The 72,089-nt window shown below is 42.3% G+C and overlaps 3 protein-coding genes across 4 annotated transcripts in view; 2 read left to right on the top strand and 1 right to left on the bottom strand.

Annotated features, from left to right (window-relative positions):
- Positions 1-8,260, top strand: part of LOC311494332 (protein Wnt-2b-A) — a gene marked incomplete at both ends in the record, with an annotated part of 9,272 nt that extends 1,012 nt beyond the window's left edge. The window contains 4 exons of the mRNA XM_084553325.1: positions 1,795-2,015; positions 4,851-5,128; positions 5,726-5,990; positions 8,031-8,260. Of these exons, the coding sequence (XP_084409451.1) occupies positions 1,795-2,015; positions 4,851-5,128; positions 5,726-5,990; positions 8,031-8,260 (994 nt within the window). The remainder of the gene's footprint in view (positions 1-1,794; positions 2,016-4,850; positions 5,129-5,725; positions 5,991-8,030) is intronic.
- Positions 8,261-24,043: 15,783 nt separating this feature from the next.
- Positions 24,044-38,764, top strand: LOC311493990 (putative helicase mov-10-B.1). Its single transcript, XM_084552817.1, has 23 exons — positions 24,044-24,587; positions 24,668-24,770; positions 26,839-27,020; positions 27,303-27,399; positions 27,531-27,672; positions 27,764-28,016; positions 28,144-28,254; positions 28,527-28,707; positions 31,046-31,188; positions 31,626-31,799; positions 32,143-32,255; positions 32,371-32,567; positions 32,824-32,921; positions 33,572-33,669; positions 33,768-33,866; positions 33,980-34,082; positions 34,165-34,282; positions 34,668-34,859; positions 34,984-35,055; positions 35,677-35,802; positions 35,881-35,969; positions 36,092-36,204; positions 36,300-38,764. Exons 1-23 carry the CDS (start codon positions 24,454-24,456, stop codon positions 36,365-36,367), a joined length of 3,006 nt encoding a protein of 1,001 aa, XP_084408943.1. The 5' UTR covers positions 24,044-24,453; the 3' UTR covers positions 36,368-38,764.
- LOC311493991 (rho-related GTP-binding protein RhoA-D) lies at positions 37,186-57,190 on the bottom strand. 2 transcript variants are annotated; one of them, XM_084552819.1, is made up of 5 exons: positions 57,109-57,189; positions 44,527-44,698; positions 41,831-41,951; positions 40,266-40,396; positions 37,186-39,095 (listed from the first exon to the last, which is right to left on the bottom strand). In XM_084552819.1, the coding sequence occupies exons 2-5, from the start codon at positions 44,680-44,682 to the stop codon at positions 38,922-38,924; spliced, it is 582 nt and encodes a 193-aa protein (XP_084408945.1). In that variant the 5' UTR covers positions 44,683-44,698; positions 57,109-57,189; the 3' UTR covers positions 37,186-38,921. The 2 variants fall into 2 exon arrangements, with proteins under 2 accessions (XP_084408945.1, XP_084408944.1); XM_084552818.1 differs by having other exon boundaries at positions 37,189-39,095; positions 44,527-44,682; positions 57,109-57,190.
- Between the last annotated feature and the right edge of the window lie 14,899 nt (positions 57,191-72,089).

Genomic DNA, 72,089 nt, shown 5'->3' with positions numbered 1-72,089 from the left:
TATGTCGGCGCTGTTGGCCGAGCCCGCGTTCGGCTCAGCTGGAGCCCGCTTTCGACGAGGCAGCGCGTTCATTAATTCACCAGGTACCCCTCACTGACTCACTCGCAAATGACTTCACTAAGAAACAGCCCTAAAGCAGCCATCTAGAGCATTAGGTGAGAGGTTGAAAATATCTCTGCGCAGTAAGTGAAAATGTCCATGTGTGTGTGTGTGTGTGTGTGTGTTTATAGGAGGTGTCTGTGTGTGGGCGGGTATGTGGCTGATGGAATGCCTCATAGTTCGTGGAGATTGAAAGCAGTTATGGGGAGTAGTGGGGAGAGAGTGTGTGTAGAGGCTTTGACGGGGCATTACTGGCTTTGAGGGGAATTTAGTGTAAAGGAGATACACTACTTAGACGAGTCTAACTGTTCCTCAAATGTTCTGTGGGCAGATGGTGAAGATGTGGGCTTTAACACCTCAGGGTGGGGTGTTATAGCACCTTAGGGAAACAGGTATATGGCCTAATTAATATAAAACATAAATATTGTTTAAATAACTGTATTACACGTGAAATAATGAACCCACTTTATTGATGAGGGTGATCGAAATAATGAGTGCCGACATTCATCCCTTGTTTGACTTACGCTTCTCATTGCGTCTTAATTTATTCGTGAATTTGCACATCAGTGCCAGATGATGTCTTCCCAATGGAAATGACCAGATCATTAAACGTTTCCGTGCTTCTCGTGTGATCAAGTGAGATACATGATGAAACAACAAGAAGCCAGTGGCTGCGCAGCAAATAGCAAAGAGTTCAGTGTCCCTATTTGTCTCCCACTTGTCTTCCTCCGGGGCTTTTCAGCACGTTGTTTTAGGCCCGTGGATAATGATTTACCATCCTATAAAATCTTCCAGTCCTCCTTACTCTCAGAAAGAGAGAGAGAGAGAGAGGGAGAAACAGAGAGAGAGAGCGAGAGAGAGAGACAAAATTACGTGTGAATTGCTGCTCTGGCACTTTTCTTTGATGAGCACTCTGTTCTTTTTCCTCCTCTCTAATCCCACTCTGGGGAGTACACCGTCTCCAGTCTCCATCCTCTCGCCCGGCCTCATAAAACACGACCACACAGCTACACGCTCCCCGGCCTCCCCTGCCTGACCCGCCAAAACCCTGCAGCCACCAAGATGCAAGAGGTCCCGCGCACATAAGAGGCGCATCGGCGGTCCGAGTTTATTTTGGGCAAGCTCAACGCTGCATTTATCTTAACAGGACTCTGTAAAAGTCGGTTTTATTAGGGCGGGGAGGAAGATTGGAAGAAGCACGCAGGATAACCGTAAGATGAGAGCAATCAGGAAAAAGACAGAGAGGAGTTAAGTGAGTAAATGGGGTTTTAGTCTGACAGGGTTATTGGAGGCCCCAGCCTTCTTGCTCTGATTTGTGACAACATGATTTTGACGATCCCATTGGGAAACATTTAAACACACATACACATGCAGGTCTTGTGGGGAGAGGTTAAGTGCTTATTTATTTGGAGAGTGGAGTAAATGGTTTCCACTCCCCTCCTACTCGCAAACCTTAAACTGTTAAGTGTAGTGAACTCTGACTCACAGAGGACTGTTACTGCGGCTCTCCTTCATGCCACTCACCACCAAGAAGTGTCTGTCCACTTGTGGGATACACTTCTATAAGGGCACCTACGATCAGTTGCAATACACCACCAACAACTGCTGACCACTGACTCCTGCGCATAATCCTTCATTACGATTGTCCATTCACTTTAAAGCCGCCACTTTTCTTGTGCTTTTCGCCATCATCAGGTACATCGGTGCGCTAGGGGCCCGTGTAATCTGTGACAACATCCCCGGCCTGGTGAACAAGCAGCGCCAACTGTGCCAGCGCCATCCTGACATAATGCAGGCCATCGGTGAAGGCACCAAGGAGTGGATCAGAGAGTGCCAGCACCAGTTCAGACACCATCGATGGAACTGCAGCACACTCGACCGGGACCACACAGTCTTTGGACGCGTCTTGCTACGAAGTAAGTCCTTGCCTGTCTGATAACTGATTATGTGCATAGAAGAGCATAGAGAGGGACCCTGAACGTGAGCTACATCCATTACTGCTGGATCCATCTCCTTCCTCATTCTCACTTTTCTGGTTCACTCTTGCTTCCTTATCTCTCCTTTCTCCTCTCTGTCCTTTTTCTCCCCTCGCTCTGTTCTTTCTCCGATCACTCTTTCTCCTACAGTACGTATGCTGGTGCTCCGTGTTTATAGTCACTAATGGACTGTTGTAATGCCTTATGCCTCGTCAATAAACACACAGCCTTCAAGACGTGGGCTTGTCGTCATTTTGTTTTTTTCCACTCCTGCCAGGCCTCTCGCTTTGTAAGACAGTCATGCATATACACGCATACACTCAGGCGGACATGCATGTTCACATACATATTCCCCCCCGGTCTTTACGGCCGGTGCATGTATAAACCCCTTCTCACGATGAATTTTAGGGGTCAGTCTGAATCATGACCATTTGTTAACTCTGCAATAAATATACCTGACAGCCAGCCTGCACTGCGTTGGTCTTTCAGTCATCTGGATTAAATAATAAATAAATTATACTTTTCTTTTGCAATGATGCAGAAGTGGGAAGTGGTAGATCATTCCTGTTTTGCTTTCTGAATGCACAACGTGTCTGCAGCACTGCACCTGCAAGCCACCGATGAACATGTGTACCCATGATGCTGAATTACGAACACCATTAATGCTTTTAGCACCGTACTGCATTAGATTTGTGCAAGGCATGCTACTAAATGCTTCTTTTGCAGCAGTTCATTGTATCTGGATACGGGTTGCATAAAAAGGTGTTTGAATCCACAAACTTTGCTTCTGACGTCACTGACTTTCCAGGGCTTGTTATTGTGCCTCTTCCAGCCATCCGAAGCATGTGTGGGGGCCGACGATGCATGGAAAAAAGTAGCAGATATGGAGATACAGCCTCTGTGTGTGTGTATGGGGTAGAGAGGAATAAACAGTAATGTAGATGTAAATATTTAGAGAGATATTCTCACTGTCAGACAAACAGCGCAGGTTTGAAAGATGACCAGCAATGCCCTCCTCGGTACTCTCCCACACACTCCCCTCGGCGCCCAATGCTTCCATCTCTTCACCTCACAGATGAAATGGGACACTCCACCGAGAGGGTGGATCACACAAACTCTCCTGACCCAGGCCGGTTCTGGTTTGCGGAGCGAAGGCGTACCCTTTTTTCCAGAGACAAAAGTGTCCCACCATTAGTCATTTATAATCAGTAATATGTAAGCAAGCTTTGTGATATTATTTGAAGTGCTGGTCCTTGAGTATCTCATCCTTCTACTCCACATTTCAGAAGAAAATATTGCTTCACTTAACGTATGAAGTTATAGTCAATGCAAGTTTTAAATTCAAACTGGAATTCATAAAATGAGTGTGTTATTGATTTAACCAAGCCTGCAGACAGGCAGACAGCAAATTGTTTCAGCCCTGTGTTAGTATGCAGAAGTGTACAGCCATTTCGTGCAGCACACACACACACACACACACACATCCGAACATTGCCTCTGTTGGAGATGTTGTTGACGTGGCCAAACAATAATGAGACTGTCGGGGAACAGAGCCGCTTAAGTGCATCATGAGTCGTCAGGATCAAAGCTGAATTTGCTTAGAAAACGACTGCAGTGCATTTACTGAATAACTGCATATGCTGAGGTGACACGTTGGCCGAAGGGTGGTGCTAAAGGAAGAGCTCAAGCGGGACAATGCAATACAAACGCTTCATCATCTGGAGAGCATGAATGTGCCAAGAAGATTTGATTAGATTTTATATTTATTGATATAACTCATGATTTATATTATATCATTGGTGTTGACGCTTGTTGATTAGAAGGTAAATATGTGCCTTGCTGGTTGCACAAGAAGTATTCATGCTCTGGGAACCATGAATATCCAGATTTAACAGAAATTCGGCTAATAATCTTTGGGATGATTGTCATGTTTCAAAGCATTGGTTCCAGATGGTCGCTCAGGGGCCAGGTTGCAGTCAAGATTATTACGAGACTTTATTAAATTGCATGGCTGATTACTGACTGATTAAATATCTTGCTCTGGGCACACTAAGAGACCAAACAATCAATTGACTGGGCCATATACAAATGGACATGCTTGTTTGTAGTTTACAAGCTGCAAATTCTGTAGAGAACTTCCCAGAAATTTCTTCTGCTTGACAGAAATGTCAGCTGTAAGTCATTTATGTTTACTAGGCCAGATTGGTCAACATAAATGCTTATGCTTCTTGCTGCCATGTAGTTGTTTTTTTTTTTTTCCATTTCCAAGGGTGCTGTAGAAAAGCAACTGTGACCAAAAACTATATCCAATTCTCTGTGTATGTCCGTATTATAGATGGATCATATTCTAAGAAACTAAAGAGACCAGAAAAGAACAGATGAGCACAGCAATGGTAGATAATGTTGTCATGACATCACCCTGGCGCTGATTAATGGGGTATCACTGTGTCTGTATTTAAACAATTTATGTGAGCAGAGGACAGCCCCGCAGCTAGGATTATTTCCATGATAATATTTAAACAGAGCTGGTCTATACTCCACATTAGGCCTGATATGCCCCGTCAGCTGCACCTTCATGTCCTGATGGCTCACGCCCAGGCCTTGTCATGGCATTATGTGTATCGGGGAATGCATGATAACATGTGCAGCACACGTGAAAGCCTTGGGCTCGTATCACGCCATACTACTGTAAGGTGTTATTCTAACTTGTACATAGGTCCAACCGAGGTTTCTATTTTATTTTTGTGCTTTTCTCTCTCTGTCTCTACTTCTCAGGCAGCCGTGAAGCCGCATTCGTCTATGCCATCTCCTCAGCGGGAGTGGTGTACGCGCTTACCCGAGCCTGCAGCCAGGGAGAGCTGAAGACGTGCAACTGTGACCCGCACAAACGTGGAAGATCCAGCGATCAGAGAGGAGAGTTCGACTGGGGCGGCTGCAGTGATAATATCAACTACGGGATCAAGTTCGCCAAAGCCTTCATAGATGCCAAAGAGAGAACTGTCCGAGATGCTCGGGCTCTCATGAACCTCCACAACAACCGCTGCGGAAGAACAGTAAGTGTGTGATTATTACGCACCGAAGGATTCACAAGTATACAAGCAGTTTCATGAGTTGATTCACAAAATTATGAAAAAAACAAACTACTCAGAGACATAGAGTAGAAAGCTGAAGATGTGCTATTTTGATTTGTTTGTGTCTTCTCAACAATGTAGCTAAACTGTCCACTTACGCCCACATCTGGCTGAGATTCAACCTTAGTGCAATGACCAACAATGAAAACAACAAATTCATTCTTAGAAATGAATTTGGAGTGACTACCACAATAGTGGTTATGTTGGCTTGAATTCATTTGAACTTGATTTTGAGTCCGAGTGCAGGTACAACCTTTTATTAATGTGCTCTTCTTTAAACAGGTACAATTCTTAAATATAGATGTTAACGTTATATGTCAATGGGATAGCCATGCTGACATGGAGCAGATAAACCACCTGCACAACTATATACCCCAAATAAGAAGATGTGTTTTTACATAATTAGGGTAAAACAACCCTTTAAAAATGCCGTCCACTAACGCTGCATTTTCAGAGCATGTAAATTAAAATTTTAGTGATGGCTGGAGCAACCTCAACAGTCCCTATTTCTTCATTTAGGCAGTGAAGCGTTTCATGAAGCTGGAGTGTAAATGTCACGGAGTGAGCGGCTCGTGCACGCTGCGGACATGTTGGATGGCCATGTCGGACTTCAGGAAGACCGGGGACTACCTGAGGAGGAAATACAACGGCGCAATTGAGGTGACGATGAATCAGGATGGGACAGGCTTCGCTGTAGCTAACAAAGCCTTCAGGAAGGCCACCAAAAACGACCTGGTCTACTTTGAGAACTCTCCGGATTATTGCCTGCAAGACAAAGCGGCAGGTAAGACAGAAGAAGGAGACAAGAAGGCCGAAGGACAGAGAAGCAGATTCTCATGGTTGTTGATGGATTGCCCCGATTGTGTTGTGTGCATGTTGTGTGTATTTTCATGCTTGACAAGTGTGTTTGTGTGTGTGAATGTCGGCGTATGTGTGTGTAATGGTAGTCAGATAACACAGCAGGCCTCCTGTGTGATGTCTGTGGAAGCTAATATCCTTGTACCCTGGGGACTCGGATGCTCTGTGACCACCTGACCTCTGTCGGTCTCTGTCAACACACACACATAAACACACAAGGCGACGGTCAGGGGATGTCTTGATCAACCTTTACACAACGCACCTCATCACTGAATACTGTTTCTCACCGGCTGATTGATGGATTAAACTCGATCGGACACATTGTTTGGGATATCAACACCTGCATCATTAAGAAGCTCTGTCCCGTTGTTTCTTGCTCCCTTTGTTCGCTTCTCCCTTCGTCCCCTCATCCATCCTCCCCCTCTTTCTCACCTTCCCAGTGGAATCCACAGCCTAGGGACACAAGCAGCCAATTTAAAAAAAAAAAAAAAAAAAAAAAAAATCACTTCTTTATGTCTGTCACTGTCTCTCTCCCTCTGTCTGAACTAAGCGTAGCTGGAGGGCAGAGAGGGCCTCAGAGTGTGAGAGCCTGTCTGTCTGTCACGCTCCACTGTCCATTTAACCCTCACACACACACACACACACAAACACACACACACATAGAGTGGCTTCAAAGGGAGCAGTGGCTTGGGAAAGGCAGTGTAACTATAGGCCACTCTACCAACACTGCATAGTTGTGTGTGTGGGTCTGTTGTTCTATGGGCAGCTTGTTGTGATAGGTAGCAGTTCAAACAGGGAGCTTCTCACACCAAACATGAGCCCTAATCTCTGTGGGGATGACATTCACATAAGACACAGACAATATGCCACGGCATTAGGTAATGGCCAGATTGCTAAACACGACAATATATTCAGGACCAGTGACTACCATGTTACAGTGATCCAACATCAAACCAAACAGAGCTAGTGAACTGAATAATGCTAATGACTCAATGTCATGCTAATGCTGCAATCATGCAACCAGCAACAAAAGTCACAAAAAGGTAAATTCTTTGTCCTGGCATAGCCACACTCGGCTCTTATGAAAATATATGAATGTGGTAAGACGGCATTTGGATTTCATTATGTGACGTGTTTCAACCATTAATGCGAACACAATTATTGGATAGTCCCTTTTGGCGCAACAAATTCCGCTCCATGCCGCCAAGATGACATTCGCGACCTACGTAGCTGTAACTTTTCTGTCCATCACCACATAAAGCCCGTCCAAACGATTTGATTGGCCCCGTACATCTTTGCGAGAGCATAATCAGACAAACTTAAAAAAAATTTTAAAGTCTTGCCTGGTTTCCAGGCTACCAAATTCATTGGACATTTGAAATAAAATAAAATAAAAATGAAGCAAGCTCAAAGTAGTGCATCACACCAGTCCGGGAGTAAAATTAAAAATTAAAAATGCCCAGTAGCTTGTTGCTTTTTTCGCCGCTAGCATGAACACCATTGAAGGTTCCTATATTTAGTGATCTTAGCTGCCTTTAATTAACACATAGTTCAAGTGTAGTAGAAATTGTAATGTCTGAGATGACAGACATGTCAGAGATGTCTTGCTTGGTGAAAATAAATATGGGCGTATCAACAAATCTGCACAATTGGATTTGTAGTATGCAATGTAGATATGTTCTGCTTGCATATGATTACAAAAACAATGTTAATAGAACTGTAGTAGATATGATTAACTCAGGAACATTTAATGTGAAATTGCACTGGGTTACAAATACTGGGTAATAGGTAGCCCTGGATTCAGCCTAACCTAAAGAATATTTTCATCATCAATTGGTCTATAAAAGTGAATAATGTTCATGACATTTTCTCTAAAAAACCCTCAAAAGAAATTGGCAGACTCAGAAACATAAAAGCTTCAGTTTCAGTCATTTACATTCTAACTCTTTTATACTCTTTCGTGCAGGTTCCCTGGGCACGGCCGGACGAGTCTGCAATAAGACGTCCCGAGGCACGGACGGCTGTGAGGTCATGTGCTGTGGGCGTGGCTACGACACCACGAGAGTCAAGCAAATCACCAAGTGCGAGTGCAAGTTCAAATGGTGCTGCGCTGTGGAGTGCAAGGACTGTGAGGAAGCTGTGGACATACACACGTGCAAGGCCCCCAAACGAGCAGAATGGTTGGACCAGACCTGAGGACGCACCCCGTCCGCTCCCCGTAAACGCAACCCCACCCCTTTCCCCTTTTTGCACTGTGGAAGATGGAATTCTGGGAAAGTTAGTCCAAAAGTGCTCTGCGTCTCCGCCCTCCTCTTCCCCCACCTCGACTCACTGCATGGCTTTTCTACCTGTCTCTGTGAAAGCACTAGAATTCAGTACCCATCAATATGAATCAATACCCATTAGCCCCTGTTTGTGAATGGCCCTGCGACTGAACTGCTGGGATCAGATGAACAGTGATACCAGTGATACCACCTTGGGGGTTCGGGTGGATTAAGCATTTATTGAAGATTCAGTCCAAGTGGTCTTTTTTTTTCCCCCTAGCGCGTTGTTCTGGGTGAAAGATGGTTTGCTGCTTTCATGATGCTTTAAAGACAATTTTTACATTAACTGAGCCTTCAAACGTATCCAGTATTATAACAACTTCATATACTCACATAATTTTGTTTCATTTTTTGGGGGAAATACACTTTTATCTACCAAAAAGAACACTTGGTTGGAGTTTGGGAAGTGGCTTGGTATGTGCAATTTGAGAAGTGGACATCTAAGTCCCAGCAGAGGACTACCAGAGGACAGGGAGATGGACACAAGGTGAATAAATGGACGGATGAGTCATTGGAACTTTGAATGAAACTGTAAAAAAAAAAAAAAAAAAAAAAAAAAAAAAGAGAGAAAGAAAGAAAAAAAAGCTGTTTAAAAGTGATTTATTTAAATTGTGAAGTGTTGTTTCATTTCTCATCCGTGGATGAGACTGCACTACATTGGCTGCCACTAGGAGAGAGAGGAGCACTCCTATTACTGTGATTATACAGCGTACTCTAGTTTTCATTAAGACGACAAGCTGCTGCTGAGACGAAGACACAGGAATCGAAGGCCTTGATGGTCATTCAGTCGTACGTAACCACAACATCGGACGGATTTCACTTCTCTGCTCTCCAACTTGCTTGTATAACATTGTGTATATTGCCTTATCTAAACAGATGTTCATATGAAATATATGGTACATTAGTATGACACTGGGATCATTGTTTTTTGTTCAGGTGAACAAACGAGGACAACTCAAGTGACTTGCTATTACTAGCGCAACGCCGCTGTTCCTTCTCAGTATGAGCTGAGAGACACTGGTTCACTAATAATACAATATATGTCAGCAACAAAGGCTGATTCTGTGTGGATTGGGGTGGGGTCTGTTATATCAGTCGAGGGGAGGGAAGTGTTTGATTAAAGGCCCAGCCTAAACCCCAACCCCTGCTGGCCCTATCCCCACCCCTCGCTATGTGGAATTCCAGGTGGGTCCCAGGCTAATGACTAGATGGCTGTAATTACCCGGGGCTGTTGATAGCTGGTGATTGGACATGGTCGTGCCACAGAGGACCTAGTGTGGGCTCCTGCTGGGACCACATTTAATCAAAGGCTTCTTGGCCGGCTTATCAAAGGGAATACTTTCCAGCAATCTTCTCTGCCTCGGCCCCCTCTGCTCTCCAGACTCTCAGTCCGGTTCAGTCTCTGTTATATTAGACTCCTGATAAAGGGAATCCTACGGGGTAACATTTAGACAAAAGCGCAGTGTAAACACCACTGCACAGATATGTTTAAATCATTACCTCTTCACTGAGCAAACTGGTCTTATTGCAATTTCTTGCACTATGCTGCGGTGGTCTCGGTGATAAGATCATCTCTCTTTGTCCTGATTTAGGACAGGATGCAGAAAGCAAACACAAGCGCCAATACAGCAGCTGAAATGACAATATCAAACAGCTCCCCTCAACTGCACCCAATTTCTTGTGACACTGTTCTATAATTAAAAGTTTTGAATGAATCACCTTTCAGTCTACCAACCTCATCTCCCCCCAAAAAAGAGCCCTAAACATCCCAGGAGTGCTCTTTTAATAGCCATGGAAGGCCAATATCATTAGATAAGATAAGCTTTATTGTCCCTCAGGGTAATATTATCAAGCTGCTTCAGTCACTGCGACTATTCTAGTGCCAGTGTCCTGTGGCAGAGTCTATCTGTGTCCTGGATGCCAGGCTGAGAGCATTCCTGACGCAGAGTATCACAGACAAACCATTAGTCTTCGCAGCTGGCAGGCGTAGTCACAGGAGAACGAGAAGAGGAGAACGAGGGGCTAACGGGCAACGAGGAGGGTCCTAAAGGATAGCTCTTGGATCTTATTTTTGTGTTAAGTCACCAAATTAACTGCTGAGATTCAATAATTTCACAACATTGATAAAAGATGATGGACAGGACAAGAAACATAAGTAGTCAGAAAAAAGAAATAGACGAAAAGCAAAATTATCACCATAACTTAACATAAAGATGGAGACTTTGTAGCTTATAATAACTCGTATAGGTTGTGCAGTATCTGCTGCAATGAGGAATTACACTTAACTCCAGACATCCCAGGTGCGTTAACTCATCTGCACACCTTTGCTGCTCATATTTATATCCATGTTGTTGCAATGCTGCCAGATCTTTGCAGGTAACCAGTATATACATTGGCCAAAGCTACAAAATAAGATGCCAACTGTAATAAATCAAAGCCATCCCTTTAATTTCACAGCAAGCACCACTGCGTCTTAAAGAATAGTCTCCAATCATTTATTAAGAATTGTTATAATTATTCTTAACTGTTGTCAGCCTTTTGTTTTTACACTTGTTCTATTTTCTCCCTCTCTCCTGACCCCCCCCCCCCCCTTCCTTCTCTCAGTCGTGACAGTTACGAAGATTTATCCACCTTATGTCCAAGCTGTAATGCGTGTCAGTCTGAGCTCTTGCTGCCAAATGACAACAACCTTGAGAATAGGGAATGAACTTCGCTCCGATTACAAAGACATCCATGCATGCAAGCGCACACACACATGCACACACACACATGCTGAAGGTGCATGGATAGAACTGGGCCCACCATGTAGACTGTGAGTTGATTGTGACATTTAGCCCTAAAATGACTGAGCTGTAGAAAGAGAAAAAAAACAAAAAAGAAGAGGTGTGAGACAGGGAGAAGGAAGACAAACGGTGGACGTAGGGGAGAAAGAAATGTATAGGGTTACTTAGAGACCTGGCGGGCATGTTTATCAGCAGATCTTAATCTGAGCAGAACCGTGCTCCCCACAATTCATCATCATTACCCGCCCCATCTGGCACATCCCTCTGACCGCCTCCCTCCACCTCTCTCCTCCACCTCCCTGCCTCCGATTCAGACGCCTTTTGGTGGGAATCTATCTGGAGAGCCACCTTGGGGTGGTCCGGGTGTCAGCCATGCGATCTGTTTTGCACACATATTCACGTGTACATACCTGTAGGCTAGGACAGCACCCCCACAGTGCCCCCTGAACTCACCTGTCTGGTAAAACCTTCAGTATGTTACCAAGTCTTTCCACTCTGTCACTCATAACCAGAAACTGCATGCAGTTATACAAATGTGTGTGGGTGTGTGGAGTGGGGTGAGTTTACCCCTGAGGGCCAGTGGAACCCGGATAGAAGGGGGAGTCATAACGGTGAGGTCAGGGGTCATAGAGTTTAGATGTATTGACAGAGCATCTTCAGCTCTGTGAATGACCAACCACTGATCTGGCGCCTGTTGACACCTCCGTAACTTTAACAGCTCGCCACTTTAACAGCCAAGTTCTTCCCTGGCTGGTCAGACATGAGGTAAACCTATTCAGAAGAACACCTGCTTTGCTGGATCAACTGCTGCTGCCAGTGTCAACTCCTCCATTCACCTTTCATCCTTTTCTACTCTGTCTTGAACTGATGTGCCAACCATTAGGTATATGATGATGTAGCTTGGCTGGCAGCAGGTTTGGGGTGAGAGGCTGTGGGAGCAGCAGGAGGTACCGATTTGTTAGGGAGCTCAGACTAATATTTACGTGACCTGCCAAGTACCGAAGGGTGTAGAGACAGACAGGGAGAACACGTATGGGTACGAATTGCATCGTCTGCTTTAAAAGGAAAAGTGAAGGAAAGGAAAAGTGGGATTATGACATAAAAACTTTTATCTACTGAGAGTAGATAAAAGATCCTCCTCACCCCATTAACCTTCGCTCTATGGTTTCCTATGATGCTTTACACATGTTGTTATCATCTCAGCACAGTAAATGGTCTTACATCATTTACATCCACACACACCTGTGCCATGCACTGTGAGCAACTGGGGGTTCAGTGTCCTGCTCAAGTCATGTGGTCTATGTACCGGAGATCAACCTGCTAACCCTCTGATGTACTGAGCCACAGGCGCGACACATATAGTACCCCTCCAACACTTTTTGGAATAAAACACTGGTCAAACAAACTAGTTACTTAATTTCCCTTAAATTTCCCCTCCGCTGCTAGAACAGTATTTCATCGTTGCTGCAGGTAAAATATTTCCGGTGCTTCTATAATCGCTCTAACTACTAATACACACAACCTGATGCTGGTCGACCTCAATGAATTTCCCATAAGTTAAAAGCCTGCGTGACCTGCCCCAGCATCAATTTGTCATCCCTAATTTATCCGTGATATTCACTGCCAGGCCAAGAAGTGAATCCTGGAGATGAAGCCAAGCAGAATATTCAGCGGGTTCGGTTCGCAGACATCAGCCGTGCAGGGTTAAAGGACAAAGAGCTTCGGGTGCTGAGCCAGAGTTGGACAGTGAGATGTGGCAAATTCTTCACCGTACAAGGTGTGGGCTGCGATGTGATGAGGTTTGTATATGCATGTGACAGCGTGGGTGTGTTTATCTCCTTCCTTGTGTGGGAATTTACAGACACACCTCGCAAGGCACAAACAACGGTGACCTAGAAAAATAGTCGAAATTCCACCAACATACCAGGGAATCTGGGGGTTTGTGCTGACAATACACATGCGAGACAGAGGTGTGGGAAACAGGAGAGATACAGGGTCAGGGTCAAATTGTGTAGGCCTCACAGGCACAGATACCAGTGAGTGATACCAGCTGACACACACTGATGCTGACACTAACAGTGATACCATGGCTACCTGAGTGACATTGATAAATAGCACTGAGGCATCCCAGCATGAACACACAATCAAACCAAAACTCATCTCATTCTCCTAAGCATATAGTGAGCCTCACTCCTCAATCTTCTATTGTCGGATTTAAAAAAATGCATCTAAAAGTTCATCTCTTTAGAAGTCGATAGATGAAAGGCCCAAATGTCTTCTGGAGTGTCTACCTATACTCAAACATGTTCACAACTGTGTGTTTGTTGTTGCTTAGAGTGGAGTAGGTGTATTTATCACATCACCGGAGTCAATATTTTACTCCCAGTCTCCCAGACTCCTCACCTTTAAAAACACAAACCACTAAAGAGACGCACAAATTCACTCGCATGACGAATCCTAAACTCACACCACGCAAACAAACACTCTCCGTGTGGAATGCGAGGCGCTGTTTTGTTTGTGTTTTGAGATGCAGCTTTCCCCCGCTGCTCACATCCCTCCTCGTCTTCCTGGAATACGCTGTATATTCTCATTGGCACTTCAACAGGCCAAGACATAGAATGATTTGAGATCGTCTTCATGCATTCTTCTCCAAATCGGGTCCGCTGACATCGACATCCAAGCTCCCACACTCCCACCCCTCACTACAGGCTTCACCTTCCGCCAGCGCTGAGGCTGCTGATCGTGAGCAAGGACACAGTACAGTAGCCTCAGTCGCTCAGTAAACAGAGGTAAACAGAGCAAGCGCCCGGCATGAAATGGAGGGATACCGCGCACAAAACATTTACACAGAGCTGCCACGGGAACAATATCATTTCAGTTTTACAATAAAGTGCTGGTGTAACAAAAACAACAGAAGAAAACTCATCTGTCCTTCTCCCTGTTCAGAGCGACTTGTTTATGCTCTGGCCTCCCACTCCGTGTGCGAAGATGATTCAATCAAGTGTAATAGAGCTTTCACACAAGCTTAACCCAGCTTTAATATTAATGCTACAAGCCTGATCTCATATATCTATAATTTTATTCCACTCCATGTTATTTTACTGTGACTGTTGATATCTGGGCACAGGTTTGGACTTTTAATTATGATATTTATTATGATAATCCATCCAACATATAAATGCAATATTCTATTTCTAAGAGTATTCATTCTTCCAGGAAGCGGGCCACAAAGATAACAAAATAGCACAGATGATGTGACGCAATCGAGCAAATGCGCAACAGTGCAGCACAATCATCCGTCTCACTGCAGATAAAAGCTCAGGAGAGAAGGGAAGCTATTGTACCGCATTGGTGTCTCAGTGCCTGAAAGAATTGTGGTATTTTAATTATACCCAGTCAGCCAGAAAGGCGGGAGGGGAGCACAGCACCTTATTTTGGCAATACCCTCCAGTGTCCACATCTTCCACCAGTAACTATAGCCAACTGCTGACAGTGTTTTGATCCATCTCAGAGCGGAAAACTGCTCCTCTCGTGCAGAGTGTGGGGTCGCGCAGCAGCACCCGACACCGTGTTCACGCATGAGCATAGATATATATATATATAAAAAAAAAAATTATAAGCATGTATACACTGCACATGCTAACATCAAGGCTCACCATGTTCATGCAAACACGTAGATGTGATAAAGCTGTAAGTCACTCCTATATCTCACGAAACACCTCATGCAGAGACACGCAAGGTTACTGCCCAACCAGCTGTTCATGTCAAACACATGTACCGTATGCAAACACTAAACCTAGCTCATCAAATGCTATTTAAAGTCTCTTCATGATAGATGTCTTGATGGTAAAATGAGTGCATGCTGGGAAGTGGCGGATAAACTATTTAAGACATACAGAAAAAAAATTATTTCCATCGTGGCTGTCTAGCACTGACAGACACCAACATGATGGGGCATTTTATGCATGTTTGTGTTAAATACAGCTTGGCAGCAGAGTAGGATGTTGTCCTCACTTTGTTCACTCACACAGCATTGAGATGATGCTCACATCTTCATTACTGGCTCAAATCTCCAAATCTATCAAGTGTTTGAACTGGGATAGTTTAGAGGAGAATAAACAGCGGTCTAATGTGTTTATCAGACACTAAAGCACACACCAATAGCTGTTTACCACACAGAAAGCCAAACCGCATTCAACAACAACAGCACGACGAACATGCACTCTGATGGAGCTGTAAGAGGAAGATGATGATGGGGGGGGGGGGGGGGACTGCTCAGGGCATCCGATAGTATAATCACCCTGCATGTGAATGTCCAGCTGCTGCAGCATACTCTCTGGTTCTATAGTTGACGGAGGGAAAGACAGCTGGGCATGCTCACAAAGTTTTCTCCTCCCAGTATGAATCAACAAATCAATAAACACACTTTCACCAAAACACACATGATTGACAAAACTTTGCGCAGCCAGGGAGGACCTATTGAAAAAAGGAGACTGTATTCAGTGAATGCAAGGCTACTTTATCCATTAACCACACACAGATGAAATAACAGGACTGTCCATCACCGATCACAGACATATCCCAAATCATTTTGTATGGACAAGCAGAAGTACAGTCACTGTGCTAATGATAAATATTTACAATGCACTTTTCCTCCATTAAAAATAGAGTTCAAAGATTTAGCCACATCAATGCCTCATCTGCTTAAACCCAGGTTATTGTTCTAATTACAGTGGCACAGGTTCGGTTCCAGCCTGCGCCCTTTAAAGCAAGTCGTCCCTTCTCCTAATTTCCCATTTATGACTGTGAAGGCCTAAATGCCCCCCCACAATAACAAATTGCTCTGTGTACTTCTTACAAAGTCAATGCAACATGCAACAGTAAAAACACAAATGAGATATCAGTTAAAGTAGAAATATATAAGGTATAACTGCACGCAGTGATACGTTTTTTTTTTTCCTACGAAACAACCACACTGGAAATCCGCAAAGAGCTTCGTCAAATGTGTTTACAACTTTAATTATTTAGGTTTGCACCTGAGTTTCTGTGTGTTTTGCCAAACTGTAGAGCACGCACGTGTCATTAAAACTCGAAACATACATTTGTAAGTCACGCATCCTTGACTCCATTCTCCAGCTCATAATCTAAACACAATTAAAAGTAGATTTACTTTTAAAGAAACACTATAAAGTTCTGGGAAATATGCTAATACGCTCTTTTGTGGAGTGTTAGATGAGAAGATCTCATGACTGTCTCATAAATATATAGCTCTTGGCAGCAGCTTGTTAGCACAGTGTTGTTTGCATAAAGGCACCTATCCTGGCTTAGCCCAAACTGTCCCAGTATCCACCAACCATCACCTCTAAAGTTACTAGTCATCACACTACTTCTTCTTGTTCGTCTAAAAAGTAAACATTTAAAAATAAAAAACATTTTTAGGGGGTATTATTTCTTGGTCAGACAGTAACTCTGTGTAGTCTCCACTGGACGCCTGGCAACCTGACTTTTGTACAGATTAAACAGCATTTCTTTTTAATGCTTGTATATAATGTGCGTGCGTGTAAAACTTAAATCATATAACCTCTTTAACTGAGCTGTCATTTGTTTTTCACACTGGTGTGGGTTACAGTGATCCCGGATAATTGTGACAGAGCATTGTCTTTCCTATGTGGATACTAGAGACAATATAAAATAAAACTAAAAACGAAAAGTAAAAACATCATATACATCTATATTGTCTATATCGAAAAGTAAAAACATCATATACATACATATTGTCTATATCGATTAAAAATGACACCCAACTTAAGACCGCTGAGCAATATGTACCCAACTGCTCCTTATGATTGCTAATGAGCAATTTGTGCAAATGCCAAGTAATGAAAAAGAAGATTTCATCAATACTGAAGCAACTTAGTAAGTGCGCCAGTTGGGAATTTCTGCTCTGGAGCATGTACAGATAGTCTGACTTTGTATGCAAAGACTGGTTGCTATAGCAGCAAGCAGCCAGGATTTATACCTTTCTTCCTGGTCTTGTGTCAACTAGGAGTTAGCAAGATCTTTAGCAGTGGCATCAACTGTCCTCAAATGATTACCTTGAGAACTGTGCGGCGCTCTGCCAACTGTACGGATGTTTGGTTGAGAGGGTCTGAGCCCAGAGGAGAGAGGCCTCTCTGGAGTGAGGAGGGCGGGATGAGTGTGGCGCTCAGGCCCTTGTCTGGATCCAGGAACGAGCGAGATGTGAGAGGGGATGGTAGGAGATAAGTCCACTTCAGCCAAGTCAATGGGACACTTCAGTGCAGACGCAGGTCTCACCCTGAGAACTGTCTGTCGGCCTGTCATGGGAGAATCAGAGACAAAGACTTTAATAAAAGTTAGATTGGGATTCTTAATTTGATTTCAGCAAAGTCTAAATGAAAAACTGAATCAATTTAGCTTTCAGTCATTTCAGGTTTGTGTAGTTTCATACAGTGACGTGGCTTCTAACAAGGGTAATGTCACGGAGGAGGCTGTTATATTAATATATGCCAGTGCAAGCACATCAGAGTGTGTGTGTGTGTGTGTGTGTGTGTGTGTGTGTGTACACTTGTCAACCAGCGTAACAGTGGACATCGGCGTCGTTACACACCAACAAACAGGGGACTTACAGTTGAACAGGGCACATTTTTTAAGTCCCCTGTTTGTTATGCCTTAAATCAAGCTAAAATCATGTCTAAGACGCTCTCGTGAAATTTTTTAATATTAAGCAAAGTGGCCTGTCATGGGAGAATCAGAGACAAAGACTTTAATAAAAGTTAGATTGGGATTCTTAATTTGATTTCAGCAAAGTCTAAATGAAAAACTGAATCAATTTAGCTTTCAGTCATTTCAGGTTTGTGTAGTTTCATACAGTGACGTGGCTTCTGACAAGGGTAATGTCACGGAGGAGGCTGTTACATTAATATATGCCAGTGCAAGCACATCAGAGTGTGTGTGTGTGTGTGTGTGTGTGTGTGTGTAAACGTGTGTGTGCAGGCTGCATGAACACTGACAGAGACAGATTAGGTGTCTGAGAGGGACAGACGGCCTTACAACCAACCTCCACTCACTCATTGAGTGAGATAAAGAGCAACATTCACACACTCACACACACACCCACACCCACACCCACACACACATATATACTCCACCACTGGCATCCAACCAATTGTGTTGAGAAATAACTCAACCCTTAACATGGACAAATAGGTGTGGATAAGGCCCGCGTTGGGTCTGCCGAAAATTGCAGATTCATCACAAATTTCAAACAAACAGATTAGAAGAAGACTGTTGTGGTATTCAAATGGACTTATAGGATTTGTCCGTGTATACACTCTGCCGTGCTGTGTGAGATTCGGGAGGGTATGCGAGTACGAGAGTGTGCGAGGGTGCCAAAACAGTGACAGGCCATTCTTCTACAAACAGGTTTTCAACAAGCTCTTATCTCTCTTCTGCTCTCTCCTCATCCATTCTCTTGTTTCTTCTTCTCCTCTCCAGGAAGAAATGCCTTTTGATTACATTTCCATCACAAATATATTTGCAGCATGCAGTCTATTTGTCAAATAAGACAGTGTTTTAACGGGCTGGACAACTTAACATCGCCAGGAAAACCAGAGTTTCTTTTGCAAAGCAGGGTTATGGGCTTGTGTGTGTGTGTGTGTGTGTGTGTGTGTGGGTAGAGAGGTCTGTGTTTCCGGGTGACCTCAGTGGCCCAGGCTGCCTGTCTATTAGAGCAGGGGCTATTAGACCATCAGAAAGTGGGAGCATCCCCTCTTGCCGTGGTGATAAGATCAAGGCATTCCGACAGCCAAAGCGGTCATTACCCTGTGCTATAGCCCATAATGTCCTTCCATTAAAACACCCCGTTACCACGGAAACGCAGCTGCGGCCGTTTAAGTAATTTCTTGGCCCCTGCTGATTCTCGGGGTCATTGACACACAAACACACAATGCATCGACAAGTCGTTTGATAAACATTTACACATGCACACTACTATCGGCGCGCTGTCTCTCTTTCACACACAAACACAGAAACACACGTCCCCTTGCTATCTGTTCATCTGGCTCATGTGGGGGTAATGGCTTCCAGGACGGCAAGATGGTCGACGGAGTCACTGCAGGATCGAGATGACAGACGGTACAGTAAGAGTCATCTGTGGAGCTGAGTCAGCAAGCGCCTCGGCGGAAATTAGCTCGAGACACAGACACTGTCAAGTGGACAGATAGGAGGCTGACAGAGACACACACACACACACACAAACAAGACGCACGCACAGCACAAACACACATCAGAATAAACAAACATCTCCGGTTGTTACAAAGATCTGGTATCAAACAAACCTGACCCCGTTACGCTAATCATTTGGCTACTTGCAGACTTTCTTCAGAGTCATCGGTACACACCTCCAACGCTCAGACACGCAGACAAACAAACCCTTTCTACGCGCCTGAACCTCACAATCTGCATAAAGGCTGCTGCACATTTCATACAGCGGCTTTATCTACTTCAGTCCTACATATATATTTATTTTTTATACATATTCATGAAGCAACTATGAAGAGGATCTTGAATCCTCGACAAATGAAATATGAGCTTAAATAACCACAGAGCCATCAGATCCCTTCACGGTTTATCATTTAATGTAACAACATAAAATTCCATCACTTGCCAAAACATTAGGGACGCTAGTGAAAACTTCTAATATAACAGTCCTGCACTAAAGCTTCATGTCAGATGGGTGGTAATTCAACTGCATGCTTGTTTTAGAGGATGTAGTTTGTGGTGCTGCTAAACAGTCATTTGTCCTAGCCCACTGACTAAAATCATAGAAATATGTGTCGGTACAACACAACACAATTCAATAGTACTACAAACCACAGCCTCTAGTGCAAGACTGGAATATTAAAAAGCATCTGTTTCCTCTAGTGTACCTAATGAACTGGCAGGTGAGTGTATATTGGGTTGCATGTCTTGTGTTTTTTCTGGCATTTACATGACGAGGCATTTCAATTTGGTATGCTTGATTTCACAGCTGCCCGTAAAACAATTACGTCAGCACCCTGCCTCTTTATACACAAGCAAAACCTGACAAATCTGATAAAAACATCACACTAATCAAACTGAAATACTGGCAGAAACATTAAAGTGGTGCCATAAAGTTGCAATACAATCACTCTAAGCAAATAAATGAATGTTGGGCAGCCAACTGTGTCAGCCTGACTGATGCAAAAATGGGTATGTGTTTCCTCCTAGTGGCCACAGTCAGAATGCAAAATACTGAAACAAGAGTCAAACAGGAGCCTGCTGACTCAGAGTGATTCATCATCACATCCTTTCTGTTCAGCAACGTCAGGAAGTGTTCAAAGTTGTGGTTTCACAGTTAATCCAGCCCTCTCCTTGTGTCTCTGGTTCATGCTCCTTGTACTAAGTTAACAGATTCTTTGTCCTTATAAAGTGATACACAAGTGTATACAGAAACAAACCCAGTCTGCTGAAGTGGTGGATTTTTTTATTTTTTTTTTAACTTAATCGACCGCACCAATACATCAGAGTAAAATAATCCACTGCAAGTTCAACATTAACATTTGACAGAAATAAGAGCAGCTGTACAAATATGTATCAGAATGAGTAAAATATACTGCTTATTAGGCAGAAAATGTAAAAGTATTTTAATTATAAACTTTTAGGAAGCTTCATCTAAAAGCAATACTTAGTGTTTGTATGTACTTGAATGTAAAACCACTTTGTAAAAAACGGCGTAGTGGTTTATCTTAAAAGTTGAAGAGGAAAAATTATTTTTCTCTATCTGGGACAGTCTTCTGCGCATGCGCGAGACATTAGCGCAAAACCTTAATTTGCTAAAAAGCTGCAGCTGTTGCGTTAAAGGTTGTTTAGAAGATGGATTTGCGTCTCATCTCGCCCGTGTACTAAACCCTCTCTGCCACTCTTAACCATTTTATAACTTTAACTAATCACCGAGACCAACGAGACGCCGTGGGGAAAGCTACCAGAGTGGTAAACGTTGTCTTTAATCACAAATAGTTAAAAGATTAACAGTACAACGTCGTGTCACTGTACCGATAAAAACATTTAGTTTTCCTAATTTCTCTAAAGTAAGTTCAAATACTATGAAATAACTTTAAAGCTAATGCTAACGCCGCTATTGTTTGCTAAATAGTTCGCTGGTACAGAATGTTTCTTACGTTAGCTAGCTAGCTAGTTTCATACCAAGTTGCGACGTTACAACATATAATACAGGGACTAACCACATTTTACACTTCAACTTGTTGTATTGTTGAAAACGAGCTCGGTCACAGACTACACCAGGCAGTTTTAGTGCTTTACTCACCAACACACTCGGTTATTAGTGTTGTTTCGGGCTGGTTTCACACTCGTCTCCTGTCTGACAAGTTCAATTAGCTCAGTTTATGCTAACTAGCTAGCTGCCAGGTGTTTATACACTGCCACCTAGCGGATAGTTAGCATTGATGGTGTTAATAATAGCTATTTTTGTTAATTAAATTGCTCTATGGTTTATATGATAAAAATGGACGGGAAGCGGATCTATACTTTAACCGAATAAATTTTGCAATGTTTATAAATTTGATATTAGCCCGAAGCAAAGCTAAAACAAAAGATGTAGCCTAAACCTGAATTAATGAGAATCTAAAGATATTTAATGTTTTCCTTTTCTGGTGTACAGTAAATTTTCTTTGGAGAAGAAGTGACTTACTGTTGCTTACTTTAGTTAATAACACACAGCCTTTATTTTTTTATGCACCCTCAGTTTGAAACTGCAGGTGTTTTGCTCCATTAAATTACAATATACAAAGTGCTGGTGGACTTTGATATAACTCTCTGATTCTTTCTTTAAGTTCCATCCCAACAACATGGGCCCACTTACCCATCAGCTCTGCACGGCAAATGCTGATTAAAGTCCAGTTTGTGTGAAGGACAGGACCAGGAACACGTTATTTCCTGCGTGTGACATAAGGGGTAAGCAATTTTGAAACTGAAAGAGATTCACACACTGCAACATGTATTGATTACTTGTATTATGTGTCAACTGAACTATGACTAGGAGTGATACTCCATCATGATTAAAGGGGGGTCATAATACTATATAAATGTAAAATGGGCATAATAAAAATGTTTCAGACCAGTTCTCTAAATGACTAAGTGAAGACACAAGCAGCCAGTGATTCACTTCACTAAGAACTGTTAAAATTGTGGCAGACAAATTTATTTTTGCACACAGCGAGGTCTCTTTGTGAAGAGTGCCTGTTTACATGGAAAGATTAGACCAAATAAGTTATTAAGTAACACATTGTTTCCACTTCCTGCTTCAAATTGAGGAAATGACAGCACAATCAGGATGGCGTGCCAGTGTTGAGCAGAAAATTTTTTGTTATGCGCAGAAATCTCACCGGTCACATCTACACCAGTAAAGCATGAGACACAAAAGGTTATACTGTATTTAAGTGACTTATTTAGTCTCTGGGGCGGTGCAGTAGAGTGGTGGTTAGCGCTGATGCCTCATAGCAACAAGGTTCCAGGTTCGAATCCAGGCCGACTGGGGCCTTTCTGTCTCTCTGTGTTAGCCCTGCGATAGACTGATGATCTGTCTAGGTTGTACCTCGCCTCTCGCACGATGAGGGATAGGGATAGGCTCAACCGTACATGGCCATTTAGAATGATTGATTCAATAAACTTTTGTCTTTTCAATTGTATTTTTACAGCATCAATAACGAGACAAATTGTCTCAAGATGCTTTACAGAACCCGGCCTGAAACACCCAGAGCAAGCACTAAGGTGGCGAGGACAGACTTGAGCAGAATCCAGCTCATATTGGGGGACCCATCTGCTTGAGGCCAGCCGGGAAGGGAAAGCTGCTTCTTACCTGGTATTTGCTCCACCAGGTACAGGTGGTGTGCATGCATTTCTTAACATTAGGAATTATTATTTATTTTTTTATTTTTTTATTTGTCTTGATAAGGCAAAATAGTGACATTGGTGGAATACGTCAAACAAGATAGTGAAAACTCAGGCCTCATCCTTACCTGTGTTCCTTCCAGTAGCACCCCCAGTGACCCCTGGAAAGGTGTGTATCTTGTACCCACATTACTTCCCTGTGTGAAATGTTCCCGAAAATAAAAAGGTCTGGATTCTTTTCAATTCAGCTCCTTACATTAGTCAAAAAAATAGCATAAGTGTAACCTGAATATTTGTAAATAAGTCACATAATCCACAATATATTATAAAAAGTTATAATCCTACTGTCCATTAAACTGGTCTGACTTCTTGTTATGTTACATACCATCCTAATGACTATGTCTTTGCATTGAATGAATCGGTTCACCAATCCTCCTAATGACAGGAATGTATAGTAGTTAATACAGAAGCACACTTTGCCATAACACTGCAGGAAAAAAAAAGACATTTAATCAATAATATTGACTATTGAATAAAGGAATGAGCATCTTTTAAAAATGCGAAGTTGAGAAACTTACAACCAATATTTAATACTTACCTCTTTTAATGTTTATCCATTACTGTTCATACAACAGGGCCTCAATGAGACACCAGTTGACCAACGTTAATAATTAATAATCAAACTGAGAAACGTGAGTAGAATACCACAAGGTTCATGTTCTGAGTAAGTTTAAAAGACAGATTTGTTTCTATGTATGCTGAAAGTTAGATTTGAAAGGATAAATCAGAAATGAAAGCAAAACAGTGAGGTTTCATTTTGGATCTGCATCCATATTGACATATGTCCAATTGGGGGATTGGTGGGTATGTTATGAATATGTTTTGTCCCTTATGAGACCATCTTTTTTTTCTGGATGGACAGACTTACTTATCGTTATTATTATTATTATTATGAAACATGAAGTTGTTATTGCTGACGCATTCAGTGGCTGACTCATCATAAGAAAATGTTTGCTCTGATCATATTTGTTTGAAGTTTATCACCGCAAATATGCGCTTAGGTTTCAACGCGTTAAGTTTCGTTTCTCTGACTGTCTGACGGTGTGGGTGCGCCTGCTTTAATCCCAGCGCTTGACCTATCGCTGCACTACACAACTATTACAACACGCACGGAGAGACACCGCCCGTGTTGACTGTCCAGGAATAGAAAGCGATCAAACATCTCAGGGGTTTCCTGCGAGACGCAAGCGTACAGCAGCCAGAGTTGATTAGCGTTATATCCGTATTCAGACGAGTGTCCTGCACGGTTTTTGGGTAAATTGTATCATTAATCATGGTTAATGTGAAGCTGAGTGTGCGTTGCCAAGTTGGACTGGAGTTCTTTGAGTTTCTGAAGGAGACTGATCGAGCGTCCATCACCGACAGACTTCAACTCAGAGACATTTACAACGATGAATTCAGGATCAGGTGGGTTCTTCATCACATACGAGATCTGTTTTTATAAACGTATCATTGACATACTTAGCTTTAATATGTGTTCATTTTAGGAATGTGGTGGACAGGGATCCAAACTTTGGCTCTGTCCTCTATGCCCTGAAAATATCCAACAAAATAACAAGAAGAAGAGATACTATTCGCTTCAACGCATCGGTAAGCTTTTGTATAGTAGTAGGTGTCTGTATTTTCAGAGCACGTTTTTCCTCCACACTAAATGATAATAGTGATAATGATTATTTTTTTTTCTTTTTTAAGCACGCAGTTTTAAAACCGCTCCTTTTACTTTGAGTTGTGGGTAAATTCAAATCTGACCACATTGTAAATATGCTGCACCAGGTCCAGAGTTCCTGCTGGACTAGTCGGACTAGTTGTCCTGAGCACCAGCTATAAAAACATAAAGACGTGAATGATTCATTGTAAACTATCATCCCAGCAACACATCATCCCAGGAATGCCTTTAGATTAAGGAGTGATGCACATGTTGTTACCATCCCATCACTCAGTGCTCTCTCCTCAAGGGAAAGACGTGTTTTTCACTGCATCCCAGTAGTAACAATGAAAGTTTCTTTTAAAGACCTGTCATGTTAACTCAACAAACTGTAATTTTTGTCATTGAAAACGGTAAAGCTTTTATAATTGGCATCCGTTGTCTAACAAAATTAAGGATGCTTCTGGCTCATTTATCTATTTTTTTTTTCTGTGTAGTTCTATAAATTGATTATTATTATTATTTTTTTAAATTCTAATTTATAAAGGTATTGCTTCGCATGGTGTGCTACACAACATTTTATGTTCACCAAATATTAAAATTTGTATCTGCCACATTATTTTACATTCATAAAACCTTCACAGAATTTATTGTTTTGTTTGAAGTGCAGTGAAGCCATCTAACTTACAATGGAATTTATAACTTTGATGAATATAGGGTCTGGGAATTTGTTGTTCAGATAAGAGATAACTCTGACCTTGCATTCCTGCAGCTGGAGAGGCTGGTGGGGGAAGGGACAGGGAAAAACACAGTCTTTTCTGAAGTGTGAAGTCTCTACCAAGAAAAAGTATCTTTATATAGTGACAGATTTAATTCCATGTCCCTGTGAATGAAGATTCAGCTTGTTACATAATTCATGGGAGGTATCCATTTACTGCAGCTGGCTTGATCTTCCTTCAACCTAGTAAAACACAACAGCTTTTTGTTGTAGTATAAAGTTATTAAGTATTTTCTGAGTTTAAATATTTTAATCATTCAGCAACAATATGGCATATTAAAAAAATTGACTTTTATAGTTAAACCTTCTTCTTATATTTAAAACATATTGACTCAAATAGCTACCAGGGACTTTATTTACCTCCAGCTTCTATTAAACATTTGCCTTTATTTCAAATTCCCTATGTCTGCTAAGGATAACTATAATATTTTAGTTCAAGTCATTGTTTTGATCAGCTCCTGTTAGCTCAGTAATAAAACTCTTCTGTTATTGTTCAAAAATAAAAGCTTGGTAACGTTTCAGTGCACAGCAGCTCAGGAAGGGCGTATTTGTGAAACATGGGGCTTTTACCTTACCACTGATGTTGCCTCAATGTAAAGCCATGACTTGTGAAACTGAAACTAATGCGATCAGCCCGCTTGACAGCTTGAGATGTCACAGACTACCTCTACCTCAACTTTTACGACTTGAAGCAAATTCCTGACGATGACTGTTTTCGATGACTGCATCTTGTTGGAGGTGGCTGCTGCTGCCGCCATCAGGGAGTGTTATTGCTTTGGGGTGGGGGTGCCTGGTCTGGTTTAGGTGGTGCTACATGTCTAAGTATCATCCACACGAATGCCAGGTCCAAAAGTTTCCCAGCAGAACATTGAATTGTCACAAGATGGTGAATGATATTTACTTCTTCTGTCAGTAGTTTTAATGTCAAACAAACAAAATGTTAACAAACTCCAAATTATGTTGCATGGTGATAACAACATTTAAACTTAAAGTTATCCTTGCATTTTTCTTCCGTTCTCTTTTTCCAATAGAATTCATGCATCTTTAAATCCAAAGCATTTTGGTGCTTATAACTTAGGAGGTTTCACAAGGATATAATAAAATACTAAAATGTTTTACTCCGTATCTCAGCTGCTTCGTTTAACAGCTGCTCCAGCCTCTGTGACCCAGACTGTCTGATAAAATATATATAAAATGTGTTATATAAAAGTGACATGAAGTGATGATCTGCACAGGTCCAAGCTCTTTTTCTGGACCAGTGGCACACACCCAGGGCCCGTCAGCCACAGCCTGTCCAGAATGGAGCAGCCAGCCCTGGGACACCACAGAATCACACCTCCGCAGATGAGGCAGAGACGGGAGTGAGAGCTCGTAGAAAAATGGCCTGTCTTCTGATGAACCAACTCAGGACAGACAGGTACCACGACAGACTCCCTTTTCTGAAATCTGTCTGCATGTTTTTATACCTTAATGGCACATAGAAGATACTTCTTCAGTTTCTTTTTACACTTTCGATTAAAGAAAGCTGGGATCTAGTTTTGGTAAAGGTAATTTACAATCGGTCCCAACACAATATTCTGAATTATTGGAGTGTCTTTAAGATCTGTCTGTGTTTTTACACTCCAAACATCTATCCTTCTCTGCTGCCTGTATTACTTGAAGTCGGTAACTCATAACGTTTACTCTTTGGCACCCACAGGTCTCAGTTCATCGCTGACAAACATGGTGTCCGCATCACCAGCGAGCAGACGTTTGAGAACGGAAAACTAAGCTTGTTTGTGGAGAACACATATGAGGTATTTATGCTGTGAAATTGCACCCCCTTCTCTGAGAGTCATCGACCGAAACATAAAAAAATAGTATTGGTCACGGTTTGGACTCACAATCTACTACATACATTGTGTTTTCCAATTTCTTTTTGTGATAGAGCTTGATAACTCTGAATGTGGAGAACAATGGAACAGAAGCTGTGTATTTCACTTACTACACTGCACTGCACTGGCTCAGAAACTTCAAGCTGACTGACGAGCACAAAGTGACCAAACAGAACCCGCTGTCACTAAAACCCGGTAAATATCCGTTAGTTGATTCCACATTTGATAAGTAGCTCTGGGTATAATAAGCCACTATGAAGACACTAAACTCCTGGTCTGTTCTCAGGTGACTCCTATGAAATCCAGGTCCACTTCAGCAGCGATTTCGTTGGTTACTATCCAGCTACACTGGCCTTTGAGTTCAAACCAGACTTACAGCCCTCCTCCACTTCCTTCCACATAGTACGCTACATTGAGGCCGTGTGTAGAACTTCTCTTGGAGTAGAGCTGGCACCTATAGCCCCTTACAAACCTCGCTCCCTCCCTGCCTGGACTCCGGAGATTCTTTGCACGATTGTGGATGGGCTGCGACCTGAAGGGTAATACTAATTAATTAACACACTTCAAAACATACTACACAGTAAATGTAAAAATATAAAGGCTGCGTGTCCTATAAGTTGTCTCTTAGTGATAAATAACCTTTTAATTGTTTTCTCCTATTTCCAGGCTGTCAGTGATGAGGCTGCAATATGTGGTTGAAGTAAAACAGTATAAAATACCAGCAGACATAAACCAGCTCATCAAGTTACTGAAGCAGCCTACCTTCTCTGATGAAAGGTAAACTCACACAAAGGTAGCTTTGACACTTCGAGTCAACTTTGTCCTCAAAGTTGATGCGTTAGAAGCAGGAAAAATGGGCAAATGGAAGGATCTTAGTGACTTAGACAAGAGATATATTTTTATGGCTAGACGACTGGGTCAGAGCTCAAAACCACAAAAAGTGGTGAAGCGGCAACAGGGTCATAGGCAGCCGTGGCTCACTGATTCACATGGGGGAGTGTGTGCTAGCTCCAACAGATGTCAATATACTTTTTATGTGGTCTATTTAGAAGGGCCTTGCTGGAGAGCCCCCTGAGCTGGGAGAACTACTCCAAGAAGTTCCAGATTCTGCTGTATCTGGAGGAGCAACAGATGGAGGTTGACATCAGGAGATACAACATCCCCAACGAAGATAAGGAATACGCCGTCATGACAAAAGACGAAAGGATGAAGAAACTCTTAATTCTAGAGGTATGGTGTGCAGTAGTGGCTCTGGTTGTGAAGAGCATCGGCAAAATAAACAGCTCTGAAAGTTGGACAGATTATTATTGAAATATCACAACGGTAATTTGTCCCTTTAAAAGCATGTGTCCGATTTCACGTTTCTATTTCCTGTGTATTAACAAATGCTGTATTAGAAGCAAAAAAAAAAAAGATACAAAAGTAGACAAAACATTATAGGGTTATTATAAAATGTCATTTCCAGCTTGATCTCATGGTGGCAGTGTTGTCTCACTGTTATAGTGCCTAAACCGACATACAATGCCTGGCCAAAAAAAAGTCACCACCTGGATTTAACTAAGCAAACAGGTACGAGCCTCCTGTTGGATAATTACTGCATGGGTGATTATCTTTCAGCTGGCAACAAGTTTTTTAATCCCGACTGATGCAATGAGTAGCTTCTAATTTCTCAAACAACCATGTCGAAAGACACATCCGTGGTTGTGGAAAAGATGTTAGTCTGTTTGAGAAGGGTCAAATCACTGGCAAGCATAAAGTAGAGAAAACATCTAAGGAGATTGTAGAAACTACTAAAATTGAGTTGAGAACTGTCCGATGCATTATTAAAAACTGGAAGGATAGTGGAGAACCATCGTCTTCGAGGAAGAAATGTGGTGGGAAAAAAAGTCCTGATTGATCATGATCACTTAAACTTTTGGTGAAATCAAATCGAAGAAAAACAACAGTAGAACTCAGGGCTATGTTTAATAGTGAAAGTACATTGTACGTTCCACACATATAATGAAGGGAACTCAAGGGATTGGGACTGAACAGCTGTGTAGCCTTAAGAAAACCACTAATCAGTGAGGATAACCAGAAAAAAAGGCTTCAAGTTGCTAGGGAGCATAAAGATTGGACTCTGGAGCAATGGAAGAAGGTCATGTGGTCTGATGAGTCCAGATTTACCCTGTTCCAGAGTGATGGGGGCGTCAGGGTAAGAAAAGAGGCAGATGAAGTGATGCACCCATCATGCCTAGTGCCTACTGTACAAGCCTGTGGGGGCAGTGCTATGATCTGGGGTTGCTGCAGTTGCTCAGGTCTAGGTTCAGCAACATTATGTGTCCAAAGAATGAGGTCAGCTGACTACCTGAATATACTGAATGACCAGGTTATTCCATCAATAGATTTTTTTCTTCCCTGATATATTCCAAGATGACAATGTCAGGATTCATGGGGCTCAGATTGCGAAAGAGTGGTTCAGGGAGCATGAGACATCATTTTCACACATGGATTGGCCACCACAGAGTCCAGACCTTAACCCCATTGAGAATCTTTGGGATGTGCTGGAGAAGGCTTTGTGCTGTGGTCAGACTCTTTCATCATCAATACAAGATCTTGGTGAAAAATGAATGCAACACTGGATGGAAATAAATCTTGTGACATTGGAGAAGCTTAACGAAACAATGCCACAGAGAATGCGTACTGTAATCACATCTAAAGGCGTTCCAACAAGTGACGACTTTTTTTTTGGCCAGGCAGTGTATAATGATACAGAGATGTCTGTGGCTTATTGTCACAGTAGTGTCATTATTTTTTCACAAAATATATTTTGACATATATTCATGAGGGATGCATTCCACTTGGTTTGAATACTCAGTTCCATTAAGTGTCCCAGCAAGCCATGACAGTGAAAAGACAACATGTCTACTGTGAAACGGCTCTAATGATACTGCAGCTACCTTACGGGTTTAGTTCAAAGCTGTATTTTCAACAGCTCTGCAAATCAAATGTACTTTAGGCTACTGACGATGAAAAATCTGATTTTCATTTCTTAGTTGGGTCATACAGAAGGAGAGCCAGAGCATGAAAATGAAAAAGCCATCTTTGCACATGTCATATGATATGAATGATACACTCAATCAGCAGAGCCAAGAACAGTTAGGATGAGAGAATCTCAAATGGTTTCCTCAAAACTGCTGCTTTAAAAAAAAAAAAAATATATATATATAAATATAAATATAAATATAAATTTCCGGAACAATGTCCAACTTTGTAAGCAGAAGATCTTAATCATTGTCCTGGTACTCATTGCTATACAGCTGCTGTGGCCACACATAGAGGAAAACTCTGCAGTGCAGTAGTGTGTGGTTTGTGAACTAACCACAAGCATATGAGTGTGATTTTTAATTTTTTGTTAATCATATTTTTTGTATGATTGTTAATGCTAGTACTAGGATATGAAACGGTACATTCCTGAGGCCAGGTTGTGATGTCGTATGGTAAATGATGGCGAATGAAGACGTCACCCTGCATATTTGCTGATATAAAAAGTAATTCTTGCTTTTTTCAATTCCTATCAATCTACCAGGTACCTGGTGTGTCTGAGAACCGCCCGTCTGTGCTACGAGGAGATAAGCTGCTGGTGTATCCTGAAGGAGAGAAAGGGGTGAAGTACTGCGGCTACGTCCACAGTGTGAACCTGGACAGTGTCAAACTGGGCTTCAGCTCACAGTAAGATCAAGACAGAAGACAGTTGTCCTAACTTTTCTTGAAATGCTTGTCTGTGACGAGAGTAACACAAGGGGGAAAGTTCAGGAGAAAACTTTCAACACTATACTCAAAGGGCTCTCTATAGTGTTATAAAAGACAAACAGTTCAAATGTGTAACTGTTGGAACTACAGGTTATATATGACCTGTAGTGTCCTGTTAGAGCACGTATGCTTCCTGTATGAGTCTTTGTCTTCAAGGAGTCCTGTGGTCCCCTCCCTACAGTCAGACCCAATAGTCAAAGTTTCAGTTTCACAAGCAGCAGCTTGGACTGTCAGCAGGAGATGGCAAAAAAACATAATACGTAACAGAATAATAAAAAGTTAAAGAATTACGAAGAATTATGAAGAGTAATTTTTTTGGTATCTAATATGGAAACCGTTTCAAAATGTCTTTACAGATTGCTGGCTCGCTGGATCGATGGCATGAAGTTCCATGTTGAGTTCACTATCAGCCGGCTGACCTTGCGTCTTCAGCACAGAGCAGCTGAATTTGCTACGTTGCACAGACTGGGGAACGTGTTGTTTCCAAGTGCACCTCTCCGCCCCTGTCCAAAAGAACTTCCCAAACCTCTGTGAGTGTGGAACGTAAGATATTAACTGGGCTGCACATGTGACCACACCAGTCGGCTACGGCTCGGTTGATGGTCCGCTGAAGATTTCAAATGGTAAAAGTAAAAACACACAAAATCCATGCCGGTACAAACAATGTTGAAAAATGCTAAGCATATTCAGCTAAGTACACATCAAAAAAGCATTTTTCCAGCTTTGACATGACATGAAAGTGGTGCAGCCTCAGTTCATTTTTACTGAATACAGAGCTAAATGAGGATCCCAACAGTAATACTACCGCTGCATTGGATAAACGATTAATGGAGATAGTTTAAGGAAGTTTCTTACCCATGTTTCTGTTGATAGGCTATTTGACAGGAAGCTGGAGAAAAACCTGGAGCAGTATCAAGCAGTGCAACACATTGTAGCCGGCTCATCCAAACCTGCCCCTTACCTGGTGTTTGGTCCACCTGGAACAGGTACTGCACACTCTTCTTTGGTTGTCTTTAGAGAGCTGTGTAAGCAATTTCTAAAGACAACATTCTCCTCAATAATCCAGAAATTCTTTATTCTGAACTTCTTTGTTCCGTTCAGGCAAAACTGTGACTGTGGTGGAGGCCATCAAGCAGATAGAGAAGACCGAGGCGTCCTGCCACATTCTGGCCTGTGCTCCCTCAAACAGCGCTGCTGATCTGCTCTGCAAGAAGATTTTGGACCATGTGGATGAACGTAAAGTGCACCGCATGTACGCCTCCAGCCGGGATCCAGGGGTTGTCCCTGATAGATTGAAGGTCAGTGCTCTTGTCTTCCAAGTAATTACAATTGACACTTCAGTGCACGAATATTGTTTTTGGTATGAGGCATTTCTTTCATTCAGAAAGTAACGCCTTCTCTATCCATTCAAATTGTGACATTAAATCATTCAGTTAGATTATCTACCCCCTTGCTGGACTCAATGATTAATGCTTCCTGGTCATTTATATGTTTGATATTGATATTGTTGAATTTTTAAGCATTTGTTTAAAAGGACATTGTGGCATTTCACAGGCATGCTCTAACCTGGAAGGTGACGGTTATGTTTTTCAAGCTAAAGAGAAGCTGATGGAGTATAGGATCATGGTCACCACACTGTTAACAGCTGGACGGTACTCAATCACTCACACTGCACTCTGCTACATGCATGGCACAAAAGTAACATTTTTACAGGTTGCATACTATCATTCACCGATCAGGCATAACATTATGACCGCCTGGCTAATACTGTATAGGTCTCTCTTGTGCCTCCAACACACTTCTGGCTCATCAGAGAACGGATATAGGCCTTCTGAGGGTGTCCTGTGGTGTCTGGCAACAGAATCTTGGTCTTTGGGTCCTATGGGTTGAGGGGAGGGGCCTCTGTGGTTCATCCCACAGATAGTTGATCAGTTTGGGATCTAGTGAATTTGGAGGCCAGGTCAACACCTTGTGCTGTTTTTGTTTTTGTGTGTCTGGCTGCTGCCATCAAGGAGTGTCATTGCTATGGGGTGGGGGTGCCTGGTCTGGTCTGGGTGGGTGGCTCATGTCTAAGTAACGTTCACATGAATGCCAGGTCCAAAAGTTTACCAGCAGAACATTGTATTGTCACAAGATGGTCAATGTTATTTACTTCTCCTGTCAGTGGTTTTAATGTTGTGGCTGATTGATGCATTTACAACCTGTTTGTGCTTTCCGCCATTCAAATTACAGTTGAAACGGATACAGATAAACTTTCCAGATGTATGTTCACTGACTTGTACGTTCTTTTGGGTGTCTGCAGGCTGGTCTCAGGAGGCATTCCTGCAGGACATTTCACTCACATCTTTGTGGACGAAGCAGGACATGCTGTGGAGACCGAATGTTTAGTTCCTCTGGCAGGTAAAAAAAAACAAACAAAAAAAAAAAAACAGCAGTGTAATAATTATACTGAGCTTTCTTTACACAAAGGCTGATTTTCTGTTGTCCATGGTACAAAGGGTTGCTCAATGCAGAGTCTGGTCAGGTTGTTCTGGCTGGAGACCCCAAGCAGCTTGGACCCATTCTCCGATCTCCTTTTGCCCTGAAATATGGCATGGGTAGGTACAGATACACACTCATACTGCTTTGTGCATGACTAATATGGACTTACTGCCTTACCCGTGTGTGTGTGTACTACTGCTGCATAGTGAAAAGCCTGTGCTTTCTGCAGGAGTGTCACTTCTGGAGCGCTTGATGACTGATTTCCCTCTGTACCTGAAGGAGGAGGGCAAATACAACCCCTGTTACGTCACCAAACTGCTACGCAACTACAGGTGCCGATGGCAAAGATGGTGGTTTTAGGTCACTCACTGACAAAAATGATGTACTGATTTATTTTTATTTTTTTTCCTTCAGGTCCCATCCTGCCATTCTGAAGATTCCCAACGAGCTCTTCTATGACGGAGAGCTGGAGGTCTGCGCAGATGAAATTATACGCAACTCCTACTGCACATGGGAACCCCTCCCAAAGAGGGTAATGACACTTTTAGTCCACATATACTGTACAGTACATGTGCAGACAGAAATCCCAATGCGGCTGGAGCTCAAGACATATTCCAGTTATAATCTTGTCCGTTTTAAACTCATTCTAGAGATCAAGCAAATGTTTGATTGCGATTTTTGTTTTAGTTTAATCTTTTGTTTATATGTTTTATTTTATATTATTTAAGTTTAACCACGACCCCCGCCTCTCGCCCAGTGACAGCTGGGATAGGCTCCAGCAGACCCCGCGACCCTTAACAGGAATAAGCGGGTGCAGAAGATGAATTAAATTAATGAATGAAAGTTTAACCACTTTCCCGCCGCATAAGTGTGCCTAAAATACACAATACAAAAAATATTTCTTATGTACCTTTCAGAACTTCCCAGTTATCTTCCACGGGGTGACCGGTGTTGACGAGCGTGAGGCCAACAGTCCTTCATTCTTCAACATAACAGAAGTGGAGGTGTTGATGTCCTACGTAAGAAAACTTCTGGAGTCGGATGGCAAGAAGGGCCGGTCCACTATTGAACCAAAAGACATAGGCATCATCGCCCCCTATAGGAAGCAGGTCCTAACTATTTCCACTCATCACATGTTGAATACGTGGTTACTGCCAATTCCAATTCACAGGTGTGTTTCTAATTATGTTTAGATTAAAAGCTGAAGCAGTTTTTTTTTCTGGATGTTTACAGGTGCAGAAGATCCGCAAGGCCCTGGAAAAAGTTGGGAAAGATTTTCCACGTAAGGACATGACGGCTCTCAAGGTGACTTATTTATAGTAGTGTTAGTATTTGCACTGAAACAACATGAAACGCAGAACACCCAATGTGTCTTGAATATACACCAGTCAGCCACAACATTATGACCACTAACAGGAGACGTAAATAACATTGACCATCTTGTGACAATTCAATGTTCTGCTGGGAAACTTTTGGACCTGGCATTCATTCATATGGATGTTACTTAGACATGTAGCACCCACCTAGACCAGACCAGGCACCCCCACCCCATAGCAATGACACTCCTTGATGACAGCAGCCATCCCCAGCAGGATGCAGCCTGACACAGGCACACACACACAAATGGTTTAAGAACAACTCAAAAAAACATGAAAAACAGCACAAGGTGTTGACCTGGCCTCCAAATTCACCAGATCCCCAACTGATCAAGTATCTGTGGGATGCACTGGAACAAGCCTGATCTACCTCCTCAACCCATGGGACCCATAGGCCCCCACTAACAACATTATGTTACCAGACACCCTCAGAAGGTCCTTGTCCATTCTCTGATGAGTCAGAACTGTTTTGGAGGCACAAGAGACACCTACACAATATTAGGCAGGTGGTTGTAATGTTATGCCTGATCGGTGTGTACTTGTGTGTCAGGTTGGCTCAGTGGAGGAGTTCCAAGGCCAGGAGAGGATGGTGATCTTGGTGTCTGCAGTTCGGAGCAGCAAGAATTACTTGGAGACGGACAAAAAGTTCAGCCTGGGCTTTGTCAAGAATGAGAAGGTACATAATGAAAACACATTCACATTCACTGCGTACGTGTACATACTATTCTGACGCGTTCATTTTTTTCTTGTCCAGAGATTCAATGTGGCTGTGACTCGAGCCAAAGCCCTGCTGATTGTTGTGGGAAACCCCGTTGTGCTGAACGTGGATGATGTCTGGGGCCGGTATGCTTCAGATTTTTACCTCTGCTTTCAGAATTCATACGTTAATGTTTGCATTTAATTTCAATAAATACATTGAAGAGTGCAGTCCCTGTTAGCAGCGTCATCGTTCTCCTTGTCCACAGATTCATCCAGTACTGCAAAGATGAAGGAGGATACACTGGCTACGTTCAAGCGGAGGAAGAGGACGACATTTTAGCTAGACTTTCAATTCTCTGTATTGAGATTAATGCTCAAGGTACAATACAGGAGTTTATTTTAATGGGTAAATCCCTAATATTTATATTTTGAAATTACTGTCCACCTTAAATTTCTTCCTGTTTGTTTTCTCAGTTGAGATTGAGACTGAAGAGAGTGAAGTTCAGCAGCAACTGGATCCTGAATGGAGGAACGACCTGTGAGCAACTGGATACCTTGGACTTCCTCTAGCACCTGAAGAGATATGTTTTGAGTTTAATTAGGTAAATGTTTTCACCAGATATTAAAAGGGCTCATTAGCACCTTTGTTAATTAAACTACCAATGTGGAGGATTTAGGGGTGTCTTGCTGTGAGGCTGCAGATTGCACCAAATCGAATGCCCCCCCCCCCCCCCAAATGACCAATGTTACCTTCCACTGCTGTCAATAGGTCGCCCTAAATCCTGCACACTGGACCATTAAAGGTATGAAAGACAGCCAGTATTTATAAGACGTATAAAATCTTAAATACAAGCAACAAGACCTGGACATGGAGGACAGAGAATGTATTGATGTTTGTTTACAGCTGTCTCAGTGGACACAAAACGGCTGCAATCACTGTTTTAATGCAGGGACTTGAATATTCAATTTTAAATTTTATACTGGAAAATGTATTTTGCCAACAACTACTCAGGTTTGTTATTTAGGTCTGTCCATGTATGAGGAGACCGTCAGTCTATACGGCTGCTTTATTCATATATATATATATATATCAAATGAAGCGTTTTGAAAAAGCATGTAAACCAGATGATATTTTCTGAATAAAAAAAAAAAATCTATGAAATTATGTAAAATATGAAATGGATGTTCACTGAATCCTTTCTCCTACCAGATGATCACGTTTGAATCGTTTGCCATTTGTCCTGTTTTCTGTTAAATCCCACTTTGATACCCAAAAGTAAGATCCATAGTAATTTGTAATAAACTGACTTGAACATTAAAAAAAAAAGAAGGTAACATTTATGTAGTATTTCAAAAATACTTTATTAACATGTTTGTCTCATCCAGACTTTCAACACATCCCACTCCTGTTTACAAAGCATCATCACAATCAACATTTTCTCTTGGAACATGGGGTTTGACGTTTAAGACAGAGGCACTGTCCAGAAATTAGCCCAGGCCCACTACACTGTGATCTCTGTAGACCTGAATGCAGTGGATAAAAGGAAGCTCATCACAGCTGTAGCTTGTGATGGTGGTACGGTCTATTAAATACACCGTATACATACAGGGTGTTTGGGGTTCTTTGTGGACAGGACTGGATAGAGACTATGTATTGCAGCTCTTCACTTCTGCCTTCAAAGAAATCCTAACCTAACTACAGAGTTCAGATGGAGCTTAAGTATTTTTTGATTCTGTCAGTAAGGAGAATACATTGCTGTAGAAAGTTTTAACCTCTTGACAAAGTTGGCTCTCAGGCTTTCTTTTCAATGCAGTTACATTGCAAAAGCAACTTATGAAGAGCACATAACACATTAGTATAAAAGTACTTTAAAGTTACGGTGTCACTATTTCCAAAACACATGCCCTCTGTTGATACTTCCTGATCTTTAGCGCCCACTAGAGAGAAATTTCGGCAAGGCATTTTGACTCTCCAATCACATTTTAAGGAATGTCCCTGTAGTGTCAAATAGAGGGCTGTTACACACCAACAAACCCTTGGATTCAAATGGCCAACAGGACTACTAGTCTTTGAGAGGGAAAGACAGGAGATGGAATATTGATGAAGACTGTTTGAGCTGCTAGTCTAGTTGTCAGTTGTATTAAAAAAAAATAATAATTTGTAGACATATTAGACCTATATTATTTAATATCCATATGGCTGTTATACAGTGTGCATTCATCCTCAGGAAATCCAGTCCACGGCCGTGAGTGATACTGATCTGAAAAAGAGTTCAGACAGGAGGCAGGACTCGCTGGGGAAAATGTTGGCGACGTCTGTCAGAGCCAGTGTGAGCGCAACTACAAGTATTGTGTCCACAACAATAGGCCACTGTCTCCAGTGCCAGTTCAAGCTATCGCCATGGAGGAGGGACAGACCCAAGGTGCAGTCCAAAACCCTCTCCATACAAATAGTCAGTGCTGCTTCAGTTTATGTAGGTCTCAGTGAATAAACGCAGAGTGAACAGGCTCTAAATTTAGTCCTTTGTGTCAGAAGAGAAAGTGGTGGAAAACAGAGCTCTGCTGACACAGCACTTGGTGAAACAGAGCTTTCGGGGTGTAAAATTAATAGTGGTATAACAAACAGATGAAGGATCGAGACGTGCAAGTTAAAAGGGAAGCAGGGGAAGCAGCAGCTCTAAGCCTATCTGCAACTCATAGCTGTGAGAGAAGGAGTCACTGGGCATGTAGACTGAGACACCCTCCTCTGTAAACAATCATAGCACAGAGGCAGACACATGACGTATCTGTAAAGTATATGCACATATAAATACAAACATACATTCATACATATAGAAGGAAGAGTGATCCTTTGCACAAACAAGTTGGTGTGCTGGTGGAGGAAAACAGAAGAGGAAACAAGCAATAACTGAGTGAGAAACAGAGGGAACAGTTTTTTTTTTTAAAAAAAAGGTTGATTTGTTTTGCTTTAAACAGGTGTGTCAGTCTTTCATATTTGCCTGTGACGTATCTGCATCTGTGAAGTAAGTATAGTCCATGGAAGCCATTGATTTTAGGTTTCTCTAAGTTTGCTCTGAGTGTCGGGGCAGTCCGTCCTCACAGTAGCACACAGCCGCCCCTCTTCTTGCGCTTGCGGACCTGCAGCGCTGCTCTGGTGGCCATCTCGAACACATCCCGCACGCCGTCCTTGGTCTTGGCTGAGCACTCCAGGTAGCCAAAGGCACTGATGCGGTTGACCATGTCCCTGCCCTCTTCAGACTTAACTGGCTCCTGGAGGGTTCATGTACAGACAATGGGTTAAAATGTCTCCGTGTATGGAGTAATGGTCCACAGCCATAGCTATATCTGAGGGGGTTGCACTGTCCATGTAGGTGAAAAAGTTATTTTGGAGGAAAACAATTTCATTCTCTTAAATATTTTTATTACTGGCGGACTACACTCACTGCGTTCATTTGTCTTGTTTAGAAATGTAGGAGGAAAGAAGATGAGAGGGAAAAAATGGGGCAAACAATTGCATGAAATTGTCAACCACGAGGAGTAAAGTGCTGGTGACACCACATGCCACAGCTGGGAAATGGTGCATGTGTATCAGTGGTGTCAAACTTAAATATTTAAGTTCAGGGGCCACATACAGCCCAATCTGATTTCAACTGGGTGTCCATTAAGGAGCCCAATATCTGCTGAATGTGGACATGACAGAAGATGGACGCTGACACGACCAAACGGAAGAGTACTGTCCTGCAAACTTGAGGAGTCACCAGAGGACAAGTTGCTCTTTCTGGGAGAAGCAACACTCATCCCAACAGCAGGGTGCACTGTATAGGACAGAAGTCTGGACTACTTACTGCATATGGCTCTTTGTTATTTATTTAAGTTGGACAGTGCGTTGCTGTTTTTATTTGATTAATTTCAATGACAGTCAAATTTTTATGTTACAGATAAGCTCCTATATGCCAGTCTGTGTTTGGTCTGCTGCACGTGTCGTGTTTTATATATTTATTTTGGGTGGCGGCCAACTGTTCATATAAGCCACTTACAGTGCTCGCTTGTGTTCGGGCAGTTGTAGTGACATTGAGAACGTTCGTTGGCATAAGTATGTCTTCCAGGCTCGTGGAAATACTTTTTGCTGATTCCATACTTGGTCATTTTACAGAAGTTTTGCTTTAGATGTTTTCTGTTTAAAAAGAACCTACTTCAGAGTAAAGTTACCATCCTATTACGTTTACATTACTCTATGTCCCACTGAGAATGATGAGGACTGGGCTCAGGTCTCTAAATTGGAGTGAATTATTTTATTGGGATGGATGATTTATGAGTACCTGCCCGTTCAGATGACATCAGAACCGAGCCATGCCTCACTAATGTGGCCATAAAACATCGAGGTAGATTAGCTCCGCCACAGTTTTCAGCAGTAACACAGCTGCATACAGAAACGCATACCTGTTTCATCTTGGCCAGCTCCCTGCGTGTGTGGTCATCATTCCTAAGGTCCTTCTTGTTTCCCACGAGGATGATCGGGACATTGGGACAAAAGTGTTTCACTTCAGGTGTCCATTTCTCTGGAATGTTCTCTGGAGGAATTTAAAGAATTCAATTAAAATGAGCCACGGCACAGTTCAGCCCAGAGGTTTTTCCCTACAAGGACAGTGGAGAGAGAGTTTCCCTTGTGACTATCCCGACAAACATCAAGAGGTCAGTGACCCCTGGCTGATACATGGGCTGAGCATGTGAGCCGAAGCCAGAGGTTTTCTCTGGAAAGACAGGCCGTTTTCTAGGAACAGCGTCTCTGTCACTGCCCGTATCAAAACACTGGGCCAACAACACACATATCTGGTTATTTAAGACCAAGGTTATTTTCTACAAATTAGTTTGGCCATTTTGCTTCTTTTTAAGGTGGAAACAACTTAATACTATTGATGTTAATCTAGGTTGTTCTGTTGACTGTTATACTGACTATAGGTCATTGAATCATTGTTCAAAATGTACTTTTAACTGGATCTACCTTATGGCTTGTCACACAATTATGCAGCAGTGTAGCTGGCATTCGTTAGGACGACAGCAGAGAGGTTCGTTACAATACCAACAATTTAGTGTTGCTCCAGTTAGTATTCACTTTGAATAAAGTGAATCAGCTACAGTTCAATTCGCCTTTGGCTAAGCCCCGCCCCCCTTAGTTACTGTTGCTACGTCCGACGTTCTCTTCTGGGCTGTGGTTTTCTGGTTATCTATAAGGCTCTGGTATCAACATGGCTTATGCTGTGACAGCTCTTCCTGCTGAACTTTTGTCAAACTTTTATAAAGCAGCAAATAAAGTGTCCGATAGAAGTAGGCAAAAGGGGCTGCAATATGCGTTCGAAGGCTATATTCAGGACATACAAGTGTAACGCAACGAACAACAAGGCATCCAAATAGAGGCAAAAGCGTACCGGTCACAGTCAAAAAATGAACCACCGCATATCCTATTAATCGAGACGGAGGCTGGGACTGACAATATCAAGGAGCAACACTGTTCATGCAAAGCTGGGTACGTCTCTATTCACTTCTATAATCGTTATTACGAAGCAAACGGACTAACGTTACGCACGTATAACGTTGTATTTCTTCAGCGTGTGCTAGCGTATCAACAACTATGCAACTTAAGCTGTAACGGTGATGTTTTGGTTAGCTCCACAGGGTTTTGCGCGCACATCATTGGGCTTATCCATACCCTGGATATATACCGACAGTATAGCCTGCCGAGACCGAAAATATGAGACGCCTGCGTTAAAGTCAATGGCGCGCTGTGAAAAAGTGTCGGACCCCTGTGGGAGCTCTCTTGGCTGCGCTGTGATTGGTCAATCTACATTCTAGGGTGTGGCTTAGCCAAAGGCGAATTCCTTGACCTTTTTTTTTTTTTGCATGTCATATCCTTAAAAAACAAAAACAAACTAAAAGTCTGACTTTATAACAATTACAAACTGTAGCACAGTCATTTTCATTCTGTGAACATGTGCATGTCGTCTCACCTAAACTGTCAGGGCTGTCTATGGAGAAGCACATGAGAATAACATCTGTGTCAGGGTAGGAGAGAGGCCTCAGTCTGTCGTAGTCTTCCTGACCGGCTGTATCCCACAATGCTAACTCCACCTAAAAGAGAGGAAGAAAAACAAAAAACAAAGCATGTTATGCAAGCTGCAGTATTAAATAAGGTAGGGTTTTCATAATAGTCAGTGGGGGGGCAGTACGAGGAGGGGGTGAGACAAGAGAAATACAAAAACACAGACAACAAGCAAAATCAAGATTTAGAACAATTATTCCTCCACTGTCGGGCTAAGAAGCTACTCCCCAGAGGTGGAGGCAGTTCCCACAGGATTTAGACTGTTAATCAAACTGTTAACAGTCCCAGTGTGTCTGACCTGCTCTAGATAAAACATACCCAGCAAAATTATTTCCTCAGAAAGTGCTGCAGCACTTGTTTAGTACACAGCAGCCTAGAAGTGTCACGTTATGCAAAAATCACGGCTTTTTTGAGTATAAAGGTCTGAAAAGAACCTGGCTACAGACTTTATCTTGACCCATTTTATCCTCCTACACCCTGCTGGTTTAATTTACAGGGCTCTGACCACCAGTACAATCACTGCTGGAAGACTTCACCTCACTCCTAACAACTGGGTACAACCGTTATCAAGTGCCCACAAGGCAGCAGTTCCAGCATCTCAGCAGTTCATCAGGACTTTTCTGACATCTCACTTAAACTCGCAACTCTGCCAAGTCTCTCTCTTTTTGGCTCACAAACTACTTACCTTGGCAAGACTGGCTAAACACAGAACCTTTTGACTTATAATCTACCACAGACAGGACATTTGCCTAAGTACATGAGCTACAGCACATCTTCTGTTCACACCATGACAACTCATAACCTGCTGCTGTGGATTCTTTTACCACCAGGTGTCTCTCAAGAGTCAACCTCCTGAGACTCCTCTTTCATTTACTTTGTCTTATCCGAGTATAATGAAAGACAGTGGGTGGTGGCTATATGTTGAATGCTGACTTGTGAAATTAAATTACTGTATTTTAAAGCTGTATGTCACAGCTGAGACCTGAAGTCGGTTTTATAGTATACATGCAAATCCTCAGCCGGCTGATCCCAGAGTCTGCAGCGCAGGAAACAGGAACAGGAAAAGGGACATTAGTCATGATGTATGAGGATGGGGGCTCCGGCCGTGTACAGGAAGGTGGCACAGATCCATTTCCTGTTGTTGACTCAAGGTTTTGCTGCTGTATAACAATGAAGTGGCCCAAGGATTTGCTCAGAATACGCACTAAAGCCTGTAAATCTTCATGGCACGTGGTTCGTAACAAACGGGGTCAATGGTGTCACATAAAACTACCTGTTTTGACAAATATATATACCCTGATTGTTTTTACTTAAATAAAAGTAGCACCATACTTCATTAGAAGTAGAAGTGCGTCATTTTAAATCCTACTTAGGCAAAAGTGCTTGAGTGTAAAAAGTAACAATAGAATTTCCCCTCTGGCCAATATATAACTACATGTGACATTGTTAAGATTGCCAGTATTGATTTATAACCAGCATAAGCTGCTGTGGTGTAACTTTTTTTTTTTTTTTACTTTGTAAGCAGTTTGTCCTGTTCTCTAATTTAGTCCATTGCTTCACAGTCCAAGGGTCAAGCTGAGGGGAGGGTTTCTGCGGGTTTGAACAAGTGAAATTTAAGACTTTTTAAGACCTTTTTAAGACCATCCCTCCACTTCGTCTCCTGCCTTGTTACTTCATGTTGAAGCATACTACCAGCAAACGTGGCTAAGTTTCTCTCCAACTCCACGTTACAAAGCCAGCAATCATTAAACTTAGATGTTTGCCCATTTCTCAAGTTGACAACGAGGTTCACGTGACAGAAGAAGTCTCGAATCCAAAAGGAGGCAAAAATACATAACGCTAACAAACGTTACGAAAAAATCTCCCCGCTTCGCCTGCGCCGTATCATACCCGATGCAGCAACACATTACAAACCAGGCTGAACACTGGATTCCACTTCAGGTCTCATTTGTAGTTTAATTTCGGCGTACTGCTAATAGTTACATTTCATAAAGAACTACACAGAACACACGGAACCAACTGTGAATGCCAACGACGCATTGCACAAAATGCGAATGAAGCGGTAAATGGACGTAAGGATTTAAGACTTGACTAAATGTAATTTAGGACCTACATTGCAAAATATGCTTGTATTTAAGACTTTTTAAGAGTTTTTAAGACTCCGCGGAAACCCTGTGAGGGGTCACACAATACACAAAGTTGTGATACACAAACCTGATCTAATTTTTTTAAACGTTCATACTAATATTTTTGGTAATCTAGCTATGTAGGTTGCTAGATATGATTAGCTTGTGGTTGTTCATGTTGCCTGTGCACGTAATAAGCATAAAAAAAAAAAAAACACTCATCTGTGTTTGCAATACACTGCTGCAAACCCTGAGACTGCTATCAGTGAATGTCATCGTATTAAAGATAGGCTGGTGGAATATTGACCAATAAATCAGCTGATCCTTCACAATAACTGTGCAGTGTAGTAAAAAAGCAATTCAATCTGAACTGTCATTTTACACTCGTATAGAATGGATACCCTCATATATAAGAATATGAAATTTATTGTATTTAATTAAATACTGTTAATTAACCAGTCATCCAAACCAAACAAACCTGTTTGCCATCAACTTCAATGTCAGCGATGTAGTTCTCAAAGACAGTGGGGACGTAGACCTCTGGGAACTGGTCCTTACTGAAGACGATGAGCAGACAGGTCTTTCCGCATGCACCATCCCCAACTATCACCAACTTCTTCCTGATAGCAGCCATCTGTGAACAGAACACACTGCTGTCATCATCAGTCTGTAAGTTTATGTTTGAGTCACTCAACAAAGCAAAGGAGAGTCCAGTCGTTTCAAACAGTGGATGAAGGTGAAATAATGAAACCATTAATAGACGGAGTGGGACAGGGGGGGGGGGGAAAGAAGATGGAAGTCTGTTTTAGAGCCACACCCTGTTCCCTTTCCTTTCCTGGGCTGTGTCCTGCGTATGAGGTGAAGAACAAAAAAAGATTCGGACTGAGGGTTAAGCTCTGCTCCAGAAAAGCATTGGGAGGGAAGGGACTGGGAATGCTGCAGCATTAGTGCTCCACACGCCGCTGAACACGCATGACCTCTATCACGCAATCACATTAATAATGATCTTTAATGTGTCACTTCTACATGCCTCTGGCCCAAGTGATTTACAGCTCATACTGGTTTTGTCTGACACCTCTAGATTGCACACATTTCTCTCCTCGTCTCTCTGCTTGTTTCCCCTGAAAGGTGTGTATATGTGAGTGAAATATGGCTAGCCAGAGAGAGAGAGAGAGAGAGAGAGAGATGGCCCCACACACAAACACACAGATCAATAGCCATCTCCCACAGGCTGACAATAATGGAGAGAAGGCAGCAGGAGATGAGACAACACACTGGCTGCCTGCCATGCAACATCAGCTTCCACAGATCTCCAACTACCTGGACCAAGACAAAGATCACAACCTCTGCTATTACACACACACACACTGTTCAAATAAACCAATTAACCAATTAAAGGACGCAAAAAAAATACAGTCCAGTTATTTAAAGCAGATGAACCAAGAAATATCTTAGCAGAACTGAGCTTTGGCATCTTTCAGCTCAGTGTTTTGGTTTTACAATCTACAAAAAGTTTGAAAAGCTAATGGTACTCTACCTGCTCAGCACCAAACAGCAGATAAAGTTAGCTGGTGAACACCGTGGAGACTAAAACTGCAATGTTGTGTTAATAAACAAAAAAATCCTTAAAATGTCTGCTCCCAAATAACTAAACAAATAATTTACTTCAGGTTTGAGGGGTAAATAATAATAATAATAATATTTCTTATTGAATAACAAGCAGAAAGTATTCAGAGACTCACTGGCACACATCAACAAGCCTCTCACATATATTACTGTCAGTCACTCAATGGTGATGTTGTGCTTTGGGATGGTAAACACAATTTGCTTCATTTGCGTGTATAAACAGTTGTTTCCCCTGAAATGGGCTGTGTGTGTGTGTGTGTGTGCTGTGAGAACCCTGTGGATACAAAACATTCATAGAAACTAAATAAAGCAAACTAAACGGGGAGCAAGGTGGTTTTTCAGATTATTCTGGTGTTTTGGAAGCACAACACACGTCTGTTCTCTGGCTTGGTAAACACTGACCTCTAAAGAAACCCGTGGCGTTCAGGGCTCAGTCATCTAGCTTCACTGCAACAGCTACCATTTTCACACAGAATAAAAAAAGACAATCGTTCCGTTTGCTTTTTCTCCCACACGTTAAATCAGGCCAGTGTGTGTTGTCAGTTTTCTCTGGAGGAGAGCCACCTGTTTTCTGTGATAGCAGGCTGCTGCTACTCCATACATCATACTGTCACTGCCAGAGGGAAGATGCACACAAACAGGGCGTACAGAAACACACACAAAATCGTGACTACAGTAGTAGCTACAGAAAGCTTCAGAAAAATGGGGCTAGTCCTGCAGATTCGGCGTGATAAAACATTGCAGCTTATTGATGACAACGGCTCTCGCAGCAGGCTCCCTGCTCGGAGTGGCAGCACATGGCGCTGAGTGGGGATAATGGCCCCTTTGCTTTGCATTAATGTGTCTGTGTGCACAGTGTTGCAAGACGAGGACGTACACCAAGGACTTGTTCCCTTAAAATATCACTGGATGTGTTCTGCAGTTCTTAAAACGTGGCATGAAACAGTTCACTAGAACACTGGTACAGTAACGGCACCATACACTAAATGTTTATAGAGAGCCGAAGTCCCGCCCCTTCTACTTCCGGGTTATGGGACCTATCTTTCGAAAAAATATGAACGGCAGTCTATGGCGAAAGATAAATTATTTTCTGGTCCCGATCGACTTGTGCCTTGGATTATACATATGTTGTTTTTCAGAATAAAAAATGATTTTATATGTCAAGAATGTCACAGTTTGTCGCAAGATAGTTCAGTAAAACGCTATGGAAAATACGTAATTAAACGAACTACAAGTCCCGCATGCTGGCGCGTACAGAACCGACCAAAACTCCCTTGGTGTAACTACAGCTCTCGACATGACCCGATTTATAATGATTTTCACCTCGTTTGATGCTTCTGCCTTCGTCCTGGAAGAAGACGGTAAAGCTCAACAAGGAGACAACCATAGTTCTCTAGTGACGTACATTGTTCGAGACGAGAAATGTAGTTCACTAAGCGATCTCATACAAAACCTAATGTTGTTCAGCTTATTTACGTCAAATAATTTATCTCTTGACGTGAAAAATTATCTTTTAAATTCACACACATCACATGTGAAATTCATGCCACAATTCGAACGGGACCAAAAAATAATTATGATCTCTCCATAGACTGCCGTTCATATTTTTTCGAAAGATAGGTCCCATAACCCGGAAGTAGAGGGGCGGGACTTCGGCTCTCTATACAACATATAACTATTACAAGTTTAGTTTTATTAACAGTTTCTAACTCTTCCTACAGGTGGCTCACAGTTTCATCAAAGCTCAAAATGCTGAAAAAAAGTTGCTGTTCGTGACCTTGAAAAATAACATCCTGTAAACTGAAAGAGAAACTTCAACAAATCTTGAAGTGGTGAATCAGAATCAAATCAGGACATCAGTACTGGTGTCTACTCACAGTAAACGCCTTCCAGCAAAGACAAAAGACTTTTCCTATGCAAAGCAGCAGGAAGTTGACGCGAGTAACTCCACATCATCTTACAACAAACCATTTGTTGGGTGAAGGGCACCAGGTTCTAATGTGCTATATAGATTTTCCCCACCTCTCTGCTGTCCTAATTCACCTTCCTTTAAAAGTGACTTCCTGGTAAGATATAAATAGTAAAAAAAAAAAACAAGTGAGGTAGGAGGAAAGACTTCTGGACTTGACCAGTTTTGTAATCATTCTTCATTCTCCCTCCTTGAGTTTCTCCACTTGGTTTAGTTCAAACAAATTCCCTCCTCTTCTTTCTCAGCCACCAGACTGCTCAGGATTCACACTGAGGCTTTTTATATTTTGCTAGATAAACACTGTGTGTGACGACAGCGAAGAGCAGACTCACACGACAACATGGTAGAAGTTTAACTTTGTGAAAACTATGCATCTCAAGTTAATACCACATAGGACATTTTTCATGTGAGGCCTTTGAGTGAATATGGCTACATGTCAAGATACGTAAACGCTGGTAATCATATTATATTGACCTCATAAAAACAATATATATTGTGTTATAATCAAAAAATAATAATTATGTGTGGTTTGGATCTTATCCTGTAATAAGTCATCCATCAACATGCAGAAATTATACTATTAATACTTTATTTTTTAAATTACACTCATTATAATTAATAAATGTAGATAGTGAACAGTGTGTAAATCACTCAGAACAACCACTGAGAAGATGGGACACCAAACATTACATTAAAGACATTTTCCAAGTGGCAAGTCATAGTAAACATACAGAGAGCTACAGCACCACAGAGACAGGTTACAGCAGAGCAGGAGATGGCATTTCGCACGTGTCTCAGGAAGAACGACCGTGTCTTGCATAATGTTTGCTGCTGTGTGGAGCAGCAAGGACAAAGTCCTCATTTCCAGCACATGCAGCACAGATGCTTCTTTCTCCCCACATCTCTAGTCTCTGGCAGACTGACTCACACGTGGAGCTGGTAACACATTAGCCAGCCTTGTTTATTGGTGGTAGCAGGGGGTAAAAAGTAAAATGTCTTGATGAGCTCTATGAGTGGCAGCATGATAAAAAAAAAAAAAACTTCTTCCTTGTCTTGAATTATCAATCAACCTTTAATCACACAGGACAGCAACCTCAAGGTATTTACACCAACCATAAAACTCCTACAATAAATGTCCAGTAGGTTTGTACCAGTCCAACTCCACCTTAAAAAAAAAAAAAAAAGACTGCATGGCTTTAAGGAGTTGAAACGTTTAGGTCTAATCTAATGATTTAGTTTGAATCACCCACACAATAACTACACATGCTTGGGTGATTACACTGCGATGGCTTTAAACCATCAATTAAGAATATGTGCTGCAGAGTTTAATACTATTAAAGCTGCTTTGGCTGTTTCAGTAGACGTTTATAATGTTGCTGATTATCAACAGCCGCATTTGAAACTAAGTATTTTGTTGTTGCATGGACAGATCCAACCTTATTTCACCAAACACTTCAGAACAGCACACATAACACCATCAGAAATCACTTTCTGTGTCTGCATTCAGTCCGACATAGGCCGCGCGTAAACACAATACAGCTCCTCACTGATCAATCCATTCTGGGAACACAGCAAGGGGGTGCGAGCATAAAGAGTTCAACCTGGCTCAAATCCTAGAATTCGCTGCACAATATGTAATCATCCTGCAGGCAGGTGGCTGTTTTGACCGATTACATACATGGAAGTGGACAATACTGCGATGGATTGCTTCGGGTGTAGAAGAAAAAACACATTCCCACCGGATCTGACTGATGTCCTCTCCTCTGAAACAAACTTAAGTATTTCTGTTTGCCAAATAAAAGGCTGCAGAAAATCTTCACCGCTTTCTGACATGTTAGTTAATAATAGTTAATTTAATAAGTTATTCTTGAAACCTGTTGGAGGCTTTAAGACTTGTAAAGTCTTCTTAGTCATATGAACTGGAGGTGGCCAAATACAGCCTGGTCTTTAACATACAAGCACTCAACACAATACAAGCCTGAAAATCTTCAAACTTAATTTCAGTCAAAAATGTTTTCTTCCAGTACGATGCAGTCGCACAAAAGAAACTTCCTTAATGTGGCTGTGACACTAGGAGCTTCTTTACTGCTTAAAGAGAATGTTTTCATACATTGGTAAAGAAAATGAGTGTTTCTTTCGTTTACAAACCCGAGGGACATAAAGTAGATTTGTGTAACATAAGTAAATGGGTCATTCTTCAGTCCTTCATGTATTAAGCCAATTGTTAAGGGCAGACACTAAAGATAATGTCAGAAGTTACTAAATAAAGACATAAAAGGTTATATTTACATGAAGATAAACAGAATTTCTGCTGCCCGGTAAACAGCAAACCAGCGTATCAGACCACGTACTCCTTCCTGTTTTCATTTTTCCTTGGAAAGCAACACAAGCAGCCCTGCTTTGGTATAATTAACTGAACACTTTCAGCCGATGTACAAACAAACAGCTGTTCACAAACATATAATGTGCGTGTTAGCAGCTCAGATATTGACACACTGATTGGTGAAAGCAGCAAAGTGCATTCCATGTGATCATTAATAATGGGTCACTGGGCACTTGAACACAATCCAGTCTGACTGTGTTAAAAAAAAAAAAAAATGTGGGAGGACATAAACCATGAGGAATCTCTCACCTACTTTCAACAGCCCTCACCCTTTTCTTCTAAACACACACACACAACAACCGTCCCCCACCCGCACCGCCATCTTTCTTTTTCCTACTTTTTCCTCCTAAGTCTGACCGTTTTCTCATTTCATCCGAGCATAAGTCTTGGGTTTATAGTTAAGCATTTAAAATACAGTATTATATCGAGTCCAAACTAAGATTTAGCATTGGTAACCGACATTAAGCAGAGCTCCGACAAGAAGTTTCAAGTTCAATTATCTACAGGGTGGAGCGGCATAATCTTACAAACAGGTTGTTTTGCTTTTACTATATTTACACCTGCTCCACCTGTTTAAATGATTCAGTTCAGCTTCTGTACTCTGTTCATGCTGAAAAAGGAGAGGCTGTTTAAATCATAAAAACATTTCCTGCCAGAACCGATGTGCACATATCACTATAGATATATAATCAAGAGCCATTTTTAAAGCAAAAGTAGTAGGATCATTGCTATGGTTTCCTAATAATTTAAGGTACTATCAGCAAATCTCTCATTTTGGCCAGTTACCGAGAAACATAACATGGAAATGTTTAAGTAATGTTTACTTAAAATTATTAAGACAGTCAACAAGTTAATTAAGCTCTGACTACCAACCTAAATGTGTCTTAGATATTTGTTATTTATACAAAACACACACAAAGAGTTAGTTGCAGCCATATATAAAAAAAAAAAAACATTTCTTACAAAAGAGCACTCCCATTAAGGTCAGTATAAATATATTATAATCAACACTAGAGTATTTCCCACACGTTCTTCTAAAACCTGGTACCTGCATTACCCACAGTCCAACTAGTCTACAACCAGTTCAGTTGGAAATTTACTGATAGCTCATGTGGCCTTGAGCTGCTCTCTTAAAGCACAGATAAGGAGTGGCCCGTGGTGAGCTCGCTTCTTCCATTTTAATTTTCTGTCTTCAACACTCGGATGCCATCACTTGTTGCATGAGGTACTGAACTGTTCCTCCTGACGCCAGCCACACAAGGCTTAACACAACTTTTATCACATACGAAGTAGTGCTCCTCAAGTCCAGTAAACAGACTTTGTGTAAAACTGTAGGGTTCCCATTTAAGAGAAACCATTTATGGAGGTGCAAGCTGCAGTTAATGCAGAGCAGTTTAGATGATAAATGTACAACGACTATTTTATTAATTTGAACGTAGACCCTACTTAAGGCTAAGCGAACACTGTGGAGCTCTACAACGCAAAGAACAACAAATAAAATATATAATTTAAAGACATACGGTACATAACAAGATCAAACTCTACAGTAAAGGTTGACTCGATCTCAAGATCAGAAGCGGCTGCTCAGGATCCAGGCCAGGGAAGCAGCAAAAAGTCAAGAGAACCTAGCAGGAGCCCAAAATAGGACAGAGCCATTGAGACTCCCCCAGCCCAATTTATCACAGTGAAAACAGCTCAGCTCAGAGCAGAGGACGACGAAAGAGAGAATATCACACAGAATTATCCCTCCATCCACTGCTGAGCCTCCTGGTTGTGGTACAAACAGACAGAGAGAGAAGTCCAACAGACGGAGGGAAGGAGGAAAAGCGAGGTGTGGTGGTCAAAACTAGAACATAAGGGTTGCAGCAGCAGAAGCAGCAGAGCCAGAACTGTAGAAACTTAAAACATATTAAAGTGTATGGGGCGACTTGGGAACAGAGCTAATCAAAACGTGGCCTGAAATGAGGAATGTGTCTCTTCTTTCTAAGTCTTTGGCACAGGCTGCTGTTAACTTACAAGATTATAAAGTGTTCATATGCACAGACACACTGTGAGCCTCAGCTGGACACGGTGAAGCAGCTGACTTGACTGCACCCTGTTCTCTACTCTGTTTGCTCCTTCAGCTCCCTCCTCTCTTCCGCCCATCCTCCTCCTCCTCCTCCTCCTCCTCCTCCTCCGGGCTCCTGTTCTCGCTCCGTCCTCATCTCATCCCTTCCCTTGCTTTTCCTGTGTTGCAGTGTGATGTCACCATCAGGGAGCTAATGTTGCATATCCTCAGGGTGCTGCATCCCTCCTTTTCCGATTCCCACACACAGCAGAAGTTAAAGCCGAAAATAAAAGCTGACATACATGTAACGCCATCTCGATGGAGTCACCACCTCGAACACTAACACAGTTCCTCCCCATCTGTTCAAGTAATCTCAGGGAAGCGAAGAAAACAGCTTTAAATCAGAAGCCTTTGGAAAGATTTGTCATATCTTATTAGGTTTACATTTGACAGAAATAAAGGCCTTTAATAACTACTAAGTCAAAGATGTTCAATGACTTTCAGTTCAGAGACGATACAGATTTAGTTGCAGTCAAACACATTTTCACACTTCAATCTGTAAGAACCATCTGAAAAGAAATGCAGCATCATTTATGAAATATTTCTGACACATTAAATTACCAGCTGTTGATTTGCTATTGTTGGTAAGGTATTAGAGGCTATATTTTAGGGATTTAAGGAATTTAGGGATGAAACTAGGGAGGTGAGTTCTTAAAAGTGATTTTTGTAAAATAAATGCACTCCAAACTCCAAACAAAATCAGTTGCTACCACTGTGCATAGAGCAAGACAAAGACCAGCTGCAGAAATTAACGAATAAGAAGCAGTATTGTTTTTCTTGATTTGAAAGTTTAATTCAATTTTTAATTCAAATTGAATACATCCGATCCAGTCCATTGGCTTCACAATGCAATTACAAGTATGCAAATACATTAAAGAACATGATATGACATGTGTACGTGGGATCTTCTCCTAAAAAAACCAGAACAAAAACAAAACATGGTGTTTCTTTTTTTTCTCCAGGTGACTGCAGACTATATTTTAATCAATAAGAACCTGGTCTCCTTCTACCTCCTTGAGCTAAGACAGCTAATGGTTTTGTTTTCTGGTTCTAACATAACTTGCTGTAACTTCCTGTACCTGGTGAGAAAGCATGGACCACCCCAAAAATGTTTGTACATTAAAAACAAATCAAACCAAGTTCAACTTAAAACAGACCACCTCTTTCTGTATAACCATGGGGAGGATTCAAAACCGTAATTCAGGTTCGGCGTAAACCAAACAAGATGGGCGTCAAGGGGTTACTTTAAACAATCAGGACACCAGATGCAGTGCACACATTAACCAAACCTTACGCGTAACCAATGCTGAATGAATCAATTAACTGCAGACAGTATAAACTGTCACTGACTGTTATTATAACCACCGACAGATATCTTCTCTGTTCATCTTTTCTAATGAAAACAATGTGAAGATATAAACGGTTTGATAAGAAAGTAAGTAGCAACAGAGCACAACCAATCCAGATTTACACCATCCAGGAGCAGGAACCAAAGGGGAACTGGCTATCACACTCTTTGAGGGGTGCTAAAGCAAATGTAACTTAAACAGAAATGCTTAAATTATCCTTTTAAGGCTTCCTGAAGCTGCAAGACCCAAGATCCAAACAGGAAACTCTCCCTCAGATTTGTTTTTTTTTTTTTCTCCAAGAGGATTTACGTCTCTGCAGCTGCCTGTGTATGTGATCCACCCCAACAGTGTACAGACACCATTTTCCCCTCTGTCACCAAGAAACGGCCAAGAGGCGAAACCCTGAATTTTCCAGTGTTAAATGTGTAAAACAAGCTACAGTCAACAGTTTTCCAGAAGCACACTGGAATCCTTGGAAATCACTTCTGATGGAAAGTTGCCCACACTAATCTGAGACAGGATACAGTGGAGCATTGTGTCTGAACACCTTGGCCGATAAGCACCTATAGCTTAACAATGAACAAACTCGTGGATCTCTTTGGAACTATGAGTGGACGGTGCGTAGGGGGGAAAAAAAAAACCAAAAACAAAAACATCTGAGCAATCACTCTTCTGTCAACACCGTACTTCCTAAAGCTCTGCTTGTTGGTTTACGTTAAGAGCTACTTGTGTACTTCCTCGAGTGTACAATCAGTAAAAGGTGAAATTCTCACTGTAGGTCAGTCACATGCTAAGAGGAAGCAAAGTGACGTGGCCTCTGGCTATAAAGGCACGCATGTTACGTTTGATCCATAGCAGCCTTTCATAAAGGCTTTCACATTGACCCACTGAGCTATTCATCAGCTATCTGTCTGACCTCAATACTGCAAAAAGAAGAAAAAGCTCACATCATGTCTTGTCGTAGAGATTTTGAATATTTTGTAATCGTTGTATGAGGTCTTAAATGCTATATGATAATCAGCCACTTGGATCCTGATGCATCTCTTCTTCAGTTTAGTTAAACAATGTTTAATACAACTTTTTATGAGTGTGTTTGTAAAATGTGTCTGTTCTTTTTGAGTATTTTAATTACAGTATAAAACATGAAGGACACAATGAGGTTTTAATACTGTACAGGTGTTAAACAAGCCTGGAAGACCGCCTGTAGTTTACCCCCAACTATAAAATTTCAGTGAGGGAAAGTTGGTTTGGAGTCACTCTGATCAGAATTCATTACGGCCTGCAAATATATCTACTGAGCCAATCAAATTGTTTGTGCAGACTTTTTTGCACTGATGGACTGAAAAGTAAGACCTACGTTCAGTTGATTTTGTTTACAACAAAATGGCTGCCATCAGAGAAGTCCAATGTTTATATTCCTCTTTTTTTACACTTGAAAGAACAGTTAATAGAGGAAACTCACAGTTTTATAATGTATTTCTGGTATGAGGTTCAGTAGTAATAAAACTAAACGGTGAATAATTTACCATTTGATCATTTCTTCTCTTCTCTTATTTTTTTTTGCAAGCATTCCCGTGTGCAGAAACTCTTTCCTTCCTGCATATTAATATGTTTGCCTCACCATTTATAATGTCTATATGTGCAAGCAACACTGCTGCTGCTTTTACAACTTCTACCTAACAACAGGTATAAATGGCAGGGATGTACCAATCAGTACCGGGAAATCGGTATCAGGGCCAATTAAGGCGTCTGTAAATGATTGGCTCAAGGTCTGCCATAAACTAAAACCTCACCCCTGTAGCGCAAAAAATGTTTTCCAGTTCTTCTTCTGTTCTAGTGGCGGCTGGCTAGCATCAAAAAGCTGCCAAAAAAATCTAAGAAGACGAAGACCCTGTGACTAAACATGGAGGTGGAAGTATTTTACTGTGGAAAACACAGCCGGTCAGACTGAAACTTGTAAATTGTGCAATGTGGACGTTTTGCGGGGCGTTAGTAAGAGATTGTCACTTAACGCAGCTGAAAAAATACACTCGGACAAAGACAGCACCCCAGCAACAACAACCACTGAACGCTACATTTAAAAAAAGTTGTTTTACAGACAGTGTCATGGTGAAAAATATTACAAAAAGGTGACCAACCCCTTTCTAGAGAAGAGAACACAGCGTTTTTTCTAGAGCCAAGGGGTGCTACCCTGTCCTCACTACATTAACTTTGACAACGCTATTCCAGTTGAATGGTGCATACGTGATCTAGGAGAACACAAGTACGATAAGAAATCTTTTACAAAACTTCAGGAGAGGACATTTTTACTCATTTAAGATCGGATCGGGACTCTAATCGGTGGGTACTGAATATTAAAAGATCAGATCGGGGTCTGATCGGTATCGTAACATCCCCAACAGCACATCCTCTTCTTCTTATGATGTTGTTTGTTATCAGGGGTTTCCACTGCACTCCCCCCTACTGCACACTGGCTCTGCTTTCTTTCATATGTCAGTGTAAAGCTGGGGAACACTTTCACTTCTGTCCAATATCTGCAGGGTCAGCAGTCAGCTGCTCAGCCACAATGACATCATACTTTCACAAACACATTCGTATGCATATAAAGACAAGCCAGGAGGATGTAAGAATAATGTTGTAATGCACTGTGATCTTGAACACTTGTCTGCCATGCAATGCCCTGTGTAAATATATATATATGTGTGTGTGTATGAGACAGCTGAGAAAATGGGGAGTAGTCCAATTGAAGCATTGTTTTTAGCAGCTTTGACTTTGGCTCACAACAAATACCACCAGAGCTGCTCGGTTACGCAGAACATGCCAAGACAAGGGGGGGACGAGTGGCTTGTGAGATGTGAGGGTCTGCGCTACAGAAGCCGAGCAGCACCAACAAGGGTGTGGTGACTCGGAGAAAGGAATTTCCTCGGCGCAGACACAATGTTTAAACTGTTATTTAAAAAAAACAGGCGGAGAGGACAGACTGTTTTACTTTAACCGCAGGGCCAGTTAAATAAATAGAAACGGTCACTCACGCTCGGTTGAAAAGTGTTTTGATTTATTAAAAAAAAAAAAAAAAAAAAAAAATGGTTTTCTTTTCCAAGAATTCCTGTCTAAAGGAAAAACCCGACGATACTTGTCGACTGGAGATTACTGGTCAAACAGGTTCCCAAAGACAGAGAGAAGTTTTTCACATCGATTAAAAAGAACACTTTCGTTTCAGTCGCTTCACAGCTGAAACCCATATAATTAAATTACGCAGTAAAATATATTATGGGGCTAGTTTCAGGGCTGTGGTTGGGAGAGGAGAACATCGACATGACCCGTCGCTTCAACCAGGATATAGCTAGAGAAAACAAACAGGTGTGTCCCCAGTTTACAGCCCATTTCCTTTACGTTTTAGCCGACCAAACCTCGAAACTGTACTGGAAAAACTTCTAAAGCAGTAACAGGTTTCTACACGGAGAGCCGCCGCCGCCGCTGCTGCTGCTGCTGCTTTCACGGGTCATTAACGTTCAACCTTTAAACCAACTACTCTCCTGTCAAAACTCGCGTTTTAACGTCCACAAACCCCATCGACGCTTCACTCAGAGAAAAGCAATAAAAAAAAGAAACACTCATGTCCTCACCTCTGTCAGAAGAGTGTGCTTTCAAATACCGAAGAGCTCCGTGTCGCCCCTTTAGCTTTCCGCCCTTTCCTTGAAGCAGCTGTAATCAGAGTGAACGGCCGAGAGAAGCGAAGTGATACTCGCAAGACCCTCCCAATGTGCCGCGTTCAAAGATCCCTCGTAAAACTCTAAATTCACATTTTTATAATGGCTTCTTCGGTATGAAGCTTAGCAACAAAAAAGCCGAAACCTTATTAATCTGCCGACTGTGGTCTCGCAACGTTATTTAAAATATTAAAATACAAATCATACTTTTTTAAGATACAGTACACAGTTTTCTCATTTTGTATAATATGCCAAAAAATATTGCATTGATTTGCATTTTGTTTATTTAGTGCATCTGTGCTGTGTTAGCAGTATTAAAAAGTAAAATGTACATAGATTAAAACAATAAACACTATTATTGCTACTTGAGATTAATTTACAGGCTAATATTTTTGTCCAATATCGTCCCATTCAAAAACACTCACACTGTATTGTTGGAATATTTCGTACATTTTCAGTATTTCTGTGTTTTTATTAACATATTGTGGAAGTGACAATAAACACGACTTGAATCTTGAAAACTGTGCATCCAATTTGTGGCTAGAGAATTCCCAACTGCAATTGAACGCAGCACAAAGTCTTGGCCGTTTGAGATTCTACCGCCTCGACACTATTGGCTGAAAGGATTTAACCGTTAAAAGACTCCTCCCCCTTACGGTTAAAGACTAATGACATCATTTATTTAAAACTGTTGTTTTGTTGTTGTTTATATATTTGTTATACTACTACTACTAATAATAATGATAATAATACTACTAATAATAATAATACTAATAATAATAATACTACTAATACTACTACTAATAATAATGTTATTGTTGTTATTCCACCTTGTTGTGTAAGGAAATGGACTTTGACCCATGTGCTTTTCTCCCACAGTGCAACAGGAAATCACACAAGAGGGATTTGAGCTTTTTAACATGCCATTCTCTCAATGAGGTCATAAGTTCATTCACTCCAGAGTGCAGTACACTGTAGCAACACAGCAGCAGCTCTGTGGTAAGATGAACATTTCACGGTCTACAGTACACATAGGCAAGCACTCTCACACGCTGGAAGTCAAATCAGAAAGTTTCATTGTACCCAGAGAAATATATCTAGCGGGCAAATTTCGGGTTTTAGTCTCAAAACAAAGAATTAGTTGTTGCAAGGCACAAACCACCAGCTTCAACAGCATGCTGAATATGTGTGACTTGTCTGCATCCTGGCTCTTTGACAATAATTTGGACAGTCCTCTGCAGTTTCCATGGTAATGCCCACATACTAGTACTTTGAGATAAAACGGTGCACATTGGCACCTCCCAGCGCTACAGAGGTACTGATGCTATTTCTGTAAATTGTCAGGAAGGAGAGCTCGATGATGCGTGGTACCTCCAGAAAGATATGGATATGGTGCATATGGATTTACAACAACGCTGTACTTTGCCAGGCTCGTGTTATCCCTGCGTACGCTGCCATTTTGACGCTGTGCCCCATGGTTAATCGGCTGGCTCCTTTAATTTAATGGTTCGTTTGCAATCGGCAATCTAGTGCTGGCAATTTAAAACCTTTTCTTTAACACAAGCACGGTGGGTTTGAGTTTAAATGACGGTTCAGCATGTGATTAAATGTCATCAACCAGTTGTAATTCATCTTAACCTCAGAGCGAGCTGGAGAGTGAGACTGGAAGCTAACCCAGTAAGAGTGGATGCTGTCTGATTAGCCGAGGTCACCACATGAACAAGCTTCTGGCATCAATTTCACAAGGAGAGAAACACTTATTTTTATCTGCAAAAACCTACAAATCTTCAAAAATACGCAGAACATATTTACATCAACAAGGCTATAAAAGCCCTCCTCTCCAAACGCAACATGCAGTATCTGATATATGATGTATTGAGCCTAATACCAAGAGGCTTATCAGTCTGTACATTATTTAACAGCCTCTGTCTTGAAATCCTTGAGTTTATAGCGTCAATAACAATACAAAATGTCTCAAGCCGCTTTACAAAACCCGGCCTGAAACCCCCAGAGCAAGCCTGAAGGCGACGGTGGCAAGGAAAAACTCCCTTTTAACAGAAAGAAACCTTGAGCAGAACCCAGCTCATATGGAGGGACCCATCTGGCTAAGGCCAGCCGGGCACAAACAGACAAAAGAACTGAGTAAAACCAACATGTGACGAATCTTTGTTGCAGGCCATGCAATAGAAGTTGTGGGTGGAGAAGAGCAATACAGCACTTATAGAACATATACCAGGAGCATCAAACTCATTTTAGTTCAGGGGTCACATACAGCCCAATGTGATCTCAATCATGGTGGACCAGTAGCATAATAGCATAATAACGTAAAAATAACTATAATTTTATGAACAACCTGAAATGTCTTAAGAAAAATAAGTGTAATGTCAGCGCATTGCTGCCGTCTGCCAAAAATGGCAGCAATGCACTGCCAAAAATTGCAGTTAATGTCTTCTATGTAATTTTCACGCTTTGCAAATTCATCACGCGGGCCAGACTTGACCCAAGACAACCCAAGTTGTCTGTATGTTTGACACCCATACTTCTACAAAATAACTATAAACTGTGATTCCACTAGGGATTGAAGGCAAGACCTTCTGCGTGTAAAGCAGACGTGATGACCACTACAGGGAACATGAAAACAAGCCATCACCAATAATGAGCGCCTGGAACAGAATGCAAAGTACGACAATGAGGTGAGGTTTCCCACCCGAATCATTCAATAAAATGAGGGATTCAAGTCTGGTTGACCTTCCAGTGTGGACTCAGTACAATGTTGCTCAGTCTGTATATGACACAGTAAGTTTAGAAGCGACCTTGTTACCAATCACGCCGCTTAAAGTTACCTAAACTTTGCCACTGCATTGTTTGTGTCACAGAATGTATTTACTACTGACAGTTGCATCACCTCCCATGTGACATCGTTGGTTGCTAATGCACCTGCCGTATCATAGGCTCCTTCCTGTTATATCAAAATAACCCAGGCAACTGGCATCACAGTCTTAAATACCAACCAGCACTAGGGACACTCCTCTTATTCACATTTAATGGAAAATGTCCAGTCGTCACATGTACGGCTTGACCACAGAACAAATGATCTGATGTAGGACAGTCTGAGGAAGGCCTCCAGCATTGTGACTTTATTTTTCTGGTAAAGGAGAATATGTCACCCTTTTAGACTGCACTGCTGGATTTAAAGGCTGCTGTCTTGTTCTCAAATGTGGATATATTTGAAGCAACTGTGAACGCAACTAAGTGACGTGTTAGCAGATATTACGGTGAGGTGACCTTGTCTGCATGCAGTTGCTGTTTACACAACCCGCAGATATGTGCAACACTATCACTCATTTAGAGACATGTTTCTGTCCAGCTGGCGATTGTGAATTAAACATGCTTTACTTTTTCTCTCTCACAACTCCAGAGGGAAACATCAAGTTCCCCTGTTACTAAACTCTTCAGTATGTGCTGATATGTGCCTGGTGAGGAGGTTGTGTTGAACGGCCCACGCAGCTGAGAATGACCATGAAAGCAGCGACAGTAAAACAAAACAGTAAATTTAGACTAGACTGACGCTACTAATTTGGTAAACGATGCTGCTCACCATAAAGCGTCAGACTCTGGTGATAATTCTTCGCAATCGACCACTTTTACATGCATACATTGTTCTCACATGTCGTTTGATGCATTGCTACTATGAAAACATTGTTTATGGTGACGATGCAGCAACTACAGACGAGGGGGTTGTATAAACTGAAGTGCAGGACCGCATTGCCTATAAATATGTTCTGATATTGTAATTTAAAGGAAATCATGGGGCATGAAAACATGTGTTGCATACAAACCTTTAAAAAAGAAAGCTGCAGATGCTTAGTAAAGGCACACTTGTGTAAAGTTTCGTGATGAACATCTAGGTGCTTTTCCTGCTAAACTATTTTTTATTGTTTCTATATTTAAAATCTTAATCTTGTTATTTGAGAGAATTGTACCAGAAGTTACACAAACAAAGACCTAAGCCTCTCATAGATTAGGCAATCCAGCATTGTGGTCATACAGTACCTTCACCCTCAGGACATCGAAACATTAATCAAATCTCAGTGAAAGACAAACTTGGCTTTCCTCATCTTTTCCCCATCGTATGGATCAATGAGCCCTAAAAACAGAGGAGCAAGCTGGAGGCGGCTGTGAACTACTGAGTCACCCATCATGTCTCTGAAGAGGTTCACTCATGACAGTGGACAACTTGTCCTCACTTCACCCGTTACAGTACCACCTGCTGATATGTGAGGAGACAGTGACATCTGGTGGTGGTACATACACAATGCAGCCAGCATCCATTTCACTGTCTGTACAAGAAAATCTGTGAGGAATGCAGGTGACAAGGAACAGAGGAGAATCACATCTGCCTCGGTTAGATGCTGCGTTCATTGTTTTGTTTGAAATCCTTGGACAACCACTTGACCTGGTTTAAAGATTGAAGCCGACATCTGGGCTCGTTTTCATAACAAATACTTTGAAAGAAAAGGTCCTGCATGCCGTCAGCACGTCACACTGTGGAAAAATACATCTCTATGGTAAAGCCACAAGTTTCACAGGTGAGACTATGAACACATTAATAATTAATAAACAGGATTAGAATTGGGTAAAAAAAACTGAACCTCCCTGCGTTTTGGACTCACAACTTGCTGACATTTTTCAGACCGAGAATTGTTAGATGCATCTTTACTCACCAAGAAAAGGTCACAAACAGGCATCAGATCAGATAAGTCTCTTCATAACCTTGAAGAAAAACTAATCTTAACTTAAAGAAAGCTGAAAGAAAGTTGCCTGATATTCTACTTAAAAAATTACAAAAATATTCTAAGTAAAAACTATCAATTAAATATTTGAAGAAACACGACGTGCAACCAGTATTTCAATTCTCTTATGTGTGAAGAAAGTGGAAACAACGGTGAACTGATCAGTGAAATCAGAACAAGACCAAAATCAAACTATTAAAAAAATAAATAAAAAAGTAATTGATCTGTCCCTGATCTATCTTTATACTGACAAGAGGTTCTCCTTTTTCTCTCTGTTAGCAGATAATGGAATGAGAAGATGTACATGAATTAAATATTTTGTCCAATAAACAAGAATGAGTTTATTCGACAAAATATTAGCACAGTAATGGAAAAGTTAGACCTATTACTGTGCTTTCAAGTGTGACCACAAGAGGGCCCTCAAATCACACGGATTGCAATTTAACAGCTCCCCTCTGGATGCCTTTCCTTCTTCATGACCCCCATAATCTTTTTTCAATTTATATAAAAGTTGTTTTATGAGGCCTAGTTTGAACAGCATTGAACCACCACTGTCTGCTGTTAATGCTCATTCAGCCCTTCAGAAGTGAAGTTTAGGATTTTTCAACGAGGCCAAATTCAAACAAAAAAATTCATATATTTTCCCAAAAGACGACGTCTGTAACCACCGACCTCATCTGCCTCCTCCTACTCAGGCTCAGAGCTGACTTTTCTTCAAAACGGTGCTATTAGTAGCAGGGAATGTGGGCTCACTTGTTCTCTCCTCTCCAAAGTGTCTTTTATCTTGGCTCCCTCTGGTGTCTTTTTCCTCAGTAAGCTGGAGTCGGTTGAGTAAAAGACACTACTGGGAACAGGGGAAGAGTGAGTGAAAATTCCCCCCGCAGCCTCTCATAAAGAACGCTCCCAAATCGCAGCCAATGGCCGCCGTGGATTATCATTAATCATTAGTAGCTGTTGTCATCGGGGGGGGAAACCAGGAGGTCGGAGGGAAGAGGAAAGGGGTGAGCAGGTGGGAGAGCAGGAGTGAGGGAGGGCTGAGACGGATGAATGAATGCAGTGTAGTCCCACTGGCAGAGTTCACAGACAGACTGAACTGCTTTCAGTGGCCGTGCTTTGAACAGTGATGCCTCTATAGACACGCATCTGTATGGACGGGATGCTGTGCGGCTACCACGCAATTTAAATCTGTATGAATCCGAGACGGGACAGACTTTTGTTTATTGTTTATGAGACCGTCGTCAAAAGGAAAACAGCCGCCTCCCTCTTGCCCTGTGAGGCTTTTACAGGGATAAGAGAGTTATGCTACAGTAAAAGTTGTCCAAGATATCCAGCTGCCCAAATATGTAAAGCTAAAGGAGTGTATCCATGCTTGTGTTTGTGTCAGGCCTTCTTATCCAGCTTATGCACACTGAGCCACAGGGTAGCAGGGGCGACGGATGCGGGGATCGGCTAAGGGCACAGTTTCTGCTAATACTTTCCAATGCAAGCGGAAGAACAGTCTCTAAACCCTCGGAAACTATATTGTCTTCCCTCCCTTTCTCTCTCTCTCTCTCTCTCGCTCTCTGTGTGTGTGAGTCCCTCTCTCCTAACTGTACTACAGTGCCGTATAAACCTGACAAATGGATCAGCAGAAAACTTTTCTCTTCAAAATTGAGCCCTTCCTCCTCTGATCCCATCCTGATAAGAGCTAAAGCTGTTTATGAGATTTAGAGAAAGAAAGACAGGAAGGCTGTGCGAGAGGAAGACAGAAAAACTGAGAATGTGAGAGGATTAAAAAATAAAAAAGGAGGGAGCGAGAGATATATATTCCTCTCCTTGAACCGGTAGCGTGGAACAACATAATCCCAGATTTTTATGGCCATTGTTTTTCCTAAAAAAGCTTTTGGATTACGAGTGGCTGTTGCATTATAAAGCCTGTATCTCATTGTGCTCTCCCCAGGTTATAGACATGGCCCTGTTGCTCAGATGAGTGGAGTCGAGAGGTCAAGATACAAGGAAGGAAGACCGAAAGAAAGAGTGACAGGAGAGGGGGAAGATTTGGATGAGGTTCAAAAAAGTGAAGACAAGACTCTGACTCTTTTCTTTTACTGTAATGTCCTCTCTTCTGCATTACTGGCCCCTAGTAATAGTAAAACACATCGGATATCATACTGTAATTCAAAAACATGCCTTTGCCTGCACTGTCCGGGCAAGAACGCCTGGTGTGCCATAATCGTCACCTTCCCCCCTGAATATTTTAAAAAGCCATGGAAACAAGTCTCGTTACACCCTCTCCCGTTGCACCACGAGAGCTTTGCAGCTGGTGTGCACATCATCATCTATGTATGGGATAACTGACTCCCATCCACACATGGACATCTGATAAGTTTAAGGATCACCACTGTGGGTCCTCCTCTTGTTCCAGAGCCAGCCGTGTGTAACCAAATAGGTGTCACTGCATCTCTAGTCTGCTTGACTATATCGTCGGTGAAGTAAAAGCAGCAGTAGTCTATCTTATAATAAGACATTTACAGTGAGTTCTTGTTGTTTGTTTAGCTCGGGACGCATCTGTGAAGCCTTGACGTCAGACTCAGCGTCTCATGGCATTGTTTCCAGGTGCATTGTGCAACTGTTTTGAGCCAAAAAAGCTCTAAAAACTAAAAATGAAATGCCAGGCGGGCAGAAATAGCACGAAGCTGGTGAAGATAGTGGAGCCTTTATTAAAGACAGAGTGTGGGAGTTGGTCTAGACCAAAAACAGAGCCAAAGTAAGAATAATGATATTTCCCAGGTGGATGTAAACACGACTTTTGGGAAAAAAAAGCTTGTTTGCACTTGTCCTAAATTGACAAAACGTTTAAATTTGGGGCAAATAAAATGTCTGCACTTAAAGGCAGCCAATATGAGAAACGAGACAGAATGTGCTCGTATCCTGTCAAAATACTTCATACCGCCGACTCCAAACATCCGTCCGTATGAGGACATAAAAAGAAATGAAGTTTACTTTATTTCTGCAGAGGACTTTCTGTTCCTTCCCGAATGTCCCTGCTGCACTCCGGTTGTGTCTACGTTAGTGAGCAGCCTGACAAGGTGACATAAGGATGTGTCACTTTGAGAACAGAGGAGAACATAACATAAGTGGGAGACAGAATTCGCTTCCTCCTTCGAGACACAATGTGCGGTCCATTTGCAGTGTTTATCAAAGTCAGCTGGATGTGAAGAAGCTGCTGTCCAGAGTGTCCTGAAGCCGACTGAACCACAGAGTGAAACTAGATTTGTAGGGTGGATTGTGGACACTTGGTGCTTTAACATCACTAGTGATGATTCATAGAGAGACATGGACATCTTTAACTCCACACTGGAGACTTGTCACAGGGTGCCCTGCTTCAAGAACTCGACCACCTTGTCCTGTCTTACCTGAAGGCCGTCACTGACCCCTTCCTGGACCCCCTGCAGTTCGCCTACAGAGCCAACAGGTCTGTAAACAGTGCAGTAAACATGACTCTCCACTTCATCCTCCACACCTTGACTTCACAGGAGCCCACTCCAGGATCTTGTTTGTGGACTTCAGCTCAGCCTTGCTGAAGACAAGCTCTCCCATCTGAGCGTGTCTGACTCCCTCTGTCGGTGGATCACAGACTTCCTGTCGGACAGGAGGCAGCACGTGAGGATGGTCATAGGCTTTAGGAGGAACGCAGACTTACCCACCCCCTCGCCCCGGGTGAACCCCAGGTTGAAACTGTGGAGTCCTTCCGCTTCCTGGGAACTACCCAACCACCAGCTTTCTAATTAAGAAGGCTCAACAGAGGGTGTAGTTCCTGCGGCAGCTGTAGAAGTTGAACCTGCCAAAGAAGATGATGGAGCACTTCTTCACCTCCATCATCGAGTCTATCCTCACCCCCTCCATCACCGTCTTGTACGCTGCTGCCGCTGCCACTGCCACTGCCAAGGACAAAGCAGACCGGAGCGTATTACTCGCTCTGCTGAGAGGGCGATTGGCTGCAATTTGCCTTCTCATCAAGACCTGTACGCCTCCCGGACACTGAGGTGGGCAGGAAAGATTGCAGCTGAGCCCCCTCTCACCCTGGACACAAAGGTTTTTGAGCCGCTCCCCTCTGGCAGGAGGCTGTGGCCCATGGACCAAAACCTAACGCCACAAGAACAGTTTCTTTCCAACAGCAACTGAACTTGTAAATAAACTGTAAAAAGGTTTGATCATTCTGTAGCATCTAAAGGCCGTGACACGCTAAGCTGATGGTTGGTTATAGGTCATATTGGGTGAACATATTGTAGCTTTCAGTGATAAGAGGCTGATATTTCCCTTAAAAATTAGAGGACCTGGTGGAGACCACGCACGGAAGGAGATATTTGCCAGGTGGAAAGACTCAAATAAAAATAATTATGTTGCTCTGCATGTGCTTGATGTGTAAATAAGCAACTGTTTGCGTACACATTCACCATACCACGTCACTGTTGTGTTTACAGTTTGTCACATTCCCCCTATGTGGTAAAATAAAAAAAAATAAAAAAAACCTTTAATGCTGTTTTATCCTCCCACTTTCTACCAGCTCATATAGGTTAAGAGTGAAGTTGCAACGGGGCAAGGAGAGCGTCACAGGTGTCCTTTTCTAAAGCAGCATCCTGCAGCTCTCCCCGGAGGCTCTCCAGGCGCTGCCATAACATCTGTGAAATGCTGTCAGTCATATAGTCATGTTGCTGCGGAGGCTGACGTTCAACAGGCACCTGAGATCACGTGCGAGCATCAGCTAAGTTTCCCAGGAGAAAGGCACCATCTGAAAAAGCGGTTTGACCTGTCACAGGAGGGTAAGTGGCGCAATTTTAAAAGAAGCGGTGCTGAGGGGGGAAAGCTAATGGTTATGATAAAGTGTGAAAATTACACAGTGATTTCACATCAGTCGCCGTTATTCTTTTATTTGAGTCCTACTTTATCATCACAGCACACTTCTCTGATAAGTGGACCACACTGGATAAGCCGTGCATACTCAGTGTACAGTAAGAGTTAGAGAAACCTACATATCATAGTGTGGCCTACGACTGATCATCCCGGTGGGTTGTCTTCTGAACTCCTTCCACTCACTTGCGTGTTCAGTAAGTGACATTTAAAGTGAATGAACTGGAGGGGAAGGGGATGAGTATAAGGTGTGTCTAGGATGTCTGTAATGTAATTTTAATGGAGCTAACTGCAGTGTAGTTACCGCTAATGAGAGTCTCAAGCAAGACTCATCTAGCCATCCTGCTGCGATGCAGGGCCATCAATTAGGAATGAGGGCGGGGACTGGTCTTTCATGCTCATCGCAGCTTTGAAGGAATTAGTCTGTTTGAACAGTTACATCTTTGAGTGAAAGAAAGAAACAAGTCTGACAAGAGGGGAGAGATTTGAGTTGGCAGGCTGCACCCTGCTGCTCTCTGAGATAAAATGGGCTTTGCTGAGGTCTTTCAACTCAACTGCGCTAAGTGATATACTGTAACTAGTTCTAAGACACTGCTGGATTAAAATAATTGCATCTGCCGCAGTTTCATTTCAAGAAATGACAGCACAGATTGCTAGATTTGGGGAGATCTAAGAAAATGCGTCAGCGTACGTTTTCATCTCGCACTAATGTTGACGGAGAGAACTTCATAAAAGTTGACAACACGTTCATCAGAGCTCTACGTAATGAGTATCCAGTTTTAATACATATGTATAAATATACTATACGTTCTCTGAGTCATCTTTGGAGGAGAAATATGATTGATAGACAGAAGAAGACCCACAGCAGGATAGGAGGGAGAGGCAGGAACAAACATTGGTGAGGGACTGCAGGAACAGAGAAAGTGCCATCAAACTGGATAACACAACAAGTAAGAACAACAGTGACAGCTACACCTTCCAGCTGCTGTCTTTCATATGCTAATGCCGGTACTGCTGCCTGCCAATGCAGCACAGAAGATGACGTGCGTATGTGCATGTGTGTTTATACAAATCGAAGTGCCACATGGTATCGCCAATAAGAGTCATCTGGCAGGGCTTTGGAACGCGTGCGCGAGTGCATACTGTGCAAAAAAGCTCTAACGTTCGCTGTGTTGTTCTTACATGAAATTAAACACTACACCTTACTGTTGCAGCATTTTTTTTACTGTCAGCAAAAGTTCCATGAAAAAAACTAATCAACTCACAGCTATTGATTACTGAGCCCGGTGTGCTGTACATTACCCCTTCACGGCTATTAAATGAGCCACATTTAATACTCTCATTTAATAGGATAACTTGTTCCTTCGTATCAGTGAACATCAGCAGATTAGTTTGTGTTGAGTCAGTTCCATGTACACAGTATATGCTGCTATAACCCTGTTACCCCAATTACTTCAGGCACTCCAGTTTGAATGATTGCTAAACTGTGCAGTGCCCAGCTGTTTTAGTAAATTAAAATATGCATTTGTAACCAGTCTGATCTGGCACTGACTTATTATTTTGGCCACAGCAAGCTGATATGTTGAAGTTGTCTAAAATCAGTCGTCTTAAGTTACATACATTTATTTTTTCGGAGCCGTGTTTGTGTCCACCAGGCAAGTTTAAATCCAGTTTTCACTTTCTGTTTTCTGTCTTTGCCAACTCCAGAAGTAAATATCGCCGTCTTTAACAGATAAATTCTTCACCGTGTTCCAACTTCTTTGCTTTGTTGGCTGCGTTCAGTCTTTTTCTTTACAGATCGAGCTTCAGATTTAGGTGCTGCAAAAACGACAGCAGACAGACAAAGTTGATTGAGTAAATTTCTTGTGGGTGCGTAAATAGGTGCATGTAAAATCTGGCGGGGGTGAGACTCATCACCTATGTAGGCAAGAAAATGGAAGAGAAGCTTCTTGAGAATTTTTGCCTCGTAAGATGTTGTTAATGATGTGAAAGTCTATTTTAAACCAAACAATTATGGTTTTCTCAACCTAACTAAGCACTTTAGTTGCCTAAACCTAAAACACACACAAATGGAAAAAGTGAACTATTTGCCTGGACCCTATGCAAATCAAGTCCTGTGTTTGCTTTATGCCACTACTACTCTTAGGAATTGTAAGGCTATAAGTATTGAGAGCCAAACACACAGAAGGTTTTGGTCTTTTCCAGGGATATGTGAAGAACAAAAAATATAGACAAATTAACACCATTATCCTCTAAAATCTGATTTAAACAGAACTATTTCACCAGCGTTTTTTTAAGTGGCAGCTGTCAAATCGCACACTCGACTATAATTAATTTCTCTGATGACTATGAGTAGTAATACGGAGCCATATGGCGAGCTCATCATATCTGTGAGGATTATCTCGCGGTTCTGGAGCGTTTGTCTCCATTTCAGCCGTTCTAGTGAGCCGACAGAGGAAATGTTCGACGAATGGAAGCGATTAGATATTGCGAGCTTTTATTATTATGCGCGCGTTGATGTGTATGTGTGTGCCTAACATAGGCTGCTCCATGTACACACAACACGGCCCTCTAAGGCCGTCATGTGATCTGTAAAGCTGCTCTCTAAGGGAACTGACTATCTATTCTGTGACAGAAATGCACCAAGGTCTCTGATTGGCACAAGTTAAATCCCTCTCTGTGTCACTGGGAGGCCACCAACTGGAGTGTGTGTGTGTGTGTGTGTGTGTGTGAGAGAGAGAGAGAGAGTGCGTGTGGGTGGGTGGGTGAAGATGCATGTGTGTAAATGCCACAGATCCCAAAGGAATTAGGTTGATTTTTGAGGGCTTCCAAGCAGCCCTGGGATCTTGCATGCGCACGTGTCTCTATTTGTTATCTTGCAGTGCACATGCTGACTTTAACTGTGGTGCCAAAGAGTAGTACAGAAGACAAATCCCGTGGTCGGGTTGTCCAGGTTATTCATGATTCAACTGTGCTACTTGAGCAAAAAATAAACAGAGGAACAAAGAGACAGAGGAAGTAGGAGAATGTTTGGGTGTAATGCATGAAGGGATCAGAGATTATGAAATGAAAAGAGAGAGAGATTGGAAAAAAGGAGAGGAGATGAGAGGATAGGATAGGAGGGGAAGGTGTTGCGGTTCAAGGAGGACAACAGAAAGGAGAAGAGAGATGAGTAATCTGAACTCTTTGTCAGAGTAACAGATTAGCTCACTGGGTGAAATGATAGATGACTGGCAGTGGGCCTCCTCACATGCACACGTGCACAATCACTCCCCCACCATGGATCAATTACCCTGTCATCCATGTGTGCAACCATACATCACCCCCTCGATTACATCGCGCACACATACACACTTGTATGCTGACTCCTGTGTATACTAGAACGCTAGAACTTCACCGACTGTTTGTGTGTGTGTAGTATTTTACAGGCAGGTTTCTCCACTGCCTGATTTCTGTGGCCTTAATACCTATTACTGTCTATCACGCACACAGTCACACACCACAGAGCCAGTGGGGCCACTTCCTCAAATGAACTGCACTGGCCAGAGTGACTGAGTCTGGACAAAGTCATTTGTTGTGAGTAAACTTCTTTGGGCAGCTTAGGTCATTTCAGGCAGTGAGACACTGGAACACACACACGCGCCGCACACAGACACAGCGTACACGCTGGCAGGGAGACAGGTCAGTTTGTTCGGCATTGTGTCGATCAACCTTTTGCTCCTGTTGGTGTAGTCTACTGGGAAATGATTGTAGCTCTGCTAAAGTGAGTTCAATTTAATTTGAACTCCCCATAGCTGAGAGAGGGGGAGGCGCACGCACACACACACACACACAAAAAAATATTGTTTTGTCCTTCCTGGAGTAACACAAACATTTCGGATTTTCCCTTGTCCAACATCCAACCCCCCAAGGGGCACTGCCTACGCATCTGGAGCCGTGTAACTGTGTGTGTTTTGTGCTGATGCACTGGCCCAGGCCTCCTTCTGTCTGACTGCCAGTCCACACTGACAAGAGGCGACTAACATCACATACCCAACACGTCTTGGCGCAGCCCATATGGCCTTGTTCACATTAGTATCATTTACGTTTATTGCAATCGCCTCTCCAAGCGGCCGTGTGGTCGTCACGCCGCTGGGGGGCGCTGCTCCACTTCAGAGCTGACACTCAAGCTGCACACTCCATCTTCCAGGCGGACAAGCCGGAGCGCAACAACAGTCTGCGCGACTCCCCGACCGCAGCGCACCTCTGTCCCGCTACTTGGCTTCTTTCTCATCACGTCCCTCCAGGAGGATAAATAAAAGGGATATTCTCAGTGCAAAGCGAAAACCCGAACTGGGGTGTTTCAAGTTGGGCGTTTCCTCTCTGTCGGTATGGCTTTATAACTTTCAGAAGAGGAGGAGGGGAGCGGAACTTTCAGGGGACCTTTTCTACAGCCGGAGTAGTCGCGGGGGCAGCGCGCTGGTTTTTACCTCAGGAGGTCACATCTGCCAGCGGCTCCCCTTCTGCGTTACCTGGAGGTGGATGCTATGGTATAACTTTTCAGCTCCAGTCGAAGGTGAGCGGCCGGCGTGAGAGAGGAGCCGTTTCACGGTAGCGGAGAGGGGATGCGAGCCTCTCCTCCGTCTCGGATAGAGGAGCGGCTATGAGGAGAGAGGTTCACCTGCTGGGCTAACAGAACAAGACCACACGGCACCAACAGGTAATAATCACAGCTTTTACACCTGGGTTTTTATTTTCTTAAGCGCAGGCTTTGTTACTGTAAGAAAGGTGAGCGTGATTAAAAGTAAATTACCGGCGCACCTGATGTAAACGCGTACAGCAGCGCATACTGCCTGTCTCCAATCTGAAAATCATTTACGCACGAAATGGATTACACTTTATCTGCTCCATTTAAAGAAATAGAAAATGATTTCCGTTTTTTTTTTTGTTTTTTTTTTCATGATTGCATGATCGTTATGTAAAAAGATTCATCGTGGTAACACTTTATCAGCCTGCCCTGGTCTGGGATCAGTTTTATTTACACGGTGGTGGTTTTGTAGCGAAGACAAATGATTGCGGTTGTTTCAGGTGTTGCCCAGCCTATGGGCTTCTCTCTCTCTCTCTCTCTCTCTCTCTCTCTCTCTCTCTGGCTCAGACACATACACACACACACACACACGCACACACCCGAGCACGCAGGTAGCAGTGCGCATACGGAGCATACGTCGCCTGGTT

Source organism: Chelon labrosus (genome assembly GCF_963514085.1).
Source record: "Chelon labrosus genome assembly, chromosome: 10".
NCBI lineage: Eukaryota > Metazoa > Chordata > Actinopteri > Mugiliformes > Mugilidae > Chelon > Chelon labrosus.
The sequence above is the reverse complement of the archived record's forward strand: the minus strand, read 5'-3'. Positions and strand labels throughout refer to the sequence as shown.

Excerpts from the sequence above, each read along its gene's own strand:
- LOC311493990 (XM_084552817.1), top strand. The coding sequence starts at position 24,454 with ATGGTTAATGTGAAGCTGAGTGTGCGTTGCCAAGTTGGACTGGAGTTC. Across the intron at positions 27,021-27,302 it reads AACCAACTCAGGACAGACAG|GTCTCAGTTCATCGCTGACA; the intron begins GTACCACGACAG and ends TGGCACCCACAG. Across the intron at positions 27,400-27,530 it reads TTGTGGAGAACACATATGAG|AGCTTGATAACTCTGAATGT; the intron begins GTATTTATGCTG and ends TTTTTGTGATAG.
- LOC311493991 (XM_084552818.1), bottom strand. The coding sequence starts at position 44,682 with ATGGCTGCTATCAGGAAGAAGTTGGTGATAGTTGGGGATGGTGCATGC. Across the intron at positions 40,397-41,830 it reads AGACAGCCCTGACAGTTTAG|AGAACATTCCAGAGAAATGG; the intron begins GTGAGACGACAT and ends AAATTCCTCCAG. Across the intron at positions 39,096-40,265 it reads AGCTGGCCAAGATGAAACAG|GAGCCAGTTAAGTCTGAAGA; the intron begins GTATGCGTTTCT and ends TGAACCCTCCAG.